Here is a 72089-nt window from a genome sequence, read left to right on the forward strand (position 1 = left end):
ATATAGGCTTTTATAGTAAGATCTGATGATTTTTTGAATTTCCTCTGAATCTGTAGTTATATTTCCCTTTTCATTTCTGAATTTGTTAATTGGGACATACTCTCTGTGTCCTCTCATTAGTCTGGCTAAGGGTTTATCTATCTTGTTGATTTTCTCAAAGAACCAACTTTTGGTTCTGTTGATTCTTTCTATGGTTCTTTTTGTTTCTACTTGGTTGATTTCCGCTCTGAGTTTGATTATTTCCTGCCTTCTACTCCTCCTGGGTGTATTTGCTTCTTTTTGTTCTAGAGTTTTTAGGTGTGTTGTCAAGATGCTGACATATGCTCTTTCCTGTTTCTTTCTGCAGGCACTCAGTGCTATGAGTTTTCCCCTTAGCACAGCTTTCATTGTGTCCCATAAGTTTGGGTATGTTATACCTTCATTTTCATTAAATTCTAAAAAGTCTTTAATTTCTTTCTTTATTTCTTCCTTGACCAGGTTATCATTAGGTAGAGCATTATTCAATATCCACGTATCTGTGGGCATTCTTCCCTTATTGTTATTGAAGACCAGTTTTAGTCCGTGGTGGGCCGATAGCACGCACCGGATTATTTCTATCTTTGTGTACCTGTTGAGGCCCATTTTTTGACCAATTATATGGTCAATTTTGGAGAAAGTATCATGAGGAGCTGAGAAGAAGGAATATCCTTTTGCTTTAGGATAGAATGTTCTATAAATATCTGTTAAGTCCATTTGGCTCATGACTTCTCTTAGTCTGTCTACGTCTGTTTAATTTCTGTTTCCATGATCTGTCCATTGATGAGAGTGGGGTGTTGAAATCTCCTACTATTATTGTGTGAGGTGCAATGTGTGTTTTGAGCTTTAGTGAGGTTTCTTTTACGTATGTTGGTGCCCTTGTATTTGGGGCATAGATATTTAGGATTGAGAGTTCATCTTGGAGGATTTTTCCTTTGCTGAATATGAAGTGTCCTTCTTTATTTTTTTGATGACTTTTAGTTGAAAACTGATTTTATTTGATATTAGAATGGCTACTCCAGCTTGCTTCTTCTGACCATTTGCTTGGAAAGTTGTTTTCCAGCCTTTCACTCTGAGGTAGTGTCTGTCTTTGTCTCTGAGGTGTGTTTCCTGTAGGCAGCAGAATGCAGGGTCCTCGTTGCATATACAGTTTGTTAATCTATGTCTTTTTATTGGGGAGTTGCGGCCATTGATGTTTAGAGATATTAAGGAATAGTGATTATTGCTTCCCGTTATATTCATATTTGGATGTGAGGTTATGTTTGTGTGATTTTCTTCTCATTGTTTTGTTGCCACGACAATTAGTTTCTTGCTTCTTCTAGGGTATAGCTTGCCTCCTTATGTTGGGCTTTACCATTTATTATCCTTTGTAGTGCTGGATTTGTAGAAAGATATTGTGTAAATTTGGTTTTGTCATGGAATATCTTGGTATCTCCATCTATGTTAATTGAGAGTTTTGCAGGATATAGTAACCTGGGCTGTCATTTGTGTTCTCTTATTGTCTGTATGACATCAGTCCAGGATCTTCTGGCCTTCATAGTTTCTGGAGAAAAGTCTGGTGTGATTCTGATAGGTCTGCTTTATATGTTACTTGACTTTTTCCCCTTTCTGCTATTAATATTCTTTCTTTATTTTGTGTGTTTGGTGTTTTGACTATTATGTGACGGGAGGTGTTTCTTTTCTGGTCCAATCTATTTGGAGTTCTGTAGGCTTCTTGTATGCCTATGGGTATGTCTTTTTTTAGGTTAGGGAAGTTTTCTTCTATGATTATGTTGAAGATATTTACTGGTCCTTTGAGCTGGGAGTCTTCACTCTCTTTACCTATTATCCTTAGGTTTGATCTTCTCATTGAGTCCTGGATTTCCTGTATGTTTTGGACCAGTAGCTTTTTCCGCTTTACATTATCTTTGACAGTTGAGTCAATGATTTCTATGGAATCTTCTGCTCCTGAGATTCTCTCTTCTATCTCTTGTATTCTGTTGGTGAAACTCGTATCTACAGCTCCTTGTCTCTTCTTTGGTTTTCTATATCCAGTGTTGTTTCCATGTGTTCTTTCTTGATTGCTTCTATTTCCATTTTTAATTCCTTCAGCTATTTGATTGTGTTTTCCTGGAATTCTTTCAGGGATTTTTGTGACTCCTCTTTATGGGCTTCTACTTGTTTATTTATGATTTCCTGGGATTCTTTCAAGGATTTTTGTGACTCCTCTCTATGGGCTTCTACTTGTTTATTTATGATTTCCTGGAATTCTTTCAGGGATTTTTGCGATTCCTCTCTGTAGGCTTCTACTTGTTCTCTGAGGGAGTTCTTCACGTCTTTCTTGAAGCCCTCCAGCATCATGATCAAATATTATTTTGAAACTAGATCTTGCTTTTCTGGTGTGTTTGGATATTCCATGTTTGTTTTGATGGGAGAATTGGGCTCCTATGGTGCCATGTTGTCTTGGTTTCTGTTGCTTGGGTTCCTGTGCTTGCCTCTTGCCATCAGATTATCTCTAGTATTCTTTGTTCTGCTATTTCTGACAGTGGCTAGACTGTCCTATAAGCCTGTGTGTCAGGAGTGCTGTAGACCTGTTTTCCTGTTTTCTTTCAGCCTGTTATGGGGACAGAGTATTCTGCTTTCGGGCGTGTAGTTTTTCCTCTCTACAGGTCTTCAGCTGTTCCTGTGGGCCTGTGTCTTGAGTTCACCAGGCAGATCACTTGCAGCAGAACAGTTGGTCTTACTTGTGGTCCCAAGGCTCAAGTTTGCTCGTGGGGTGCTGCTCATGAGCTCTGTGTGGCAGCAGCAACCAGGATGATCTGAGCCGCCGTTTCCGGGAGCTTCAGTGCACCAGGGTTCCAGATGGCGTTTGGTGTTTTCCTCTGGAATCAGTAATGTGTGCAGAGTGCAGTCTCTTCTGGTTTCTCAAGCGTGTCTGCCTCTCTGAAGGTTTAGCTCTCCCTCCCACGGGATTTGGGTGCAGAGAACTGTTTATCCGGTGTGTTCCTTCAGGTTCTGGCGGTGTCTCAGGCGCAGGGGTCCTGCTGCTCCTGGGCCCTCCCCCACGTGAACCCAGAGGCCTTATACATTTTCCTCTTGGGCCAGGGATGTGGGCCGGGGTGGGCAGTGTTGGTAGTCTCTTCCGCTCTGCAGCCTCAGGAGTGCCCACCTGACCAGGCAGTGAGGTCTTTCTCCCACACGGTCTAGGAGCAGAGAGCTTCTGCGGGCTGGGATCCGTGGGTGTGTGACTCCCGGTAACCACAGGACGTGCCCGGTCCTAGAGGAATTCTGCCTCTGTGTGTCCCGAGATCACCAGGCAGGTCACTTGCAGCAGAAAAGTTGGTCTTACCTGTGGTCCTAAGGCTCAAGTTTGCTCGTGGGGTGCTGCCCACGAGCTCTCTGCGGCGGCAGCAACCAGGAAGATCTGTGCCGCCGCTTCCGCCCATTATATTTTAATTAAAGATTCTCAGCCTCATATATAGTTGAAGATAATCTTGAACTTCTGAGCTTCCTGTCTCTGCCTTCTGAATTCCAAAATTATGGTTTACATCACCTTGTTCAGTTTTACTCTATAAAGAACCAACAGCAGATCTTGTGTGAGGTAATAATTCTAGCAGGTAAAATATATCACACACTTAGACATGAGTTAATCAACTGAGAATACAATAAAAATATTCCTTTAGAAAGCTATACTTTTTATTATATCCTTTTCTAGACTTGTGTTTTTATTAATATGTATGTGGATGAATTGTATATGAACTTGAAAAAACTTGTACAGTGATTTCCTTCTTTCCCTCTGATACTTGGACAGTAAGTGCCTTTTCATATGAGTCATCTCCCCACTATGCAATATTACTATTTTATTGAGCCAGTTGCAGAGTCTCCAATAATAAGTGACCTGTTTTCGATACAGTCACAAGAAGAGTTTGAATACCCCCAACTTAGGCATATGATGAAAGTGTATTTCTTTCTTCTCTTTGTTCTTTGTTATTGATGAGCTCAACTGATCTTACGGGGACTAAGAAAAGAATGGATTGATTGATATTGCAAAAATAAACCTCTTTCAATGCTCTGCAAAAAAATGTTTCATTCCCCCTTTTGGATTTTATAAACTATAAGGGCAGAATCTTAGACCACCTTTTCTCATATATTCTTAACCCACACTAAATAAAACAACAACAACAACCTAATATAGAGTTCTCACTCATTTCCTAATGTATCCCTAGAGACAAGATACTCTTCTTAGTTTCCCATTACTTGATTTGGAGAATTCATGAGATGAATAATGATTTAGTTCCTTTATAGAAATCTGTGCTTTTAAAGAAAAATAAATGCAGTCAAAACCAGGAATTAAGTGAAATACACTCCAAAATTTTTACGAATTAGTGTTTACTGTCTGAAGATTTAGGAGCAAACAACTGTATTTCCACATTTTTTACATGGTTACTTTGTTATTTTTGGTTTTTGTTTCTGTTTCTTTTTTAATTTTATTTGTTTATGTTTATTTCATTTATTTGATTTAAAATGTTATCCCCCTTTCCAGTTTCCCCTCCACAATCCCTCTATTCCCCACCTCAATTCTGTCTCTACGAGGGTGCTCCCCCACCCACAGCAATATACTCCTGCCTCAGCAGCCTAGTGTTCACCTATTTTGTTTCTTCAAGTCTAGGGGCATGCCTCCCAGTGATTCCTGATAAGGCAATCTTCTGCTATATATCCAGCTGGAGCCATGGGTACATTTTGATTGGTGGAAGCTTTGGGAAATCTGGTTGGTTGATACTATTGCTCTTTCTATGTGGTTGCAAACCCCTTCAACTCTTATAGTCCTTGTCCTAAATTCCACATTGGGATACCTGTGCACGGTCCAATGTTTTCCTGAGTACATACACATCTGTATTGGTTGGGCTCTGGCATAGTCTCTTAGGGGACAGCTATACGGGGCTCCTGTCAGTAAGCATCTCTTGGCATCAGCAATAGTGTCTGGGTTTGGTGTCAGCTGATGGGATGAATCCCTAGAATAGTCCATCTCTTTAGGGCCTTTCCTTCAGTTTCTGCTCCCCTATTTGTCCCTACAGTTTCTTTTGACATGAGGAATTATGGATTAATATTTTTCAGGTGAGTAAGTGTCCCCATCCCTCAAATACGGGCCATGCCTGAACACTGAATATGGTCTCTACAGGTTCTCCTCTACTTTGTTTGGTATTCCTCCCTATTGGGTCCTGGGAACCACTTAGGTAACTGCCATCTGGGACTTCCTAGGGTCTATCCCAGGATCCCTTCCCCACTGCTACATACCTACTTTCAAATTCCTAACCCTCTGTAGTTCTCACTAATCTCCTCGCATATCTGAAGTGGTTCTACTTTTCATTTCCACTCCTCTCACTCTTCCAGATCTCTCTCTCCCTCTACTTCCCAGAAATTATGCTCTTCCCCTTATTGAGGAGTATTGAAGCATCAATAATTTGGTGTGATCTTCTTTCTTCTTGGGTTTCACATGCTCTGTTAGTTGTATCTTGAGTATACCAATCTTCTTTTTGGCTGATATCCATTTCTCAATGGGGACATATCATATGTGTTCTTTTGTGACTGTGTTACCTCACTCAGGGTGATATTTACAAATTTCATCCATTTCATGAGAATTTTATAAAACCATTGTTTTTAATAACTGGGTAGTACTCAATTATGTAAATGTACCAAAATTTCTTTATCCATTCCTATGTTGAGGGACATCAGGGTTATTTCCAGATTATGACTATTATAAATAAGGCTGCTATGAACATTGTCAATCAGGTGTCTATATATAAGGTGGAGCATCATTTGGGCATATGCCCAGGAGTGAAATAGCTGGGTGATGAGGTAGAACTACTTCAAATTTTCTGAAGAGCCACCAGACTGATTTCCAGAATGCTTGCACCAGCATGTGATCCCACCAGCAAGGGAGGTGTGTTCCTCTTTCTCCACATCCTAGCCAGCATCTGCTGTCACCTGAGTTTTTGATCTTAGCCATTCTGCTTCTTGTGAGGTGGAATCTCAGAGTTGTTTTCATTTGCATTTCCCTGATGAATAGGGTGTTGAACATTTCTTTAAGTGCTTCTCAGCTATTTGAGATTCCTCAGTTGAAAATTCTCTGTTTAGCTCTGTACCCCATTGTTAATAGGATCATTTTGTTCTCTAGAGTCTAATTTCTTGAGTTCTTTGTATGTTTTGGATATTAGCCCTCTGTTGGATGGAGGGTTGGTAAAGATATTTTCCCAATGTATGAATTGCTCTTTTGTGCTCTTGACCATGTCATTTGCTTTACAGAAGCTTTGCAATTTCATAAGTTTCCATTTATCAATTTTTCATAGTAAAGTATGAGCCACTTTAGTTCTATTTAAAAAAATTTTCCCCTGTGCCAATGAGTACAAGGTTCCTTCCCACTTTCTCTTCTATTCAATTCAGAATATCTGGTTTTATTTTGAGGTCCTTTATCTACTTGAACTTGAGCTATGGGCATGGGTCTATTTTCATTTTTCTACATACAGACAGTCAGTTAAACCAGCACCATTTATTGAATATGCTTTCTTCTTTCTATTGCATATTTTTGGTTTCTTTGTCAAAGATCAAGTGTGAATAAGTGAACAGTTTTATTTTTGGGTCTTTAATTATATTTCACTGATTGACCTATCTATCTCTGTACCAACACCACACAATTTTTATCACTATTGCTCTGAGGTAGAGCTTGAGGTCAGGGATGATGATTTTTTCCCAGCTGTTCTTTTATTGTTAAGAATTGTTTTCATTATTCTGGGCTGTTTTTTGTTTTTTGTTTTTTTCCTTTCCAGATGAATTTGAGAATTGCCCTTTCATGTCTTTGAAGAATTGTGTTGGGATATAGATGGGGATTGCATTGAATCTGTAGATAGTCTTTGGTAGGATGACCATTTTTATTATGTTAATTCTGCCAATCCATGAGCATGGGTGATCTCTTCATTTTCAAATATTTTTCTTGAGAGACATGAAGTTATTTTCACACAGGTCTTTCACTTGTTGGTTAGATATTTTATATTATATTATTTTATTTTATCTGTGACAATTTTGAGGGGAACTGTTTTCTTAATTTTTTTCTCAGCCTGATTATCATTTTTTTAGTGAATGACTACTGATTAATTTGAGTTAATTTTATATCTGGCCACTTTGTTGAAGTTGTTTATCAGCTGGAGAAAGTTATCTGGTAGAATTTTTATGTTCACTTTTATATATTATCATATCATCTGGAACTAGTGATACCTTTAATTTTTCTCTGCCAATTTTTATCCACTTTATCTGTCTCTATTGTCTTATTCTTCTAGCTAGCACTTTGAGAAATATATTCAATAGATATCAGGAGAGTGGGTATCATTGCTACCCCCAATTTTAGTGGGACTCTTTCAATTATTTCTATATTTAATTTAATAATTGCTGTTGGATGGTAGTAAATTGCTTTTATTATGTTTAGGTATGTACCTTGATTTCTGAACTCTCCAATATTTTATCATGAAGGGGTGTCAAATTTAGTCAAATTCTTTTTCCGCATATAAGAGGTTGATCATGTCATTTTTTTCTTTGAGTTTGTTTATATGGAGTATTACATTAATGGATTTTCATATATTGAATCAACCTTGCATGGCTGGGATGAAGCCTACATGATCATGGCGAATGATGGTTTGGTGTATTCTTGGATTCAGTTTGTAAGAAATGTATTGAGTATTTTTGCATCAATGTACATAAGTGTGTTTTGTCTTAAGTTCCCTTCCTTGGGGTCCTTTTGCAGTTTAGGTATCAGAGTAATTGTGGCTCATAGAATGAATTAGGTAGTGTTCATTCTGTTTCTATTTTATGAAATAGTTTGGGAAATATTGGTATCAGGTCTTCTTTGAAAGTCTGGTAGATTTCTGAATAAAAATCCATCTGGTTCTGGGCTTTTTTCATTTGGGAGGTTTTTAATAACTTCCTCTATTATATTAAGGGATATGGGCATGTTTAGAAAGTTTACTTTTTCTTGACTTAACTTTGTTATGTGCTACCTGTCTAAAAATCCACCCATTTCATCGAGATTTTCCAGTTTTGTTGAATATAGATTTTTGAAGTATGATCTGATGATTTTTTTAATTCCTGCCATATTGGTTGTTATATCTCCCTTTAAATTTCTGATTTTTTAATTTGGTTACTGCCTCTGGGCCCGTTAGTTAGTTTGGCTAGGTGTTTATCTATCATGTTGATTCTCTCAAAGAAATAGCTTTTGGTTTTGTTGGTTTCTTTGTATTGTTTTCTTTAATTCTATTTGGTACATTTCAGCCTTGAGTTTGACTATTTCCTGCATTCTACTCCTATTGGTTGAGTTTGCTTCTTTTTGTTCTAGAACTCTCAAGTGTGCTGTTAAGTTGCTAGTTTAAGGTCTCTACTGTTTCTTTACCAGTGCACATAGTGCTATCAATTTTACTCTTAGCTCTTCTTTCATTGTGTCCCATAAGTTTTTGTATTATGTTTCATCATTTTTATTGAATTCCTGGAAGTCTTTAATTTCGTTCTTACAATCTTTTCGTTTGTTTGTTTGTTTGTTTGTTTGTTTTTTTCGGAGTGGGGACCGAACCCAGGGCCTTGCACTTCCTAGGCAAGCGCTCTACCACTGAGCTAAATCCCCAACCCCCTTTAATTTCATTCTTTATTTCATCCCTGACCAAATTTTCATTGAGTAGAGAGTTGTTTCCACATGCATGTGCATTTTCCATTACTTTTGCTATTATTCATGGGAGCTGTCCTCCCATGGGTCAGGATGCTTAGTATCTTGTATTTTCTTAGGTGGAAGTACCTTCCTTTTGTTAGAGTTTTCCTTCTAGGACCCTCTGTAGGGTTGGCTTTAGGTCATGGTGGTATGACATCATTCATGGTATTATTTCAGTCTTCTTGTATCAGTTGAGGGTTGCTTTGTGATCAATTATACTGTTGATTTTGGGGAAGGTTCCATGATATGCTGAGAAGAATGTGATTTCTTTTGTTTCAGGGTGAGATGTTCTGTAGATATCTGTTAAATCCATTTGGTTCCAAACCTCAATTAGTTTCACTGTGTCTCTGTTTACTTTCTGTTTCAATGACCTGTCCATTAGGGAAAGTGTAGTACTGAAGTCTCTCACTATTATGGTGTGGGGTTCATTGTGTGTTTTGAGCTTTAGTACATTTTCTTTTATGATTGTCGATGCACTTGAATTTGGGGTATAGATGTTCAGAATTGAGATTTTCTCTTGGTGGATTTTTCCATTTGATGAATATTAAATGTTCTTCTTCATCACCCTTGATAACTTTTTTGTTGAAGAACTATTTTATTGGTAATTGGGGTGACAACTCTAGCTTGTTTCTTGAGACCATTCCATCTTTGTACTCTGAGATAGTGTCTGCTTTTTTATTGAGGTATGTTTCTTGTATGCAACAAAATGCTGGATTTGTTTACATAGTCTGTTAGCTTATGTCTTTTTGTAGATGAATAGAGTCCATTAGTATTGAGAGATATTAACAACACATGACTGTTGGTTCCTGTTTTATATATTAAGTTGCTTTAGGTGCTTGTCATTCTCTCCTTTTGGTTTTGTTGCTAAATGCTTAAGATCTTGTATTTTCTTTGATAGAAGTATCTTCCTTTTGTTAGAGTTTTCCTTCTAGGATCCTCTGTAGGGTTGGATTGATAGACAGATATGGTATGAATTAATTTTGCCATGGAATATTTTTGGTTTCTCCATCTTTATTGATTAAGAGCTTTGCTGGGTATAGTAGCCTTGGCTGGCAATTTTCTTCTCTTAGAGTCTGCCTAACGTCTAACCAGGCTATTCTGGCTTACATAGTCTTTGCTGAGAAGTCTTGTGTAATTTTGATTGGTCTACCTTTGTATTATACTTGGCTATTTTCCTTGGAAGCTTTTAATATTCTTTCTTTTTTACTGTTGTTTTGGTGTTCCGATTATTATGTGACAGATTTTTTTTTCTGTTCCCATTTGTTTGGTGTTCTATAGGCTGCTTGTACCTTTATGGCCATATTTTTCTTAAGGTTGGGAAAGTTTCTTCCACAATTTTTTGATGACATATATAGGACCTTTGAGCTGGGAATTTTCATTCTTCTGTAATCCATTTTTTCTTGGATTTTTGTCTTTTCGATGTGCCCTGAATTTCCTGGATATTTTTGGTTAGGATTTTTTTTATATTTTGAATTTTCTTTGACTGTTGTGGCAATCTCTTCTAGAATATCTTCTATACCTGAGATTCTCTCTTTTACCTCTTGTATTTTGTTGGTGATACATCTGTAATTCCTGACCTCTTTCCTAGGTTTTCCATTTCTAGATTCACCTCCATTTGTATTTTCTTTATTATTTCTACTTCTACTTTTATGTCTTGGATCGCTTTATGCAATTCCTTCATCTGTTGGACTGTGTTTTCCTGCATTTCTTTAAGGGATTTACTTGTTTCAACTTTAAGGGCTTCTACCTGCTTACGTGTGTTTTACTGTATTTCTTTTAATGAGTTATTTATATCCCCCTTAAAGGACTAGTGAGATAGGATTTGATGTCAGCTTCCTGATTTTCAGGTTTGTTCGTATATTCGAGTCTTACTGTGGTGTGACAATTGGGGTCTGATGATTCCCACATATATTGGCTGCTGTTTCTTCTGGTCTTGTCCCTCCCTCTTGCCATCTAGGTTATCCCTAGTCTTGCTGGCCTGGGTGACTCTGTTTGGAGTCTTCCTTTTTTTCCCTGGGTTGCGACAGGTCTCCTCATATGATTGTGGCCCTGACTGTATCAGACCTCCTGTGGGGCCTTCCAATGGGAGGGTATTCAGAAGGGAAGAGAAGGTGCTGATTTTTTCCCTTGCTACAGTAGATCCCCTGGGAGGCCTTCAAACTGTTGTGTCTTCAGAGGAGCAGTCAAATTGTTGTCCTGTGTGAAGCCATTCTCCCATGGGTCAACGGACTGTGGTTTCTCTTTCCCTGTGTGCAGCAACAACCCAAGGATGCTTTCAGTCTTTTGGGTCAGTTGTTTTGCATGCCACAGAGTTCCTGGAAGGACTTCAGACTGCAGTGTCAGTTGCCCAGTGGCCCTATGTTCAGAGGAACTCCTGGAATGCTATAAGCTGTGGTGTCCTGGGTTCAGTGGATTTCCTGGGATGTCTCTGGTTGTGGTGTCAAATGCCTTGGGTGCAGCAGATCTCATGAGTTGCTTCAGGATGTGTTCTCAAAGGTTCTAATCCAGTGGTTCTTCTGCTATGCTTCAGGGTATGATGTCAAATATTCTGAGTGCAATGAATCCTATGGTATGCCTCAGAACATAGCATAATTCAGGATGTATACTATAGACTAGCCAGCGGTCTGTACCAACAAAAAGCACCAGCAGGCAGAAGGGGATTGGTATTCGGGGAGGGGGGAGTTTTGGGGGAGTGGTGGGTCTCTGAGTCCACTGGCTTCCAGTGGCAGCTGGGGAATTTTGGAGAGTTTCTTACCAAATGCTGAGTGCAGTTGATGCTCTGGTATGCCTCATGCTATAGCCTCTTCTGGGGAGCAGACTAGCTAGCAGTTTGTTCCAACAGAAAGGCAAAGTAAGTGTGTTATAAGGATTAAGAACCTTAATTTTCTCAAATCACAGAGTTTTATTACTATTGTTTTCAGACACTAAACAAACTCATATGATATTTTTATAGAATTATAGGTTAGGAAAATTTTCTACTCTTTGTTGTCTTTTCATTATTCTTTAGAGTAGTCTCCTGCCAGATGGGCCTTCATTTGCATAGTCACACTTATTTTTCGGTGTGGCTATATGGTTTGTTTGTGTGTGTGTATGTCTATGTGTGTTTGTGTGTGTGTCTGTGTTTTTGTTTGTGTGTGTTTGTGTTAGTGTGTGTGTACATGTGTGTGTGTGTGTGTGTGTGTGCATGCGCGTGCTTGCACTCACATGTGAAAGACAATGTGAAATCCTGGGGGTTGTTGTTTGGTGCTGCCGATCTTGTTACCTTAGACAATGTCTCTCACAAGCTTGGGATTCATCTATTAGGTTAGGACTAGTCTAACTTTGGCAAGGATCCTCCAGTCTCTGCTCTCTATCTCTGGGATTAACAAGTTCTTTTTGCTATATTTGGCTGTTTTTCACATGAATGGAGCTTGAATGCAGGTGCTGCTGCTTACAGAGTGCCATTATGATAATCCAACAAGCCATCTCTCCACCTCCCTTGATGTTACTACTATAAAACTAGTATTATTACTTCTGGGCCTTTAGCATAACACAAACCTCTGAGAAGCAAAGCATTCTTGTTGTCTTTTTGTTTTGCTCCCCACAACAGTGGCTTCTCAAAAGAAAAAATAAAGAGAGAAAGAAAGAAAAATCACAAATCCCAATATTTATCTTACTGATTTTTGGGACCTTAAAATAGTATGCTGAAAAGCTTCATAATTATACCTATCTCTCAGGGCATAATGACTTAATTAATATACCCTTCCTGAGACTTTGCACTGTGTGAAGTACACAGCTGTACTTGCTGTTGTGAATTAAAATGTGAAGTTCAGAATCCTGAGCATTTTGCTCGTACGTGTTTTAAATACTTAATACAGATTTTTCTTCTTCCTTTGGCTTAATATATTGCCGAGAGCTCAGTCACTCCACTTCATCAGCCTTCAAATGGATGATACCTGTTCAAGAGTCCAAAGATATATAATGGTGAAGTTGCACTACTACAAAGATAGCTCCCCGCATCTGGCCAGAGGCTTACTCCAATCACGTTACTGTATTTTTCTTGTTTTGCTCAATTATTCATTTTAAAAGCATGGCAAAATGGTTTAGAGGAAGATTACTGTTTTTCTTTTTCCATATGCATAGACTTTTATGAGAAAGATTCTATTATTTTCAGTCACTCTGGATGTCAGACTTTATCTGGCTCATTTTTTAAAAAAGTGTCTTAATGGCCTGTTAGATAGATGAGATTTTGCTCACTGCAAGTGAGAATTTCTCTATTCCCACCTTTGAGCACCATAGTAGAATAATAGAATCAGTGAAGTTGGACTAGACTGATGCCACCATTTATAAAGGAGTGGAAATTGAATGGTGAAAGATCCACTGAAACTGGCCAACTGTGCACTAGGTAACCAAAGTTGCTCTCATATTCATATTCCTCCTTGCATTATTGACCCAAGGGTAAGACTATAAGAACTCACTACCAGAAATGTCTTCCATTTATCTTTCTACTGAAGAATTTTAGAAAGAGAAAGTAGATTGATCAATGAATAAATTAAAGACATATGATGAATAAATAATAAGTAGGATGTTCAATAGATTATAGATAATGGATATATATATATACATGATAAATATATAAGAGATAGGTAGATAATCAATAATTGTTTGGATAGATAGGTGGGGGGATAGATGGATGATAGATAGATAGATAGATAGATAGATAGATAGATAGATAGACAGACAGACAGATAGAAATATAGATTGATTGATAGATAACCCCTGTGTTGGGAAACCATAAGAAAAAAAATGAAGTAATTTGATAAAACGTAAAAAAGAGAAAGCAAATAGAAAGCTTTGAAAGTAATGATTAAGTCAAGCAGGTCAGAAATATTCAAGAAGGAAAGACTGAAAGCTCCAGTTTTATTTTTAGATTGGATTTTTATTTGTCTCATCCCGAAGTAAAAGTGTATCACAAAATATACTTATTTCACTCATTTATAAACATGAGAATGATTGAGTAATTTGGGACAGCATCAACGACAATTACTTCTACTTTGAATTTTGACCATTGAAATTATTTGTCTATATAGCTACCTTTGTTGGTGTATTTTATCACCACAGAAAATAAAATTAGGTGATGGACTTCATAGTATATGTCGATAGCAAAAAGAGATCACAGTTTCTGTTTAATTACTTATTTTTATTGCATATTTTATTTATTTACATTTAAAATATTATTCTATTTCCCAGTTTCCAATCTGCAAAATCCCTATCCCAAACAACTGCTCCTGCCTCTATGTTGGTGCTACAGCACCAAGTCATTTCCACCTCACTGCCCTGGCATTCCCATAATGTGTAGCACCGAGCCTTCACAGAACCAAGGACCTCTCCTGCCACTGATGCCACTTAAGGTTATCCTCTGCTACATATTCAACGTTAGTCATGGATCCCTCCATGCATACTCTTTAGTTGGTGGTTAAGTTCCTGGGAGCTCAGGGTGGGGGAGTGGTTGATATTGCTGTTCAACCTATTGTGATACCTGACCCATTCAGCTCCTTCAGTCCTTTCCCTAACTCCTTCAATGGGGTCCACTTCCTCAGTTCAATGGTTGGCTGCTAGCATCCACATCTTAGTTTGACAGACTCTGGCAAAGTCTTTCAGGAAACAGCAATATCAGTCTCTTTTCAGCAAGCACATTTTGGCATCTGCAAAAGTGTCTGGGTTTTGGTGTCTGTATATGTGATGAATACCCAGATGAGGAAGTCTCTGGATGACCTTTCCTTCAGTCTCTGATTTACACTTTGTCTCCATATATCCTTTAGACAGGAGCAATTCTGGGTTAAAAATTTCGAGATGAGTGGGTGGACGCATCCCCCAACTGAGGTCATTGTCTAATTTCTGGATATGGGCTCTACAGCTTTTACCTCTACTTTGTTTGGCATTTCAGGAAATCTCATCCCAGTTTTGTCCTAGGAGCCTCTTGATTTCCTGACATGTGGGACTTTCTGGTGCATATCCCAACCCCCATTGCTACACACCACTGTTCAATATCCTGACACTCTCTATATCATTTTTTCTCTTCCCATACCTGCCCCTGTCCCTGCCCCCTTTTTTCCCTCCTCTTCCATCTTCCACCCAATTTGCTCCCACTTTCTCTCTCCTGGGAGTATTTTGTTCCCCCTTTTAAGAAAGACTGAAATATCTACACTTTGCTCTTCTTTCTTTCTTTCTTTCTTTCTTTCTTTCTTTCTTTCTTTCTTTCTTTCTTTCTTTCTTCCTTCCTTCCTTCCTTCCTTTCTTTCTTTCTTTCTTTTTTTTTTGGCTTCATATGTTCTATGAGTTAGAACATGGGTATTCCAAGATTTATGCCTAATATCCATTTATAAATGAGAACATACCACATGTGTTCTTTTGTGACTGGGTTACCTCACTCAAAATGATATTTTCTAATTCCATCCATTTAGCTGTGAATTTCATGAAGGCAGTGTTTTAAATAGAGTAGTACTCCACTGTGTAAATGTATGACATTTTCTATATCCATTCCTCTGTTGATGGGCATCTGGGTTGTTTGCAGCTTCGGCTATTATAAATAAGACTGCTATGAACACAGTGGAGCATGTGTCCTTGTTACCTGCTGGAACATCTATTGGCTATATGCCCAGGAGTGGTATAGCTGGGTCCAAAGGTCTAATTTTCTGAGGAACCACCAGATTGATTTCTGAGTGGTTGCACCAACTTGTAATCCCAACGAGAATGGAGGAGGGTTTCTCTTTCTCCACGTCCTCTACTGCATCTGATGTCACCTGAGTTTTTGACCTTAGTCATTCTGATTGGTGTGAGGTGGAATCTCAGTTTCATTATGATTTGATTTTCTCTGATGATTAAGGATGTGCACATTCTTTTGGTAGTTCTCAGCCATTCCATATTTCTTGTTTGAAAATTCTTTGTTTCACTCTGTACCCCATTTTTAAAATGGTTATTTGGTTCTCTGGCATCTAACTTCTTTGTATATATTGGATATTAACCCTCTATTGGATGCAAGATTGGTAAAAATCTTTTTCCAATCTGCTGCTTGTTATTTCGTCCAGTTGAGATTGTCGTTTGCCTTACAGAAGCTATTCAATTTTGTGAGGTCCCATTTGTCAATTGTTGATCTTAGAGCATGAACCATTGGTGTTTTTTTTAAGATATTTCCCCCTCTGTCTATGTGTTTGAGTCTCTTACTCACTTTTTCTTCTATTAAATTGAATGTATCTGGTTTTATGTAGAGGTCCTTGATCCACTTGGACTTGAGCTTTGTACAAAAAGATATGAATGGATCAATTTGCATTCTTTTACATGCTCACTACCAGTTGAACCAGCACAATTTTATGGAAATTCTGTCTTCTTTCAACTGGTTGGTTCTGTGTACATGGAATTGCAGCTATTGACTGGAAATGCTGACTGGCTGGTACCAGGATACTGAGGTAGCAGCTCACAGGCAACATCCATCATATGCTAAATGAAGCTCCACAATTTGTGGAACTCCGACCAGCCAAACCTGGGATGAGATGCCAGGTGTCAGCTTATATTAACTAAGTTTCTGTAACCAATATTGAAGGGTGGAGTTACAATCAGATAGTATACAACAAAAACACACAGAGCCATAAATTGTAATTTAAAACTGCATAGAAAAACACAAAACCTTCTCTCTATGGGGATATGTCACATGTACAAAACGGTGACTTTTTAATTCCTTCACTCTTCAGTTTCTCTATTCCTTTCTATAAAGGATCCCAAATTTGAGTTATAAGCACAAAGTTTTCCAGCCAATAAGTTATTTGGGTGTATGTATATGTGCACACATGTATGTTTCTTTGTATATGTGTAGGGGTTCATGGGCATATATGAAGCATAGAGGACAGCTCAAGATTACCAACTTTTTAACACCATGGTCTCTCATGGGCTTCTAATTGACAAATCAGCTAGGTTGGCTAGCTTGACAGCCCCAGATATTGGTCTAGCACTGTAATTAATTAGAAGTTCATGAAAATGAGGTTTGATTTTTGTCTTCTTTTTATTTTTTTCACGTTTTATGGAGTATCAAGTTGAGGTTCTCATGCTGGAAGAAAAACACCATACATTTGCATTGGCTCCTAGCCTGCTCTACTCAACTCTGCCTCCCTAGCCCGAAGCTCCTAGTAGATAGCACTGGCCATGAGCCCCTACCGTATAACTTTTATGGAGACTTGTTTTCCCATGCTTTTAAGTTTGTTACCAACAATTTTTTACCAATAAGAGTTGCAGGCTAGAAATATTATCTGAACTAATTTAGAGAAGTAGAAGCCAGGTCATAACTTTACGTGACATCCAGACATTACCATAACCTAAATCACACATGGAATCTAAGAATCATCTCTTCATCGGCCTTTTTTTAATTTTTATTTTTTGAGGCTTTGATTGTGTAAAAAAATATGTGTTTCTTGTTTAATGTACCCCACTTCTGCCTGATATTATGAATAACCAATTCATTTTCCTCACTAATAACAACAACAATACTGTATCAAATCCTCAAGGTGATCATATACTACATCACTGAAAATTCTAACTTTTGTGGAAGTTGAGGGGAATTTACCTTGAATCCGTTTTGTATTTTAAAATCATAGAGATGGATGAATGGATGGATACCTGGATAGACCGCTAGATTTCATAGTGAAACATGATAGACATAGAGGTCAGCATATAAGTAGTAGATAGATTGATGTAAATAGATGGTACGTAGACATCTGATACCTAATTGAATGAATAGAAAGGTAAATGGTACATAGATGATAGATAGAATGTCAGATAACAGAAAAATAGTAAATGATAGATATATAATAGGTATATCGAAGGTATATCAATGCTAGGGAGGTAAACTGATGATAATTATAAATAAATTGTATATCAATGAATAGAATATAGATGGTAAATAGATATTACAAGAAACTATAGGTGATAGGTAAATAAATGGATAGACAATTGGTAGATTAGATAGAAAGATAGATTTTATGTAGGTATAGATTAATAGATAGATGGTAGGAAGATACATGATAAATATATTTGCAGAGGAATTATTTTGAGCAAATATCAAAGGGAAAGAAAGCTTGGCATCTATAGGATGATTCTAAAGCACAGTATGTACAAAGTAGTAAGGTTAATTTAGAAAATAAACTCAGTAACAAAAGAGGGTTATGCTAATTCTCAGCTAAATAATGGTTTATTATAGCATTATATTATGTTATTTTTAACTAATAATGGGTCACTGCCACAAACATATAAAATTTGAAATGTAATCCTATAGGATACTCTAGGAACTTTTAAAAACCAGAATCTCATTTACTTGGGGCCCTGTTTATTTATTCAAAATTTAATCATTTAAAGGATAATTTTTGTGTATGTGTCCTTGAGTGTGATGTATACATGTGTACTCAATGAAAGTGTGAGAGTGTGTGTGTGTGTGTGTGTGTGTGTGTGTGTGTGTGTCTGAGGAAGAGAGAGAGAGAGAGTGAGAGTGAGAGAGAGAGAGAGAGAGAGAGAGAGAGAGAGAGAGAGAGATTGATTCCTGTTAATGTGTGGAGATATGTGCCTATGTACACATATGCAGAAATCATGGCAGGATAGGAAGACTCTCCCACAATCATTGGCAAGACTACTGTTGTAAGGCAGTCTTTTACACAGAACCAGAAGCTTATTATTTTAGCTAGACTGGCAAGAGAACACTTGGATCTGGCTATCTATTCCTCATCCCCCTGGGGTTACAGGTATGCAGGTCCATGTACAGCATTTTACTTGAGTTCTGGAGATTTGGATTTAGGTCTACATGATTGCAAAGTCAATACTATTACTTACTGCACAATATCGCTCGTGTGTTACTTATTTCGATATGTATTGAAAACAAATCATTAACATCATCTGGGCAATCAAAAGACGTCATAACGGAATTGTACTATTGGTATTGTGTATGAAATGTGAGGTGACATAGTGTACTGGCTGCAATCACCCTCATGTGGATGCTGAGAAATGAACCCAGGGTTTCCATAGCAGGAATTTCTCATTTGTTTTAATTGGATATTTTTTTACATTTCAAAGGTTATCCCATTCGCCCTACCCGACCACACAACCCTTCCCTCCTCCCTGATTTTCCCCTACACTGGGAGGTCCAGGAATTGCTCTTAACCATTTAAGTATCTCTCCAGACTCTAGACCATGTTGTTTGAAGAAGTAAAAGAAAATGTGTTATGTTAATTTCACACAAAATTAAAAAGCACATATATGTGAAATTTTGTCAAGCTTAGATGATTGTAAATCCAGGAAACATCAGCTTAAAAGAAAATTCTGTTTCCCTGCTGCTGATTATTCATATTCAAATGTAGTCAAGCTAAATGCAAAGGCTAAACATAGAGTATAGAAAAAATGTGAGGAAAATGTGACAAAATAATTTTTGTCAATATATTAAATGCCTTCTCTCTTATGGGGTTTATACTGATATGTAGTGCAAATTCAAGTTAGTAGTTTTTAGTTTTTCTGCCTTCACATTTTTTTAAGCTAGTGTCTTTTGATAGAGTGAGTTTATGCCATTTTAGGGCTCTACACAACTTTGTGTCAAAGAGAGTATGATAGTTTTCAAGAGCAATTTGTTGGCCTTTTTATATTTCAGTTTACCTCTTTGCCCGAGGATCATCTCTCAGTGGGAATAATGCAGTTCCCTCATGAGTGTGGGTCCTTATACACTTAACAGCCATTCAAAAGTAGTTAGCATGGATTGCATGCATATTGTACACTCATATATTCTACAGGAATGCAATGAACTTCCAGTACATGATATCTTATAATCTTATTAAATCCTTGAGGCATATTATTTGCATATTAAGTATTTTCTTCAGGAAGTCTTAATCAAATGTGATAGGGCTAGACTCTTTAGTGAGTATGTCTATATGAAAACCTGTGTGTTTCCTATCATGGTTACTTCCAAGATCCAGGGCTATATACCACTGTGGAAATGTACTTTTCATTATGAAATGTCCTTCACTGGCTCTTTGAGCCAGTTTGAGCACTTGGTCTGAGGTGGAGTTATTGTATGAGAAATTGATGGACTATTTATTAGGAATAGCTTTCTCATACTATGTATATTATTGGTTATGGATTCAGAAATCTACTGTTTTTTTCTCTCTCTCCTTCAATATCTGGAAAATGTGATTGGCCAATCTCACATCCTGTTGTGATGTGTTGTGACCTTCTTCCTTGTGATGGACTATATTCCTTCTTTATCTTTCTTCCCAAAATTACTGTTACTCAGGTTATGCCATCATAGTATCAAAAACTTAGTACTATACCTCACCTAAGAAATTGTACACATTCAGTAACTGGAAATCTTAGAGAGCCAACTATAGATAGAAGGCCACTGAGAGAAGATCGAAGGTTGAGTTCTTTTGTCACTCCATTTATTTTTAAATGAATCACTCTACAAGTCTGGAGAATTCACTGCAGGTAGAGAAACACAAAAGAATAGCTTAATATGTCTAATTTTTCTCTTGCAGAGACACAGAGAAATAATATGACTATGTTAAGTGTTTGCCAAAGATGAATTATAATTTTCCAACAAATTTTAAGTTTCATATTAGGAAATATCACATGAAATAATTAATCATTAAGCCTGAGTAAAAGGTTGACATTAGTAGAATAAGTGTCGTACCACAGAGCTGAGAAGAGGTCAGAAACAAGAAAAACAAGGGAATCAAGTAAGAGAATTGGTGATTTGCAAGCTAAGCAACAAGACTTGAAAGCACACATTTTATACAAATATTTCTCATGTTAGGATAGAAGAGCAAAAATTAAAACACCTACCTCTAGTTATAAGAATACCCAGATCCAATAGATAGATCCTCAACACAGTTCCACAATTAAGTCAGGAAAAATTATTGAAAATAGATCAGAGTAAAATCTAGGAACAGAAAATCAACTAGATAAACCCTTAGCCAGACTAACCAGAAGGCTCAGAGAAAGTATCCAAATTAATAAAATCAGAAATGAAAGGTGGGACAAAACACAAAAATCTGAGGAAATTGAAAAAAAAAACACCAGATCCTAATACAAAAGCCTATCTTTAACAAAACTGTAAAATCTGGATGAAATGGACAATTTCCTAGACACATACCAGGTACCAAAGTTAAATCAGGACCAGATCAACCATTTACACAGTCCCATAACCCCTAAATAAATAGAAGCAGTTATTAAGAATATCCCAACCAAATAAAGCCTAGACCAGATGGGAATGCCCACTCAGTGGCCATACTTTCTTAAACCCAGTGGAAAACTGTCAGCTGAACATACTTGTACTTTTTTTTCCTTTCCAGTGAATTTATTATAATTGTTTTTATTGAAATTATTTTTGTCTCCTGAAGTGCTGAGATACTGACTTTGTGTAGTCATCAATTTTTTTACTACATTATTCTATGACCTTCTAAATCAATTTATCAGACAATAAAAATAAAAATCGGACTTAATTGTCTGGAGAAGAATTTTGCTTCCTCTTGAACTTAATGATTTCCTCCCTAGATGAACAAAGAGTATAATGACACTGACTATTTATCTGATGAACTAAGTTGAGGAAGATAATGACATGCATATAAAACTTGTTCTTCCTGATCATTAGACTGAAATGAAAAAATTAATATGTAAACCATTAAGCTATACCCACATGTATTGTTTTCTGCAACTGAAATAGATATTTGATGATTTAATGAGCAACATGTTATTGCAATTTCAAAGAAAAACAATTCGCAAAAATTACCTGGCTATATTAAAATATTTTCATTAAAATCCTATTATCTGACAGATATAACTTTTTAATGTTATTTCTACATTCTTTTAAAATTATATATTCATTTCCATGTTTATTTTATACAGATCTTGTTAGATTATTTCCATTTATGTTTTACAAAAGTGTATAGGTAGGCTGATTCATCAGAAATATGTTTGTTAGTGCCAACATTTTTTATGTCCACATTCTACTTCATCAAAGGAGGTCTGAGAATTCACTTATTAACATATCAATAAACATCCAAAAATATTTTATGTGATACAACTTTGTCAACTGGACAAAACCTTCAAATATCTGAAAAAAATAGAATCTCTACTACAGAACTGCTGCCATTTTACTGACCTCTGAGTAAGTCTATTGGGTTATTTCTCGATTGAGTCTTAATCTGGAGGTGATTCAGGCAATTGTGTGTGTTGCTACCCCTGGGTATGTGATCCTGGATGTGTAAGAAGTCAGCAGAGCAAGCCAAGTGTCAAAGCTAATAAGTTATACTCTTTTATGACTTGTGTTTTAGTTCCTATCTTCAGGTATGTGTGTAGAATTCTTGCTTTGGCATGCCAGAGTGATAGATTGTAACCTATAAAATAAAACGAATCCTTTCTTGCTTTGGGTCTTTATAAGGGCAAAATAAAGAAAACTGGGACCTATTATTTGTATTTTATTATTAAAATTATTACCTTCCTTACATGAAGAACCATTGCACAAACCCTAAAATTAATTTTAGGACTTGCTTGATAAGCTTGAGTTTACTTAATATGTGCTATATTTTCCACCATTACTATCTATTAATGTCTTTTATGGCTATCCATTTTTAAGGGATTTGCTTCAGATCAATTACCTTCATAAAATAATCATCAACTATATAAATATAGACAATATTTTGATAACTAGATTTTTTAAAAACTTTTTTGGATAGTTTATGTATTTACATTTAAATGTTATCTTTTTTCCAGTCTCCCCTCCTATACTCCCTCTCTCCCTTCTTCTCCCACCCACCTACTGACACACTGATTTCTAAAGTGTAACAGCTTGCAATCCCATCAACAATGTAGGAGTATTCACTTTCTCCACGTCCTCAACAGCATCTTCTCTCACTTGAGTTTTTGAATTTAGCCAGTCTAAATGGTGGTGGGTAGAATTTCAGGGATATTTAGATTTGCATTTTCCTGATGAATAAGTATGTTGAAGAATTCTTTGGGAGCTTCTTGGCCATTCAATATTCCTCAGTAGACAATTCTTTGTTTAGTTTGGTATACCACTTTTTAAATAAGATTATTTGCTTCTCTGGATTCTACTTATTGAGATCTTTTTATATATTAGATAATAGCATTCTATCAGATGTAGGATTGGTAAATATTGTTTCCCAATCTGTTGGTTGTGGTTTTTTCCTATTGACAGTGTCCTTTGTCTTACCAAAATTTTGCAATTTTATGAGGTCCATTTATTGATTCTTGTTCTTAGACCATAATCCAATGGTGATCTATTCAGGAAATTTTCTTCAATACCTGTGTGTTTGAGTTTCTTCCCCACTTACTTTACTACTAGTTTGAGTGTATCTGGTTTTATGTGGAGGTTCTTAATCCACTTGGACTTGCACTTTGTACAAGGAGATAAGAATAGATCAATTTGCATTCTTCTACAAGCTGACCTCCAGTTGAACCAGAACCATTTGTTGAAAATGCTATATTTTTTCCATTGGTTTGTTTTTGCTCCTTTGTCAAATATCAAGTGACCACAGAGGTGTGGGTTCATTTCTGGGCCTTCAATTCATTTTCATTGGAATACCTGCCTGTTTCTGTACCAAGACCATGTTGTTTTTAAAATGATTGCTCTGTAATACAGGTCAATGATGGTGATTCCCCATTGTCAACATGGCCATTTTTACTATATTTATCCTGCCAATTCATGAGCATGGGAGATATTTCCATCTGCTGAGGTCTTCTTTGGTTTCCTTCTTCAGGGATTTGAAGTTCTTGACATACAGATATTTTTACTTGCTTGGTTAGAGTCACACTAGGGGTTTTATAATATTTGTGACCGTTGTGAAGGGTGCCATGTCCCTAATTTCTTTCTCAGCATGTTTATCCTTTTAGTAGAGGAAGGCTAGTGATTTTTTGACTAATTTTATATCTGTCCTTTTGGGCTAATATTCTCTTGTAAGTAACTGCATGCCTTCTGTGTTCTCTTGGGTTGGGTTACCTCATTTGTGATAGTATTTTCTGGTTTGATCCATTTGCATAAGTAGTTCTTTGCTCAGGTTGTTTCTTAGCTGGAGAAATTCTCTGGTGGAGTTATGGAGTTACTTAACTATACTATCATACCATGTGGAAATAGTGATATTTTTACTTCTTTCTTTCCAATCTGTATCACTTTGATCTCTTTTGAAGTCTAATTGCTCTGACTAGTACTTCATGTACTATATTGAATAGGTAGAGAGAGATTGGGCAAACTTGTCTAGTCCCAGATTTTAATTGGATTGCTTCAACTTTCTCTCCATTTAGTTTCATGTTGTCTACTGGTTTGCTGTATATTGCTTTTAATATATTTAGGTCTGGGCCTTGAATTCCTTATATTTCCATGACTTTTATCTTTCAATGAAAGGCTATGCAATTTTGTCAAATGCTTTCACAGCATCTAATGAGATGATAATGAGTTTTTTTTTCATTCTGAGTTTGTTTCTACATTGATGGATTTCCATATATTGAACCATTGCTGTATCCCTTGGATGAAGTGTACATGATCAAAATGAATGATAGTTTTGATGTGGTATTGGATTCAATTTGTGAGAATATTATTGAATACTTTTGCATTGTTATTCATGAGGGAAATTGTTCTGATATTATCTTTCTGTGTATGGTCTTTATGTTGTTTAGCCATAAGCATTATCATGGCTTTATGTAAGGAATTGTGTAGTGTTTCTTCTGTTCATATTTTTTGGAATAGTATGAATAATTTTGGTATTAGCTCTTCTTTGAAGGTCTTATTAAATTCTGCACTAAACCCATCTGATCCTGTGGTTTTTTTTTTTTTTTTGAGGGACTTTTTTTTATTTTTTATTAACTTGAGTATTTCTTATATACATTTCGAGTGTTATTCCCTTTCCCGGTTTCCGGGGAAACATCCCCCTCCCCCCTCCCCTTCCTTATGGGTGTTCCCCTCCCAACCCTCCCCCCATTGCCGCCCTCCCCCCATAGACTAGTTCACTGGGGGTTCAATCTTAGCAGGACACAGGGCTTCCCCTTCCACTGGTGCTCTTACTAGGATATTCATTGCTACCTATGGGGTCAGAGTCCAGGGTCAGTCCATGTATAGTCTTTAGGTAGTGGCTTAGTCCCTGGAAGCTCTGGTTGCTTGGCATTGTTGTACTTTTGGGGTCTCGAGCCTGTTCAAGCTCTTCCAGTTCTTTCTCTGATTCCTTCAACAGGGGACCTATTCTCAGTTCAGTGGTTTGCTGCTGGCATTCGCCTCTGTATTTGCTGTATTCTGGCTGTGTCTCTCAGGAGCGATCTACATCCGGTCCTGTCGGTCTGCACTTCTTTGCTTCATCCATCCTGTCTAATTGGGTGGCTGTATATGTATGGGCCACATGTGCGGCAGGCTCTGAATGGGTGTTCCTTCAGTCTCTGTTTTAATCTTTGCCTCTCCCTTCCCTGCCAAGGGTATTCTTTTTCCTCATTTAAAGAAGGAGTGAAGCATTCACATTTTGATCATCCGTCTTGAGTTTCGTTTGTTCTAGGGATCCAGGATAATTCAAGCATTTGGGCTAATAGCCACTTATCAATGAGTGCATACCATGTATGTCTTTCTGTGATTGGGTTAGCTCACTCAGGATGATATTTTCCAGTTCCAACCATTTGCCTACGAATTTCATAAACTCGTTGTTTTTGATAGCTGAGTAATATTCCATTGTGTAGATGTACCACATTTTCTGTATCCATTCCTCTGTTGAAGGGCATCTGGGTCCTTTCCAGGTTCTGGCTATTATAAATAAGGCTGCGATGAACATAGTGGAGCACGTGTCTCTTTTATATGTTGAGGCATCTTTTGGGTATATGCCCAAGAGAGGTATAGCTGGATCCTCAGGCAGTTCAATGTCCAATTTTCTGAGGAACCTCCAGACTGATTTCCAGAATGGTTTTACCAGTCTGCAATCCCACCAACAATGGAGGAGTGTTCATCTTTCTCCACATACTCGCCAGCATCTGCTGTCACCTGAGTTTTTGATCTTAGCCATTCTCACTGGTGTGAGGTGAAATCTCAGGGTTGTTTTGATTTGCATTTCCCTTATGACTAAAGATGTTGAACATTTCTTTAGGTGGTTCTCAGCCATTCGGCATTCATCAGCTGTGAATTCTTTGTTTAGCTCTGAACCCCACTTTTTAATAGGGTTATTTGTTTCCCTGCAGTCTAACTTCTTGAGTTCTTTGTATATTTTGGATATAAGGCCTCTATCTGTTGTAGGATTGGTAAAGATCTTTTCCCAATCTGTTGGTTGCCGTTTTGTCCTAACCACAGTGTCCTTTGCCTTACAGAAGCTTTGCAGTTTTATGAGATCCCATTTGTTGATTCTTGATCTTAGAGCATAAGCCATTGGTGTTTTGTTCAGGAAATTTTTTCCAGTGCCTATGTGTTCCAGATGCTTCCCTAGTTTTTCTTCTATTAGTGTGAGTGTACCTGGTTTGATGTGGAGGTCCTTGATCCACTTGGACTTAAGCTTTGTACAGGGTGATAAGCATGGATCGATCTGCATTCTTCTACATGTTGCCCTCCAGTTGAACCAGCACCATTTGCTGAAAATGCTATCTTTTTTCCATTGGATGGTTTTGGCTCCTTTGTCAAAAATCAAGTGACCATAGGTGTGTGGGTTCATTTCTGGGTCTTCAATTCTATTCCATTGGTCTATCTGTCTGTCTCTGTACCAATACCATGCACTTTTTATCACTATTGCTCTGTAATACTGCTTGAGTTCAGGGATAGTGATTCCCCCTGAAGTCCTTTTATTGTTGAGGATAGCTTTAGCTATCCTGGGTTTTTTGTTATTCCAGATGAATTTGCAAATTGTTCTGTCTAACTCTTTGAAGAATTGGATTGGTATTTTGATGGGGATTGCATTGAATCTGTAGATTGCTTTTGGTAAAATGGCCATTTTTACTATATTAATCCTGCCAATCCATGAGCATGGGGGATCTTTCCATCTTCTGAGGTCTTCTTCAATTTCTTTCCTCAGTGTCTTGAAGTTCTTATTGTACGGATCTTTTACTTGCTTGGTTAAAGTCACACCGAGGTACTTTATATTATTTGGGTCTATTATGAAGGGTGTCGTTTCCCTAATTTCATTCTCGGCTTGTTTCTCTTTTGTATAGAGGAATGCAACTGATTTATTTGAGTTAATTTTATACCCAGCCACTTTGCTGAAGTTGTTTATCAGCTTTAGTAGTTCTCTAGTGGAACTTTTGGGATCACTTAAATATACTATCATGTCATCTGCAAATAGTGATATTTTGACCTCTTCTTTTCTGATCTGTATCCCCTTGATCTCCTTTTGTTGTCTGATTGCTCTGGCTAGAACTTCAAGAACTATATTGAATAAGTAGGGAGAGAGTGGGCAGCCTTGTCTAGTCCCTGATTTTAGTGGGATTGCTTCAAGTTTCTCTCCATTTAGTTTAATGTTAGCAACTGGTTTGCTGTATATGGCTTTTATTAAGTTTAGGTATGGGCCTTGAATTCCTATTCTTTCCAGGACTTTTATCATGAAGGGGTGTTGAATTTTGTCAAATGCTTTCTCAGCATCTAATGAAATGATCATGTGGTTTTGTTCTTTCAGTTTGTTTATATAATGGATCACGTTGATGGTTTTCCGTATATTAAACCATCCCTGCATGCCTGGGATGAAGCCTACTTGATCATGGTGGATGATTGTTTTGATGTGCTCTTGAATTCGGTTTGCCAGAATTTTATTGAGTATTTTTGCGTCGATATTCATAAGGGAAATTGGTCTGAAGTTCTCTTTCTTTGTTGTGTCTTTGTGTGGTTTATGTATAAGAGTAATTGTGGCTTCGTAGAAGGAATTCGGTAGTGCTCCATCTGTTTCAATTTTGTGGAATAGTTTGGATAATATTGGTATGAGGTCTTCTATGAAGGTTTGATAGAATTCTGCACTAAACCCGTCTGGATCTGGGCTCTTTTTGGTTGGGAGACCTTTAATGACTGCTTCTATTTCCTTAGTAGTTATGGGGTTGTTTAACTGGTTTATCTGTTCCTGATTTAACTTCGATACCTGGTATCTGTCTAGGAAATTGTCCATTTCTTGAAGATTTTCAAATTTTGTTGAATATAGGTTTTTATAGTAAGATCTGATGATTTTTTGAATTTCCTCCGAATCTGTAGTTATGTCTCCCTTTTCATTTCTGATTTTGTTAATTTGGACGCACTCTCTGTGTCCTCTCATTAGTCTGGCTAAGGGTTTATCTATCTTGTTGATTTTCTCAAAGAACCAACTTTTGGTTCTGTTGATTCTTTCTATGGTCCTTTTTGTTTCTACTTGGTTGATTTCAGCTCTGAGTTTGATTATTTCCTGCCTTCTACTCCTACTGGGTGTGTTTGCTTCTTTTTGTTCTAGAGCTTTTAGGTGTGCTGTCAAGCTGCTGACATATGCTCTTTCCTGTTTCTTTCTGCAGGCACTCAGCGCTATGAGTTTTCCTCTTAGCACAGCTTTCATTGTGTCCCATAAGTTTGGGTATGTTGTATCTTCATTTTCATTAAATTCTAAAAAGTTTTTAATTTCTTTCTTTATTTCTTCCTTGACCAGGTTATCATTGAGTAGAGCATTGTTCAATTTCCACGTATATGTGGGCATTCTTCCCTTATTGTTATTGAAGACCAGTTTTAGGCCGTGGTGGGCCGATAGCACGCATGGGATTATTTCTATCTTTCTGTACCTGTTGAGTCCCGTTTTTTGACCAATTATATGGTCAATTTTGGAGAAAGTACCATGAGGAGCTGAGAAGAAGGTATATCCTTTTGCTTTAGGATAGAATGTTCTATAAATATCCGTTAAGTCCATTTGGCTCATGACTTCTCTTAGTCTGTCGACATCACTGTTTAATTTCTGTTTCCATAATCTGTCCATTGATGAGAGTGGTGTGTTGAAATCTCCCACTATTATTGTGTGAGGTGCAATGTGTGTTTTGAGCTTTAATAAGGTTTCTTTTACGTATGTAGGTGCCCTTGTATTTGGGGCATAGATATTTAGGATTGAGAGTTCATCTTGGTGGATTTTTCCTTTGATGAATATGAAGTGCCCTTCCTTATCTTTTTTGATGACTTTTAGTTGAAAATTGATTTTATTTGATATTAGAATGGCTACTCCAGCTTGCTTCTTCCTATCATTTCCTTGGAAAGTTGTTTTCCAGCCTTTCACTCTGAGGTAGTGTCTCCCTTTGTCTCTGAGGTGTGTTTCCTTAGGAAGCAGAATGCAGGGTCCTCGTTGTGTATCCAGTTTATTAATCTTTGTCTTTTTATTGGGGAGTTGAGGCCATTGATGTTGAGAGATATTAAGGAATAGTGATTGTTGCTTCCTGTTATATTCATATTTGGATGTGAGGTTATGTTTGTGTGCTTTTTTTTTTCTTTGTTTTTTTGCCAAGACAAGTAGTTTCTTATTTTTTCTGGGGTGTAACTTGCCTCCTTATGTTGGGCTTTACCATTTATTATTCTTTGTAGTGCTGGATTTGTAGAAAGATATTGTGTAAATTTGGTTTTGTCATGGAATATCTTGGTTTCTCCATCAATGTTAATTGAGAGTTTTGCTGGATACAATAACCTGGGTTGGCATTTGTGTTCTCTTAGGGTCTGTATGACATCAGTCCAGGATCTTCTAGCCTTCATATTTTCTGGGAGAAGTCTGGTGTGATTCTGATAGGTCTCCCTTTATATGTTACTTGACCTTTTTCCCTTACTGCTTTTAATATTCATTCTTTATTTTGTGCGTTTGGTGTTTTGACAATTATGTGACGGGAGGTGTTTCTTTTCTGGTCCAATCTATTTGGAGTTCTGTAGGCTTCTTGTATGTCTATGGGTATCTCTTTTTTTAGGTTAGGGAAGTTTTCTTCTATGATTTTTTTGAAGATATTTACTGGTCCTTTGACCTGGGAGTCTTCACTCTCTTCTATATCTATTATCCTTAGGTTTGATCTTCTCATTGAGTCCTGGATTTCCTGTATGTTTTGGACCAGTAGCTTTTTCCGCTTTACATTATCTTTGACAGTTGAGTCAATGATTTCTATGGAATCTTCTGCTCCTGAGATTCTCTCTTCCATCTCTTGTATTCTGTTGGTGAAGCTTGTATCTACAGCTCCTTGTCTCTTCTTTTGGTTTTCTATATCCAGGGTTGTTTCCATGTGTTCTTTCTTGATTGCTTCTATTTCCATTTTTAATTCCTTCAACTGTCTGATTGTGTTTTCCTGGAATTCTTTCAGGGATTTTTGTGTCTCCTCTCTATGGGCTTCTACTTGTTTATTTATGTTTTCCTGGAATTCTTTCAGGCACTTTTGCGATTCTTTCAGGCATTTTTGCGATTCCTCTCTGTAGGCTTCTATTTGTTCTCTAAGGGAGTTCTTCATGTCTTTCTTGAAGTCCTCCAGCATCATGATAAAATATGATTTTGAAAATAGATCTTGCTTTTCTGGTGTGTTTGGATATTCCATGTTTGTTTTGATGGGAGAATTGGGCTCCGATGGTGCCATGTAGTCTTGGTTTCTGTTGCTTGGGTTTCTGCGCTTGCCTCTCGCCATCAGATTATCTCTAGTGTTACTTTGTTCTGCTATTTCTGACAGTGGCTAGACTGTCCTATAAGCCTGTGTGTCAGGAGTGCTGTAGACCTGTTTTCCTCTCTTTCAGTCAGTTATGGGGACAGAGTGTTCTGCTTTCCAGCGTGTAGTTTTTCCTCTCTACAGGTCTTCAGCTGTTCCTGTGGGCCTGTGTCTTGAGTTCACCAGGCAGCTTTCTTGCAGCAGAAAATTTGGTCTTACCTGTGGTCCTGAGGCTCAAGTTCGCTCGTGGGGTGCTGCCCACGGGCTCTCTGTAGCGGCAGCAACCAGGAAGTCCTGTGCCGCCCCTTCCGGGAGCTTCAGTGCACCAGGGTTCCAGATGGTCTTTGGCTTTTTCCTCTGGCGTCCGAGATGTGTGTGCAGGGAGCAGTCTTTTCTGGTTTCCCAGGCTTGTCTGCCTCTCTGAAGGTTTAGCTCTCCCTCCCACGGGATTTGGGTGCAGAGAACTGTTTATCGGTCTGTTTCTTTCAGGTTCCTGCGGTGTCTCAGGCAGGGGTCCTGCTGCTCCTGGGCCCTCCCCCACGGGAGCCCAGAGGCCTTATACAGTTTCCTCTTGGGCCAGGGATGTGGGCAGGGGTGAGCAGAGTTGGTGGTCTCTTCCGCTCTGCAGCCTCAGGAGTGCCCACCTGACCAGGCGGTTGGGTCTCTCTCTCACCGGGTCTGGGAGCAGAGAGCTGCTGCGGGCCGGGATCCGTGGGTGTGGGACTTCCGGTAAACACAGAACGTGCCCAGTCCTAGAGAAATTCTGCTTCCGTGTGTCCCAAGCTCACCAGGCAGCTTTCTTGCAGCAGAAAATTTGGTCTTACCTGTGGTCCCGAGGCTCAGGTTCGCTTGTAGGGTGCTGCCCACGGGCTCTCTGCTTGAGGGACCTTTAATGACTGCTTCAGTTTTTAGGGTTTATGTGACTGTTTAGATGGTTTATTTGATCCTGATTTAACTTTGATACCTTCTATCATGCTGAAAAAACTAATGTTCATTTCATTCAGATTGTCCAGTTTTTTTGATTATACACTGTATAGTAGGGTCTGATTTTCTTTTTATTTCCTTGGTTCTGTTGTTATGTCTCCCATTTCCATTCTGATTATCTCAATTTGGATACTGTCGCTGTGCCCTCTTTTTAGTCTATTTAAGGTTTTATCATCTTGTTGATTTTCTGAAAGAACTACCTCCTGGTAGTGATGATTCTTTGTATAGTTCTATTTGTTTCTATTTGGTTTATTTGAGCCCTGAGTTTGATTATTTCTTGCTGACTATTCCTCTTGTGTATATTTGCTTCTTTTTGTTCTAGAGCTTTCAGGTGTGCTATCAAGTTGTTAAAGTATGTTTTTTCCAATTTCATTTTGGAGGAACTCATAGATATGAGTTTTCATCTCAGCACTTCTTCTATTGTGTCTCACATATTTTGATATGTTGTGCCTTCATTTTCATTAAATTGGAAAAGTCTTTTATTTCTTTCTATATTTCTTCCTTGACCAAGTTAGAGCATTGTTTATCTTCCACCACCACCACCGCCGCCGCCGCCACCACCACCACCACCACCACCACCACCACCACCATCATCATCATCATCATCATCATCATCATCATCATCATCATCCGATGTGGTTTTCCATTCTAATCTTCCTTTCCTATGTGTTGGGCTGTTCAGAGCATGCTGTGGTGTGGAGAACAGGGTTCTGGTGATGATAAGTAGCCTTGGTTTCTGTTGCTTATGTTCTTGATTACACTAAGCACACAGGTAAAAAGTCAGGAACAGAAGAACAAGCTTGATGCCAGTGTTTAGGGGAGAAAGAGAGGAGGACCCCTGGGGCTTTATGGCTAGCTAATTTAGCTGAAACTATGAGAGACTGATCTTGTCTAAGAGATTAAAATGGATTTTTTTGAAGAATAGTAACTATTACTAGTCTCAGGTCTTCATATGCCCAAGCCAACTTGTGAAATGTGCCCCAGAATGCACACACACACACACACACACACACACACACACACACATACACACCACAACCCACACACAACCAACCATCCCACAAACACACACCAGAAATATACAAAGAGCAACAATATCCAGAATTCTGTAATTACAATGAACATTAGTTTTCTTTTTCTTGAACAATGAACAGGTTGCAATATTATTTAATAATTTCAACTGTTCTTATAACTACAAACACAAGTGGAAATAGGATAATTTCTTTTTTTTTAATTTGTGTTGAATTTATTTTTTTTAACTACCATATTCAACAATGTTAGTATGTGTATAAAATAATGACACATTAATGGACAACACTTCCCTTTTGTCTATCTGTTTTATGACAATACCATCTGAATATAAACATTCTCTCAAGTAAGGAGAGGGAGGTACATAGGATGCAAGAGGTAGCAAATATTACTTAAGTAGAAAAGCTGAAACTTTGAAAACTCATTAGCAGGAAATAGGATAATTTCTATCTCAGCTGTTTAACTCTGCACTGTATTATTCACACCTGATTGAGAGAATAAAGAAAATAAATAGGGGTGTGCATTTCTTTATTTGTGATGGAAATTTACCTTGTGTTTTAAAAGGAGTATTCAGAGAACCACCACACAAAATACACTTTCATTTTATCAAATACAAAAATATGAATAAAAATTGCTGTATATAATAATTACCTCAATATTCTACCTGTCACTAATTTAAAATTGTCGTGTCACTAAATGAAAATTCAGACAGATGGAAGGAGCATAGGAGTGAATATATGTAATATTTGCATGGAATGTTGAGTATTTATTACTTAGACAAGGTAAAGTCAAATGAATGAAAGGAGAGTTATGTGTGAGGTAGAGTGAGGGGCTGGCAGGGTTCAGATTACAAAAGACATTGGCAGCCCACAGAACACATTTATGTATATATTGCAAAGAAAATGCACACAGCAACTGACTTTAAGGATAGATTTTAGGATTGTGGTTGTAAAATTTAATTCTTTGTTTTAAATAAAAAATAAGGCTCAATAAGAATTTTTATATCTGGGAATTCACAAATAGCATCATAGGTAAGAGTGTTCTCTGCTCTTGCAAAAGATCTGAGTTCACACCTCAGGATACGCATAAGGAGGCTTAAACTCTGAAGAATAACCTGGTCCCTATGGACACTATGATTACATGTTCTCTCTCTCTCTCTCTCTCTCTCTCTCTCTCTCTCTCTCTTTCTCTCTCTCTCTCTTTCAGACACACACACACACACACACACACACATACACAAACACACACAAAGACATAACTTAAATATTTAAAAACAATCTCTAGGTCCAAATTGAAATCAAATCAATCTCTGTCTCGCTGTCTCTCTCTGTCTCTCTCTGTGTCTCTCTGTCTCTCTGTCTCTGTCTCTGTCTCTGTCTCTCTCTCTCTCTCTCTCTCTCTCTCTCTCTCTCTCTCTGTGTGTGTGCACATTTAAATGGAAATAAGATGTTGACATTGAATAATTTTATGAAGTACATTTATTCAAATATTCTTCACTTTGACTCACTGATTCAGATAGTCTTACAGTTTCCTCTGTACTTGTGTTAAGACTGAGGCTGCAGGTGGGCCTCATGATGTCCTCTGATGTAGATTGTGTGCATAGAATTCTTGTCCCTATGTTTTCTTGGGAAGAGTGATTGATTGGACCATGTCCCGTTCCCATCCTATTTTTCTTTATTTTGACAAGTCACTGAATTATATTTGTATATAGATCACAACATAAATTACAATGTACTAGGAAATTTGAATACTCAGTTATTTTAATTAGAGGAAAAAGCCTACTTTTAAGCACACTTCAGTTGGAACATTACATTACAATATTGATGAATATAAAGACATAGAAAATATGTGTTAGATTGATTAATATTTACCCAGTGTGAGAAGCAGAAACTCAACAAACCAAGCTGAATGCTGGAGTACCTGTTCACATCTCAGTGGAACTGTGCTTAATCTACCCATTGGTTTTTAATCTCCAACTAAAAGTAGGTTCCTGAAAATGGATTTAAGTCAGTGCCAACCTAAGTTATATAATCAACAACAGCTTTGCTATTTGCAGCCAATAAGTAAGAGCTAATGGTTGGCTAAAACCTTTTTGAGTCAAGCTTCTGACTACTACTACAAGAAGAATACTCCAAAAGATAGATGAGGCATGAAGATGTGTGTTCTTGATGTATCTATTAATAGTGAGCAATTCTACTCCACCACCTGGCATTGCTGTTAAAGTATGATTTTTGTTGAACTACTTGTACTGCGACGTAGGGAATCAGCAACACTGAATGTATATCAATGTTTCACAGTTTATAGCATTCTCAGTGGTGTCACCCAGGTTAGGACTTCTAGAACATATGAACTTAAGAAGAGAGTGGCATTTTTTCTATTGAAAAGCAAACAAAGAGAAACAAACAAACAAACCTTAAAATCAAAGATAAACTCAATGTAACAGTTCTTCCATGGCTTTTGTTAAGTTTCATTTGGTTACATTAGGTTGTTGTCTGTTTTTTGTTTGCTTCTTTGATTGCATCTGTTTTATAATGAGCCTGTCTGACTGAGTTTAAAGTTAGTATATGTATGCGAAGATTATATATATATATATATATATATATATATATATATATATATATATTGTGATCAATGAGTAATAAACGATCTAAAAAGATTTAAATTGCCATTATGTAAGTGTGTCTTCACCAAAATAGATATGATCTGGGTCTATTTGCCAATTGAAATTCTGGCAGAATGCCTTAAATGAAGTATCCTTCCTTCTTGGGGAATAGGAGAGCAAGAGTAGGAGTGAAATTTCTCACCTGAACCACAAGGCTGTCCAAGCATAGAAAGTCACCATTTCTTTCTCATGTCTGCAGCAATCATGTAGTCTCACAATTGATGGATATGTTAAATAGAATAAAAACAGAGATTTGAAACAGATGGGCTAAAAGAAGAAAAATGTGGCATAATTTGTATTACATTAATATTAGGAAAGAGCACTACTTATACTGGCTTTAAATCTGTCAGACATCTGGGGGCAGTCCAAAGGTGGTTCACTGTTCCTTTGCAATTGGGATTTCTCAGGAGTCAATGCATTAGGTGTCTTCAACTGAAGACTTGCACATATTTTCTAACTGATCATGCTGATGTATGGCAGTTTGATTTTGTGCTGTTACCCTTTCACAGTGACTTTTTCTGTTAGTCCTTGAGGTCTAACAGGAGAGCATTGAGCGATGCCATATCCATATCTGTTTCTACACTGATCCATACCCATATTATATGACATCTATCTTTGTTTGTTTAATTTTTTGGACATAATTGAATTTTATTAAATCAATCAAGGATGTGTTTGCAATGGTAAGAATCACATGTTATCTGAAGTTAGCTTGTATTACAAAGAAATGGTTTAATTGCTTTCTGCGATTGAATAGGAGAGCTTGGATTTTCTAGTTGATGGTAGAACCAGTTGCTTTAAATTAAAAATTTACTTAATTATTTTTTACATAGCAATGGATAAATATATATTTCTCTAGGTCACGCGTGCGCATGCGTGTGTGTGTGTGTGTGTGTGTGTGTGTGTGTATGTGTGTGTGTATGTGTGTGTATTATATGTATGTGAATCTGGGTATGTGCATGTCATTGTATGAATGCAGAGATCAGAAGACAATTTTAAATGCTGCTAATCACTGGCCAATGTTTATTGTTGGTAAAGTGTTTCTTTGTCAATTTGCTGGTGCATATGCACAGTACTTCAGGTACTCTCCCATTCATACCTCTGTCTCACTACAGAAGGTCTAAGATTACAGATGTTTGTACAACTGCATCTTTTTTTTACATGGGCTGTTATTAATCAATCTTGGGCTCTCATATTTGTTTGAGAAAATCTTCACTCACTTCACTCCAGTTAATTTACCATTAAAATAGAAAAGGAAAAATAATAATAGTAACAGTTTTTAAAGCATTAATTAATACCTTACTACATAGAAAACATTTAAAGCACTTATATAAAAGGGAGGAAGCAAATGAGAATTCCAACTTTCAACAGATTATTAAAAAGAAAAAAAAAGATTTTGATTCTGATGTTACCAATGCGATACTAAATTCAGAGAAAAAAAAATTCCTGTCTTGAGACTTTCTTTGCTTTTGCTAGAGCGTTTAAGGTCAGTAGCCATTATCTTTCACTATTCCTTAAATTTGGGCTATGTTTTTCAAGTTTATTTCCTTTCCATCCACCAAATGCCTTCTTCATTGCCCTCTCTTCATTAGTCTCTTCTGTTAAAGCATACCCTCCTTATAATCTAGACATTCTGTATTCTTTCTCATTTTAGTTACCCTAGTATAGATTTTGTTGTTCACCCTGTACCAGGTTAAGCACTTCTATGTCCTTGGAACATTTGTTGACATGAACTTGGAATTGACAAATTAAAAAAAAATATTCAGACATACTTAAAAAGCAAACATAGACAAGAAACATAGTGTGAAGCATACAGAATGAATTGAGTGATGTTTAAAGTTTAAATACTCCCTCCAGGCTGGGAAGTGAAATGGGTTGGTAGCTTTGTAGCTTATTTTAATGAAAACGGTTGATCAAAAAGAATCTGTATAGCTTTAGACACAAGCCCTTTCTTCTCTAGAATGGAATTAACAGTTATAGAAAAGTAAGCACTGGATTTTAACTCTGAACAAAGGTGTCCTTTACATATATAGTTTCCCATTATTGTGTTCAGAAGCATGAAAAGGCATCATCATATAACGTAAAATAAGCCAAAGTCAGAATGATGTAGCATTCATTTTCTTTTACATTGAAAATTGAGATTATTAAATATTTCTTGTTTATGTATATGTGTAGAAGGGTATTCTAGTGTATGAACTCAAGTGTGTGGTAAGTGCATATGCAAGTAAACATTTGAGCACATACATTTGAAAATCAGAGTGTGGTGATTTGAATGAGAATGGCCTCAGAAGCTAATATGTTTCAATGCTTGGGCTTTTGTGGGTGAACTGTTTAGAAAGGATTAGGTGGTATAACTTTGTTGGATGGGGAATGTCACTAGGGTGGTCTTTGAGGTTCAAGAGCCCCCCTGACCTTCTCTCTCTCTCTCTCTCTCTCTCTCTCTCTCTCTCTGTTTCTGCCTGCTCCCAAGGAATCAGGAAGTAGTCTCTGAACTACTACTGCTTCAGTGCCATGCTTGCTTTCCTGCCACCAAACTCCCCAACTTATGGTCACTACATAATCTTTTGAAATGCTTAGTGAGCCTGATTGCAGCTTCTTTTTAATAAGATTTCTCATGATGTCTCTACATAGAAGTAGATGGCAATGAAAACAGAGAATTAGATGTAGGATATTGTCTGTAGTCACTTCTCCACCTCAATGTAATTCAAGGTCTCTTATTGAACTTGATTGTTACCAGTTCACCAGGTAGATCAGTGACCTCAGAAAGCAGACAACCCTCACCACCTTTTCACACCAACTGGAGACTTACAGCCACCCAATACTGGACCAGGCATTTTTGCACTGTTCATTAGGACCATTACCCATCAGCTGTGATTGTCCAGGTACCCAGTGTTGTCTTGGGCATTTGTACATTGAGCATCTGAATACTGTTTCTCATGCTTATAGAGTAATTAATTTCCATCTGAGCTATCTTCCAAAACCCTGAATCCCAGATTTTATACATAGTTTACAAACAGAAAAAGAATAAAAAATTATGAATATGTCAGGTGGATGGTGAACACAAGGAAGAATATCAGAGGGATTTGGATTTGGGGGTTATTTTTCTATCTCAGCAGGTCAGAACATCATATTTGGGGTATAATAGTCTAAGGCTCAATAATCACTGTGTTATTTGCCTGTTGTCTATAGACACTGAACAGACCAGAGGAAATCAACTACATCCTACTACTAAGCAAGAAAGGAAAATCATATTTAAAAATAAGATGATTTATTCAAATCATCTCTGCTCTCCAACTAACAGGGTTCATTCACATCTCAAAAAAATTTTAACCTGCCACAGATTTTATTTTAGGGACTTGAAAATTCTATGTTCACTGCATTTTGTGGCACGTCTATGCAGTCAGATTTGGAATCATTTATGTGAGCATGTGCTTTCTGGATATCCACTTATGTTGTTGGAGGCAGAGTGAGTTTTTCTCCTTTTCCTGCACCTCTTTCCTATTTTACACCTTCATCGTGCTGCTCCTTCCTCTATAGAGATCAATGTTCATTTGGGAATCTCTTTACCTACAATAACTCCTGGACCACACTTGGAACAACTAACAACTGAGATAGTCTGTAGCAGAAGGATGTGAATGAAATGGGGAAGAAATTACCAGGTGATCCTAGAGTAAGCCAAGGTTAAGGGCTGAGAAATATCTGTAGACTGATTTATTAATTTATAAAATGATGCCAAGAAACTGTTCAGATCTGAGTGAATCTCACAGAGGAGAATCAACCATCTTAGTGATGTTCAAAATAGAAAAAAAGGAAAAAAAAATTCCTAAAATAAGACCAAAAATTATTTTAGTTTCTAGATTTTTATTGAAAAGCAATCAACCAAGTAAGCACAGAAACACAAGAAAAATACCACATGTGGTATAAGGATCCATTTTCTGTTGGCACCCCAGTTCCTATAAATTTCTTAGCTTAAGATGACACACATGATCTGCAGTTTTTTGGGGACTAGAATGTGGGAAATGCCTAGCTATTTATTGCTCATATTCAGACAGATTGAAATCCAGGTATCAGGCCAGTTATTTTTTCTCACACTTTGTTTATTCATTGATGGACTTTGGCAAACACCACTGACTAGAAACCAGAGAGATGACACAATGAATAAGATAATTGTGACTAAAATTAATGATATAAATATGATCTTCAGGCCCCATATAGTAAGTAGGAAGAGGATATACAGACTTTAATATTTAAAAATGTATGTGCATCCTTACACACACACACACTCACACACACACACACACACACACACACAAACACACTACTGCATGCAAATTTTTAATGTTCTCTGACATTAAATATATTCAGGCACAGATTTACAGAAAGTTAAATATAAATAAATAAAATAAATAAATACCTAATAAATAAATAAGTAAATAAAAAATAAAAATTATAAAAGCATAGAAAATAAAACAGCTAATGGAAGCCAAGTTCTTGGGTAAAAGAAATGGATTATTTGGAAAATCAGTTAAATTGCAGGTGTAGGATTTCTCTATGGCACTGTTTCTTTCTTTTACCAAGTAACCAAGGAGAAAGTAGAGAGATTTTACATATAATGAGCCACACTCTGTTCATTAAAGACAGATCAGAAAGCCTTCCTACTATATGGAAGATTCCCAGAATCTGAAGAGAAGAATAAGATACTTGTCAAGAGCCTGGAATAGATTCCAATTCTAAAGTCTTTGCTGACTGAATATCAGTTCGGAACCATGTTAAAGTTGAACAATCCTAAGTTGAACCCATTTTTAGCCAGAACCACCTTGACAGCATAGATTTATTCATAGCTGTCCAAGTTGGAGATCACCCAATGTCCTTCAGTAGGTGAGTAGACAAGTAAACTAAAGAATCTCTGTGAAATAGAATGTCCTTCAGAAACAAAAAGGAACAGTGAATATTCAGAAAAAGTTAGAGGTCCCTCAAAGACATTTCCAGTAGCATTATCCGGTGTGAATGAAGCCAGTCTCAAAGTTTTACATTGAATGATACCATTAATTATTCTCAAATACAAGTCCAAAGAAAATAGAGCACATTAGTATTGCCAGTGTTAGGAATCAAGTTTTCAAACAGCCTGCAGGCCTTTTGGGAACATTGATGGGTGCTCTGTAGCCTAAAAGTAATGATGCAAGTCAGATCTACACATTTGTAAAAATGTATAGAACTTCATATCAAAATAACTGATTTTGATGTTTCTTTAACTTGTAAATAAAACTTAAAATTTCAGCAAACCTGAAATAACTTTTATAAGTTGTACGTGGTTACAAACCATTAGTTGGCTAACATATTAAAATAAGTAATGGACGAGCTTAAAACAGGAAATACTGTGCTCCTGGATAAATAAAATTGATATTAGGCAGATAGGAAAGTATGTAATCAAAGTCTTCTATGGTCAATGTGCTCATGAAGTCATGGAAGGTTTGCTTATCTGCATTAGACCTGCACCAGACTAGTGTGTCAACATTTTTTAATGATGGAAAAAGGCTCACAGTGTTCCACCTCTACTCAAATGGAACTGTAAGTTTTATAATTACACAAGTAGTAGTGTCATTTATTCTATGGTGTAACCACCAAGATATCTCACCATGTATGTTCAGGCAAGAACTCCTAATCAAACCATATGGATCACATAGAAAAGAAAGACATGAATATAAGCAGCAGATGTGTTGAAAAGAGTTTCAACTAGAGAAGTAGAGAGTTGAGAAACAAGAATGATGATTCTGAAGACTCCTGACCTATGTGATGGTCTGTCAAATTATAATACTTTTGTTTATTTAATATTATAATGGTACCTGGATTAAATAATCATTTACAAGTATGTAGGACTGACGATGGCATAGTTTACATTGGGAGAGATGATAGAAGAATAGTGCTAAGAATTGAAAATTAAGGCTAAAACTGGGGTCTGTTCTAAAAAAAAAGATTCCATTTTCATAGTCATCACAACGACCATCATGTGATAAATGGCCCCAAAATATCATTTCATGGCTTCTTGCAGGGAACATTACACCTTTGCTTTTAAAAAAAATATCATTTTGGCTATCTTTGTAAGCAATTACTTGGTATTGAAAAAAAGATAGATGAGAGATAGTTTTCAAAATTAGTATAGATATAGTGTATTAATTAGTTCAACAGCTCTTTTTAATAATACATGCCTATAACAACAAGACTAAGTGTATAGTTTAAAGGTGAAGAGGTGGAACCAATGTTAAGGTTTAAAAAAAAGAAAAGAAACAAGACCCAACATTAATAAAACAAATAAATATTTTTTTAGATATACTGTGGTAGATGTATTGGTTGTCTTGACTATGACAACAATTTCATAAATGTATATATGTTTTCATTTTTATCCACATGTGCACATTACTGACATACAGTTTATTGGATATTTGTTATACATTTATAAAACTAAAACTATAAAAAATTGATATTAGCATGGAGCTGCTTGGTTTATTGTTATTTCCTTAAGCACAACATGGTTTATTTCAGAGTTTTTTTAATATGGGCAAATATCTTTGTTAATGCTTCAAGTATTAGATAGATTGGAAGAAAGGGTTAACTTGTACAGTTTGATAGGCTTCCATTATAATGAAAATCTTGTATTCCAATGGTCTTCGGACATGAATATAAGATATTTTAAAATTAAATAATCTCTAACAACATCATTCTGGCAGTTGGGGCTAAAAAATGTTCAAAGTATAAAAATCATTATAGCCAGAACCAAGTACAAAAATGATTTCCTAATATCTTTATAAACATTTGTTACATTATGCCATGTAAAACTATGAAAGTCACACTCAGCATTATCTTTTTCCCAGTTCTGTCCTGAAAAATTTTACAATACTTTCCTCGTTTGCTGGTCAGTCAAACATATGACTATGGCTATTATGTAATATCCCTACAAATACTCAGATAAAAACAAAACTACTATCAACCGGCAACTTTTGGACTAGATCATGGAAGTAAGATACAGGAAGACCCAGTGTTGTCTCTTGTAGGGAGCAAAATTATAAGGCAGTTTAATAAAGTGCTCACAAAATAATATTTGACAAAGTTTTAAGTTCTCAAAAGTGTAAATAGAAATCTATCAATTGTTTGACACTGCTCAATATTCACAAACAATGGGTAACATTTTTACTTCTCTTAGGAAAAAGTCTATTTTCTGAAAATATAGAGAGATATGCCAAGTATAATACATGGGTAGAGTCACATTCATATCTTTCCTAATTCAGCAACTTTTACCAGCATATCATTATACACAACTAGAAGATGTGAGGAATTTTATCCATCCCATGACTGGAATGTTTCAGAATTGTGTTCAACATCGAGTAAAGTTTAAATATATGGTGTTAATAACATAAAAAGGGAAAATAGAATTTAGGTAGTTCATTTTAAATATGTTCTTTGTGGGGACAAAGAAAAGATATTGATAATAGAGATAGATGGGGGATGATATCTTTAGAAAATATGATGTACTGAAATTACAGAGATCATTTCCATCCCTACACACAGGGAAAAAAAGAGTGCCTTAATTAGGGTTTACTGCTATGAACAGATACCATGAATAAGTCAACTCTTATAAGGACAAGAATTAATTGGGGCTTGATTAAAGGTTCAGAGTTTCAGTTCATTATCTTCAAGGCAGGAACATGGCAGCATCTAGCCAGAAATGGTGCAGGAGAGTTCTACATATTCATCTGTTGGCCAGTAACAGAATACTGTCTTCCAGGCAGCTTGCATGAGGGACTTCAAGTCTTCATGTAAAATGACACATCAACTCCAACAAGACCACACCTACTCCATCAGGGCCACAACCTTTAATAGTACCACTCCCTGGTCTGAGCATATACAAACCAACACAAAGGGCAAAACTACTATATACCAAGTCAATGTGCAATTAGTAGAGACCATTTATTGTGTTTCAATATTTCAATGCAGATAGTATTCCTCAAGGATGTATGTAAGAAATTTCAAAATGTATCATGAATAAATATTAGTAGTTCCCACAGTCATTTTATGTCAATCTCTCCTTAACTGAGTAGTTAACATAATAATGTCCTACAATCAATATTAGTCTTAACTTTCCAATCTAAGAGGTTTATTTATTACAAAATTGCATATTTCTACAATGATTATTTTTGTTCCTAAACTAGCCTGAAGAATAAACTTCATGAAAAAATATGCATACGTTCATGGTTTTTGATTGTGTTTTTGTCTTTTGAATGGTATTGATTTACATACGTGTTATTCAAAGCTTCCTAGATTTTTGCAGTAATTCGATTTTGATTAGTGTATTAAGTTGGGCTCTCTTTGTATACTACTCTGTGTCTGTCTCTGGTGTATATAAAGTCAATTTGTTAAGATCTCCAATTGGCTGTTTTTGAAAGGATGTGTCCTCCAGGCATTTCTGAAAGTGAGTTTATAGTCTGGAACATGTGAATGAGAAAAACACATCCTGAATGTGAACAACATGCCATGTGCTTGGGTTCTGGAATGAAAATAACAAAAATGTAGCAAACTGAACACTGCCAATTGTCTCTCTCTGCATCCTGACTGCAGATACATGACCAGCTTCTTAGGCTTCTTTCACCATGACTTCAGTGCATTGAAGAACTATATCTTTATAGACAATGAGACAAAATAAGTTTGTACTTCCTTAAGTTGCTTTTGTCACATATACCAATTATCATAGTAGTTATAAATGTAAGTAATATACTTATATATGAGTCATCCTGAGTGTGGGTGAAGAAAAGAAGCCAAGGTGCTATAAAGATCTCTTAACACTGAAGTTCCTTCCTGACTATAGAAGATCTTTTAGCACAGGAGGTTGCTTTGCTAATTGAGATGCCAGCATGTTTAATTTGAAGTTTCTGTTTTTGGCACTGGGTAATAAATAAATAAATAAATAAATAAATAAATAAATAATCCAATGACAGCAGTAACAAAATAATTTGCCTCCTCCATAAATAAAAAAAAATGTTGTTTTGCCATAAAATATTGTAAAGCAGTGAATGTTGTATCCCAGTTGTCTACACAGGCAGCAAATGCTTGACTGATTCCAACCCACATAAGAATATAGCTATAGGGGTTGGGGATTTAGCTCAGCGGTAGAGCACTTGCCTAGCAAGCGCAAGGCCCTGGATTCGGTCCCAGGCTCCGAAAAAAGGAAAAAAGAAAAAAAAAAGAATATAGCTATAAAAGTAGTTCAAACACATGTCATCCTGGGTTGAAGGACCTAGAAGATAGGCTGAAAAATGGGTAGGACATGAAGATCAGGATTCCATACTGAGTGGGGTAACAACTTAGGAAGACATAAACATGTGTTCCATTTGTGATATATCACTCTCAATCTTCAGATGTGACTATTTTACCTGCAGTAACCCTAGAAAACAAGAATGTAGAAGGAACCATGTGTAGACAAAGAAGGAGTTCTAGAGAAGTAAGTATTAGGATAAGGATTAAATGAGGACGAGAAAGGGTAAAAATAGGTCATGTATTTATATGGGAAATGGGAACAAGGGCGCCATAGAGAAGAGTAAGGAAGAAGGATAAATAATATTAAGGAGACATGAAAAGCCAGAAGCTAGAAAGAACCTAGATGTCCTTCAACAGAGGAATGGATACAGAAAATATGGCACATCTACACAATGAAGTACCACTCAGTTCTTAAAAACAATGACTTCATGAAATTCATAGGCAAATGGATGGAACTAGAAAATACCATCCTGAGTGAGGTAACCCAATCTCAAAAAACACACATGGTATACATTCACTGATAAGTCTACGTTAGCCCAAAAGCTCATATTAACTAAGACACAATCTACAGACCACATGAAGCTGGAGAAGAAAGACAATGGAAGTGTGTATACTTCAGTTCTTCCTAGAAAACAAAAATTTTTCATAGGAGAACATACAGAGACAAAGTTTGGAGCATAGCCTGAAGGAATGGCCATTCATAGCCTGCCCCAGTTGGGGATGCAGACCACATACATACAGTCACCAAATCCAAACAATATTGATGATGCCAAGAAGTGCGTGCTGACAGGAGCGTGATATAGCCATCTCCTGTGAGAATCTGACAGAGCATGACAAATTCACAGGAGAAAAATCAGAGCCAATCATTGAACTGAGAACAGGGTTCCCATTGGAGGAGGTAGAGGAAGGATTGAAGAAACTGAAGGATTTTTCAACCGCATCAGAACAACGATTGCAACCATCTAGATCTCCTAGGGACTAAACCACCATCCAAAGAGTACACATGGACAAACCCATGACTCCAGCTGCTTATGTAGCAGATGATGACCTTTTGGGCACCAACCTTGGTCTTGCCAAGGCAGCAACCATGAGCGAAGGGGAATGCCAGGACAGGGAGGTGGAAAGAGTTGGGTGGATGGGTTGGGGAATATCCTCACAGAAGAAGGGGGTGGGGGAATGGGATAGGAGGTTTATGGACAGGAAACCATGAGAGGGTATAACATTTGAAATGTAAGTTTAAAAAGACCAATAAAAATGTTAAAAAAAAAGAAACAGGAAAAACCCATAGGCATTTATATTTTATATTGATCTAAAATCTCTCCCCCCTCTCTCTCCCCTTCCTTGAGCCACTTACTTATAAGAGCTGTAGACATTTAATAAAATTCTGAACACTAGACAAACAGAGGAAAACTTCTTTTTAATTATTGGATAGTGAAGTTCAACATTCTCCTTAAATAATATAAGATATTGATGGTGATTTTACTTGCTTTATAGAACTTGAAAGTTAGGCCGGATCTTTGAATATATTGCATACAATAGGCACATGACTTGGAAGAATCAAGTAAACAGGACCTGGCAGACTCCTTACTGAAGAATGTGTTCGTATTACCAGAGACTGCCATGCAAATTGATGAGGGGAAAAATAATCAATAGTACTCTTTACCCATGATGCATATGTACGTCAGTAATGACCAGTATGGCATAATATCCTAAATGTAAAATAACAGGGTTTATAGTCCTATAATTTACAGAAGACTTACTTATTTTCCATGAAATCTATACTGGCTACTGTGAAGCCAGAGAAAAACCTTTGCATATTGAGACAGTTGAACTTAGTGGAAAATCTATTCTTTCCACTTTAATAAGTGACATAATTTTAACTGCATTCTAAATACTTATACCCACAGAAAGTATAGCTCTCATGACCCACAGAAGCAGCTTTCATTTTGCAGTGTACAGAGTCCAATTCAGAAGCCATGAGTGTTCAACATAAAAATAGTAACAGATCATGAGGTGTCCAAACCCAATTGATAGATACATACACAATATGATTCTTACATTTAAGCCTCATGGAACATCATGAAAAAGAGGGCAGAGATATAGTAAGAGCTTTAGGAACAGAACATTTGCTGTAAAGTTTTCTCTTATGTATCAAAGAGAAGTTATACCCATGATCTCAAAACAATATGGCTAAACAAAACTTGAACAAGACAAAAACAGTTGGCATGGAAATGAAGATACATGAAATCTCATAAGGGTCCCTTTACTAGATTATCTTTTGCAGAAGATGGCAGTCAATGCAGTTACTCACACTTAGTCATATTGCTGAGGATAAGTAACTCTTGAGTGTTCAACTCCAGCGAAGACTTCCAATATGCAGGAAAAAAATCACAAAGTAGTAGTCAGAATGACTGTTAATAGAGCCAATGGGTAGAAAAAAGGTATTGTAGAATATAGAAAATATAATGTAGAATATATAGTTTATATTGTAGAGTGCAGAGTATAGTGTATAGAATGTAGAATATGGCATGGCCATCACAACATGGACATAAACCTATACAGACACAAAGATTTATGGATAGAACATGAATGGAAATGGAAAGAAATAAATAAAGGTGACAGATATGCAAGACTGGGTAATGTTAGAGATTATATGTTCACAGCATACTTTATACATCTCTACACGTAAAGTTTTATACATATGTGTATATGTATATATGTGTGTATATGTGTGTGTGTGCATAAGAAAATTTGGTTTACCATATAAAATGTAGGTGACCATAGTTTAGTCAGTAATAATACTACATATAGAATATGACTTAAAAATTAATTTGTAAAGGTAAGACACAGTGAGAAAGTGAATGTTCTTGAAGACAGATTTCTCTCCCATTACTTCTTACCCTCTCATGAATTTAAAACTGGAAAATACCACCTACCATTTGGAACTCTGTAAACTAGATAGAAGCAAGTTTTTAGTTGGTCATACTTTTGGGAATGGAATTAAAGCATTGAAAAGGTACTTAAAATATTTTATAGGAAATATTTGACATTTAGATAAAATATTACATGATACATTAATCCAATGAATAAGTAATTCCTCTTTCAGCACTCATAAGTTAAAATTATACTTCCTGTCTTTTAGCAACTAAAATTCAACTATATGCATCTTTGAAATAGAAAGTGGCTCCTCCATAGGAATAATCATCATTCCTTTTTCTTCTTTCTTTCTATAATACTACATCATTCTTCTCTCCATGCATATTAGCTGATTGGCACTTCCACACAAATGCTGAAATAATACATTTTCAATTCTATATATTTTCTATCTCATTCTGCTGTAAATAATGACAGTTAGAAAACATGAATGTCACATAGAAATCTGCAAAATGCAAGAGTTTTGTAGATATATGAATTTGTTTTTTAGTTGTCATACAAATACATACCTGAGACTAAATGATTTAACAGGACAGGCATTCTTTTAGCTCCTGGTTATAAGGCTGAGTAGACCAAGATACAGCAGGAGTATCATGAAGACATCATGATGAAACAGTCAGAATGTTCTAGAATAAATGGCAAGGAGACAATGCTTTCTCGACATCTAATGAAATTGTCTAGTGTTTTTATGTTTGAGTTTGTTTATGTAGTGGATTATGTTGATGGTTTTCCATATATTGAACCATCCCTGCATATCTGGGATGAACCCTACTTGATCTTGATAGGTGATCGTTTTGATGTGCTCTTGGATTCAGTTTGAAAGAATTTTATTGAATATTTTTGCATCAATATTCATAAAGGAGATTTGTCTGAAATTCTCTTTCTTTGTTGGGTCTTTGTGTGGTTCAGGTATAAAAGTAATTGTGGTTTCATAAAAGTAATTTGGTAGTAGTCTGTCTGTTTCAATTTTGTGGAATACTTTGGAAAGTATTGGTAGGAGGTCTTCTATGAAGGTATGATAGAATTCTGCACTAAACCCATCTGGTCCTGGGCTCTTTTTGGTTGGGAGACTTTTAATGACTGCTTCTATTTCTGTAGGAGTTATGCAGCTGTTTAAATGGTTTGCCTGTTCCTGGCTTAATTATTGGTACCTGGTATCTGTCTAGAAATTTGTGCATTTCCTCTAGATTTTCTAGTTTTGTTGAATATAGGGTTTTGTAGTGAGATCTTATGATTTTTTGAATTTCCTCTGATTCTGTGGTTATATCTCCCTTTTCATTTCTGATTTTGTTAATCTGGACACACTCTCTGTGTCTCTAGTTAGTCTGGATAAGGGTTTATTGATCTTGTTGATTTTGTCAAAGAACAAGCTTTGGTTCTGTTGACACATTGAATAGCCCTTTTTGTTTATATTTGGTTGATTTCAGGCCTAAGTTTGGCTATTTTCTGCCATCTAATCATCTTGGGTATATTTGCTTCTTTTTATTCCTAAACTTTCAGGTATGCTGTCAAGCTGCCGATATGTGCTCTCTCTCCTGTTTCATTCTGCATGCACTAAGAACTATATGTTTTCCTCTTAGTACAGCATTCATTGTGTTCCATAACTTTTGGTATTTTGTACCTTCATTTTCAATAAATTCTAAGATGTCTTTAATTTCTTATTTCTTCCTTGACCAAGATTTCATTGAGTAGAGCATTGTTCAACTTTCATGAACATGTGGGCGTGTGGTTCTCAAAGTCCTATCCAGAGCAATCAGACAATAAAAGGAGGTCAAATGGATATGAATTGGAAAGGAAGAATTCAAAATATCATGATGTGCAGACGATTTGATTGTATACTTGTGTGACCCCAAAAGTTCCACCGAAGAACTAGTAAGCCTGATAAACAACTTCAGCAAAGTGGCTGGGTATAAAATAAACTCAAACAAATACGGAGCCTTCCTCTACACAAAAGATAAACAGTTTGAGAAAGCAATGAGGGAAACGACACCCTTCATAGTAGTCCTGAATAATATAAAATACCTCAGTGTGACTTTACCAACAAGTGAAAGATCTGTATTGTAAGAATTTCAAGTCTCTGAAGAAAGAAATTTAAGAAGATCTTAGAAGATGACAAGATCTTCAATGCTAATGGATTGGCACGATTAATATAGTAAAAATGACCACTTTACCAAAAGCAATCTGCAGACTCAATGCATTCTCCATAAAAATTCCAATTCAATTCTTCATACAGTTAGAAAGAACAGTTTGCAAATTCATCTGGAATAACAAAAAACCCAGGATAGTTAAAACTATCCTCAACAATAAAAGGACTTCTGTGGGAATCACCATCCCTGACCTCAAGTAGTATTACAGAGCAATAGTGATAAAAAAAACTGTATGGTATGGGCAAGAGACAGGCAGACAGAACAATGGAATAGAATTCAATACCCAGACACGAACCCATACACCTATGATAACTTAATTTTTGACAAAGGAGCCAAAACCATTCCAATGGGAAAAAAAATAGCATTTTCAACGAATGGTGCTGGTTCAACAGGAGGTCAGCACGTAGAAGAATGCAAATCAATCAATTCTTATTACCCTGTACAAACCTTAAGACCAAGTGGATCAAGGACATCCCCATCAAACGAGATACACTCAAACTAATAGAAGAAATGTTGGGAAGAGTCTTGAACACATGGACACTGGAGAAAATTTCCTTAACAGAACATCAATGGCTTGTGTTCTAAGATCAAGAATTGACAAATGGGATCTAATAAAACTGCCAAGCTTCCGTAATGCAAAGGACACTGTCATTAGGACAAAAAGACAAGCAACAGATTGGGAAAAGATCTTTACCAATCGTACAACTAATAGAGGGCTAATAATGAAGTTATACAAAGAACTCATGAAGTTAGACTCCAGAGTCAAATAATCCTACTAAAAATGGGGTACAGATCTAAAAAAATAATTCACAGCTGAGGAATATCAAATGGCTGAGAAGCACCTAAAGAAATACTCACATTCTTAGTCATCAGGGAATTACAAATAAAAACCACCCTGAAATTCCACCTCACACCAGTTCAATTGGCTAAGATCAAAAACTCAGGCAACAGCAGATGCTGGACAGGATGTGGAGAAAGAGTTACATTGTTGGTGGAGTTGCAGACTAGTGCAACCATTCTGGAAATCAGTCTGGATGTTGCTCAGAAAATTGGACATTGAACTACCTAAGGACCCAGCTATATCTCTCCTGGGCTTATACCCAAAATATGTTTCAACATACAACAATAATACTTGCTCCACTAGGTTCATAGTAGCCTTTTTCATAATAGCCAGAAGATGGAAAGATCTCAGATGCCCTTCAACAGAGGCATGGATTAGAAAAATATAGTACACCTATACAATGGAGTACTGCACAGCTTTCAAAAAAAATGACTTCATGAAATTCATAGGCAAATGTATAGGACTAGAAAATATCATCCTGATTATGGTATCCCAATCACAGAAAAAACACACATGGTATGCACTCATTGAAAAGTGAATATTAGCCCAAATGCTCGAATTACACAAGATGCACAGACCGTATGAAACTAAAGAAGAGTGACCAAAATGTAGATGCTTCATTCCTTCTTTAAAAGGGGAACAAAGGGGTTGGGGATTTATCTCAGTGGTAGAGCGCTTGCCTAGGAAGCACAAGGCCCTGGGTTCGGTCCCCAGCTCCGAAAAAAAAAAAAGAACCAAAAAAAAAAGGGGGGGGAACAAAAATATCCAGAAGAGGAGCTAGGGAGGCGAAGTTTAGAGCAGAGACTGAAGGACTGGCCATTCAGAGCCTGCTGCACATATGATATATATATAGGTGTGTGTGTGTGTGTATATGTATATGTATATGTATAAGTATATATATATGTATATATATATGTGTGTGTGTGTATGTATATATATATATATATATATATATATATATATATATATATATATATATATTTATCATCCAAAACTAGACAAAATGGATGAAGTTAAGAAGTGCATGATGACAGGAATTGGATATAGATCTCTCCTGAGAGACACAGCCAGAACATGTCAAAAACTGAGGTGAATGCCAGCAGCAAACCACTGAACTGAGAACTGGACCTCTGTTGGAGGAATTACAGAAAGGAGTGAAAGAGATGAAAGGGCTTGCTACCCCATAAAAAAAAAAAAAAACAATTCCAACCGACAATGCTTCCAGTGACTAAACCACTACCCACAGATTATACATGGACTGACCCTGGGCTCCAACTGCATAGGGAGCAGTGAATAGCCTTGTTGGGGCACCAGTGGAAGGGGAAGCCCTTGGGCCTGCCGAGGCTGGACCCCCATTATAGGGAATTTTTGTGGGGGGCATTTATGGGGGATGGATTGGGCAGGGAACACCCATACAGAAGGGATTAGCGGTTAGGGGGTTGATGTACAGGAAACAAAGAAAGTGAATAACATTTGAAACGTGAGTAAGAAATACCCAATTTAATAAAAGAAAAGGAAGAAAAAAATCATAAGCATAGAAAAAATCTAGATCTTATTTTTTTTTCCTGTGTGTTTGGGAAAAAAAAAACAAAAACATGAATCAAACCTTGAAAAGCTATCTTGGATTTCGATTTTGGAGCAACTAAAATTTCACAGTTGGTTTCAGAATAAACCATAAATCATTCTCCATCTGTAGCTTTGCAAATTTGTCATAACCTAGCATCCCTTGATAGGAGTATATCAAAATAAGAATATCCTGCTGTCCTGTATCTGTTGAGCATTGTCTTAGGTTAATTGATATTTGAACACACATTCCACTGTGAGCAACATTATTCCTTATGCAAGATTTCTGCATGGTGATCATCAGAAAAGTACAAAAAAAGACAAGTCAGAATAACTGAAGTATAAATATAAAATATATACACACACACAGATAGATGGACATATAGATAGACACACAAACATAACATACACATACATACTAAAATATGCATATTATATATATATATATATATTATAGTAGATAGTTATCTTAGGAAGACAGTTAATGGTATAAGTCCTTATGAATTTCATATATTCTCATGGTTATTTTACTCTTCTCCCTTTTTATGTATCGATGTATACATATATATATGTATACATACATTCATATATATATATATGTGTATATGTATGTGTGTATGTATGAATACACACACTCATACATATTCATACAAATAACTGAATATATATGTGCACACACAGATTATAAGTACATATATATGAATAAATATGCATATAATATATACATACATATTATTCATATATATACATAAACATAATAAAGTACAAATCTATATCGATTTATATCTATATATGTACTCTTTCAGGATTCTCACTACTGATAGGGAACCGTTTGTAATCCCATCAGCAGTGAACAATGGATCCTTTTTCCACATCCTTCCAATGGTTTTGGTTGATTGTTTAATTTTTGACATTTTGACCAGGAAAGAAAATCACAGAGTTGTATTGAGTTTCATTTTCCAAATTTCTAGGCCTATGAAAATTATTTTAATGAGTATTGGCTATTTTTTCTCCACCCCCAGTTAATTTTAAGTGTCATTTGTTTTATTGATTGTATTTTGAGTTCATTGTATATTTGTATATTAATTCTCTCCTGGAAGATAACTGTAAAGTTTCTTTGGCTTTCTTTCCACAAAGTCGAGTCATTTCTGAGCTGTGCAGACATTCCTTAGTTTTATGAATACAATTTGCAAATTGTTGGCCTTGACTCTTTGTTGAAAAGATTCCTATTCAGAAAACCATTTCCTAAGACTATATTAAATATGTTACTGCAAGTGTTTTCTTCTATCGGTTTCATGTTCTCAGTCTTTATATTTAAGCCTTTGATCCATTTGGAATTAGTATTGTAAAATGTCAAAAATATGGTTCTAGTTTCATTCTCCTGCATGTGAACATCATTTTTTTTACCACAATATATTAAGGATTCTTTCTTTCTCTGGCTTACAATTTACCAACTTTGCCAAGTATTTGATGGATAAAGTTATGTCTTTAAATGATGGTACTTTTGGTACTATTACATTTTTCTACATGTCTCCTTTTGGGCATTTGGGACACTACATTAAGTTTCCATTGTTGTAACAAGACACTATTACCAAAAATTAAATCCAACAGGCCTGGAATCTGGTGGCAAAAGCTGGCCTGGTTGGGTGCTGCTTACTAGTATGCTTTCTCTGCCTATTTCTTATAGCAATTAGGATCACCAACTTTAGGTGAAGCAAGAAGGGATTTTGATTAAGATTGCATGGAATCTGTTCATAATGAATATGATGTTTTCAAATTAGTGTTAAGTTTATAAAAAACTATATTACTTCAAAAATGTATGTATTATTTAAAGGAATTCCTGGGTCATTTCAAATTCATGTATTTCTTCTGTCAAACCTGAAGCTCACAAGGTACACAGATCAAATAGCTAAGACATGGTTTCTTTCTTTCTTTCTTTTTTTTCCAAAATGCTTTTTTTTTCCAGCATTCTTCTTTTTTTAAATTTTTTTTTATTAACTTGAGTATTATATACATTTCGAGTGTTATTCCCTTTCCCCGTGTCCGGGCAAACATCCCCCTCCTCCCTCCCATTCTTTATGGGTGTTCCTCTCGCCATCCTCCCCCCCTTGCCGCCCTCCCCCCAAAAATCTAGTTCACTGGGGGTTCAGACTTAGCAGGACCCAGGGCTTCACCTTCCACTGGTGCTCTTACTAGGATATTCATTGCTACCTATGAGGTCAGAGTCCAGGGTCAGTCGTTGTATAGACTTTAGGTAGTGGCTTAGTCCCTGGAAGCTCTTGTTGCTTGGCATTGTTGTACATATGTGGTCTCGAGCCCCTTCAAGCTCTTCCAGTTCTTTCTCTGATTCCTTCAATGGGGGTCCTATTCTCAATTCAGTGGTTTGCTGCTGGCATATGGTTCTGTGTTTGCTGTATTCTGGCTGTGTCTCTCGGGAGAGATCTACATCTGGCTCCTGTCAGCCTGTACTTCTTAGCTTCATCCATCTTGTCAACTTGGATGGCTGTAAATGTGTGGGCCACATGTGGGGCAGGCTCTGAATGGGTGTTCCTTCTGTGTCTGTTTTAATCTTTGCCTCTCTATTCCCTGCCAAGGGTATTCTTGTTCTCCTTTTAAAGAAGGAGTGAAGCATTCACATTTTGATCATCTGTCTTGAGTTTCATTTGTTCTAGGCATCTAGGGCAATTCAAGCATTTGGGCTAATAGCCACTTATCAATTTGTGCATACCATGTGTGTTTTTCTGTGATTGGGTTACCTCACTCTGGATGATATTTTCCAGTTCCGACCATTTGCCTACGAATTTCATAAAGTCATTGTTTTTGATAGCTGAGTAATATTCCATTGTGTAGATGTACCACATTTTCTGTATCCATTCCTCTGTTGAAGGGCATCTGGGATCTTTCCAGCTTCTGGCTATTATAAATAAGGCTGCTATGAACATAGTGGAGCACGTGTCTTTTTTATATGTTGGGGCATATTTTGGGTATTTACAAAATCTTTGCAGTTTTATGAGATCCCATTTGTCGATTCTTGATCTTAGAGCATAAGCCACTGGTGTTTTGTTCAGGAAATTTTTTCCATTGCCCATGTGGTCCAGATGCTACCCTAGTTTTCCTTCTATTAGTTAGAGTGTATCTGGTTTGATGTGGAGGTCCTTGATCCACTTGGACTTAAGCTTTGTACAGGGTGATAAGCATGGATCGATCTGCATTCTTCTACATGTTGACCTCCAGTTAAACCAGCACCATTTGCTCAAAATGCTATCTTTTTTCCATTTGATGGTTTTGACTCCTTTGTCTAAAATCAAGTGCCAATAGGTGTGTGGGTTCATTTCTGGGTCTTCAATTCTGTTCCATTGGTCTATCTGTCTGTCTCTGTACCAATACCATGCAGTTTTTATCACTATTGCTCTGTAATACTGCTTGAGTTCAGGGATAGTGATTCCCCCTGAAGTCCTTTTATTGTTGAGGATAGTTTTAGCTATCCTGGGTTTTTTGTTATGCCAGATGAATTTGCAAATTGTTGTCTAACTCTTTGAAGAATTGGATTGGTATTTTGATGGGGATTGCATTGAATCTGTAGATCGCTTTTGGTAAAATGGCCATTTTTAATATAATAATCCTGCCAATCCATGAGCATGGGAGATCTTTCCATCTTCTGAGGACTTCTTCAATTTCTTTCTTCAAGGTCTTGAAGTTCTTATTGTACAGCTCTTTTACTTGCTTGGTTAAAGTCACACCGAAGTACTTTATATTATTTTCGTCTATTATTAAGGGTGTCGTTTCACTAATTTCTTTCTCGGCTTGTTTCTCTTTTGTGTAGAGGAAGGCTACTGATTTATTTGAGTTAATTTTATACCCAGCCAGTTTGCTGAAGATGTTTATCAGCTTTAGTAATTCTCTGGTGAAACTTTTGGGATCACTTAAATATACTATCATGTCATCTGCAAATAGTGATATTTTGACCTCTTCTTTTCTGATCTGTATCCCCTTGATCTCCTTTTGTTGTCTGATTGCTCTGGCTAGAACTTCAAGAACTATATTGAATAAGTAGGGAGAGAGTGGGCAGCCTTGTCTAGTCCCTGATTTTAGTGGGATTGCTTCAAGTTTCTCTCCATTTAGTTTAATGTTAGCAACTGGTTTGCTGTATATGGCTTTTACTATGTTTAGGTATGGGCCTTGAATTCCTATTCTTTCCAGGACTTATATCATGAAGGGGTGTTGAATTTTGTCAAATGCCTTCTCAGCATCTAATGAAATGATCATGTGGTTTTGTTCTTTCAGTTTGTGTATATAATGGATCACGTTGATGGTTTTCCGTATATTAAACCATCCCTCCATTCCTGGAATGAAGTCTACTTGATCATGGTGGATGATTGTCTTGATGTGCTCCTGGATTCGGTTTGCCAAAATTTTATTGAGTATTTTTGCATCAATATTCATAAGGGAAATTGTTCTGAAGTTCTCTTTCTTTGTTGGTCTTTGTGTGGTTTAGGTATAAGAGTAAGTGTAGCTTCGTAGAAGGAATTCGGTAGTGCTCCATCTGTTTCAATTTTGTGGAATAATTAGGATAATATTGGTACGAGGTTTATTCCTTATGCATGTTTTATGTATAAGTAAATTGGAATGTTGACATTATATCAAACTCCAGCTGTTACTTTGTAAACAGTGTTGTAGCTTCAATGCAATTCCAAGACAATAAAAACTTCTGATCTCCAGTGGTTACACATGAACACAGCAGAAAAATGTGGATAATAAAGTTAAATACATATGCAAATTCTGCCGTTGTTTTGTCAGGTAATGTTCTCACAATTGTCTCCCATATAACTCTTAATAAATGGCCCCTTGAATATATGAGATTCATTTATGAAAAAAAAGTCAGCAACTCTGAACAATCACTGTTGGCTGATCAGCCTGCTCCTGAGTCAGATGACACTATGTTACTATGCAAAGGAATTAACTCTTTCTACTTGTATAGAAAGGTCACTTTGAATGCAATTCAAATTTTTTTTGAATATTTCTTTCTTCTTAATGGATTAATATCAGAGTTATTTTAATACATATATATTCTCTAGAAGGAGTAAAACAGAATATTATAGACATCAAAGGTCAGTTTTTATGTAAGAAGTTTTAAATGTAGAAAGATGTCTATAGTCATATAGAAAGTCATATACCAGATATTTATTTTTTTTATTTTTTCCTTCTTTATTAAATTGGGTATTGCTTATTTATATTTGCAATATTATTCCCTTTCCTGGTTTTCAGGCCAACAAACCATAACCCTTCCCCCTCCCCTTCAATATGGGTGTTCCCTGCCCCATCCTCCCCCCACTACCACCCTTCCCCCAAGAATCCTGTTTGCTTGGGGTCCAGCCTTGGCAGAACTAAGGGCTTCCCCTTCTTCTGTTGCCCTTACTAGGCTAGTCATTGCTACCTATGCAGTTGGAGCCCAGGGTCAGTCCATGTATAGTCTTTGGATAGTGGCTTAGTCCCTGGAAGCTCTGATTGGTTGGCATTGTTGTTCATATGCTGTATCAAGTCCCTTCAGCTCTTTCAGTCCTTTCTGTGATTCCTTCAACTAGAGTCCCATTCTCAGCTCAGTGGTTTGCTGCTGGCATTCGCCTATGTATTTGCCATTTTCTGGCTGTGATTCCCAGGAGAGATCTACATCTGGTACTTGTCAGCCTGCACTTCTTTGCTTCATCCATTTTATCTAGATTGGTGGTTGTATGTGTATGGGTCACATGTGGGGCAGGTTCTGCATGGGCATTTCTCGAGCATCTGTTCTTGTCTCCCCATTCCCTCCTAAGGGTATTCCCCCTTATTCCCCCCACCCTTTTATTTATTAACTTGAGTATTTCTTATTTACATTTCGAATGTTATTCCCCTTCGCGGTTTCCGGGAAAACATCTCCCTAATCCCTCTACCTCCCCTTCTTTATGGGTGTTCCCGTCCCCACCATCCCCACATTGCCGCCCGCCCCCCAACAATCACGTTCACTGGGGGTTCAGTCTTAGCAGGACCAAGAGCTTCCCCTTACACTGGTGATCTTACTAGGATACAAATTGCTACCTATGAGGTCAGAGTCCAGGGACAGTCCATGTATAGTTTTTAGGTAGTGGCTTGGTCCCTGGAAGCTCTAGTTGCTTGGCATTATTGTTAATAAGGGGCCTTGAGCCCCTTCAAGCTCTTCCAGTTCTTTCTCTGATTCCTTCAACGGGGGTCCTATTCTTAGTTCAGTGGTTTGCTACTGGCATTCACCACTGTATTTGCTGTGTTCTAGCTGTGTCTCTCAGAAGAGATCTACATCCGGCTTCTGTCGGCCTGTACTTCTTTGCTTCATCCATCTTGTCTAATTGGGTGGCTGTATATGTATGAGCCACATGTGGGGCAGGCTCTGAATGGGTGTTCCTCCTGTCCCTGTTTTAATCTTTCCCTCTCTACTACCTGCCAAGGTTATTCTTTTTCCCCATTTTAAAGAAGGAGTGAAGCATCCACGTTTTGATCATCCGTCTTGAGTTTCATTTGATCTATGGATCTAGGGAAACTCAAGCATTTGGGCTAATAGCCACTTACAAATGAGTGCATACCATTTGTGTTTTGGTGTGATTGGGGTACCTCACTCAGGATGAGATTTGCCAGTTCCAACCATTTATCTATGGAATTCATAAAGGCAAACAGATAGACCAATGGAACAGAATTGAAGACCCAGAAATGAACCCACACACCTATGGGCACTTGATTTTTGACAAAGGAGCCAAAACCATCAAATGGAAAAAAAAGATAGCATTTTCAGCAAATGGTGGTGGTTCAACTGGAGAGCAACATGTAGAAGAATGCAGATCGATCCATGCTTATCACCCTGTACAAAGCTTAAGTCCAAGGACCTCCACATCAAACCAGATACACTCAAACTAATAGAAGAAATACTAGGGAAGCATCTGGAACATATGGGCACTGGAAAAAATTTCCTGAACAAATCACAAATGGCTTATGCTCTAAGACCAAGAATCAACAAATGGGATCTCATAAAACTGCAAAGCTTCTGTAAGGCAAAGGACACTGGTTAGGACAAAACGGCAACCAACAGATTGGGAAAAGATCTTTACCAAACCTACAACAGATAGAGGCCTTATATCCAAAATACACAAAGAACTCAAGAAGTTAGACCGCAGGGAGACAAATAACCCTATTAAAAATGGGGTTCAGAGCTAAACAAACAATTCACAGCTGAGGAATGCTGAATGGCTGAGAAACACCTAAAGAAATATTCAACATCGTTAGTCATAAGGGAAATGCAAATCAAAAAAATCCTGAGATATCACCTCATACCAGTGAGAATGGCTAAGATCAAAAATTCAGGGGACAACAAATGCTAGCGAGGATGTGGACAAAGAGGAACACTCCTCCATTGTTGGTGGGATTGCAGACTTGTTCAACAATTCTGGAAATCAGTCTGGAGGTTCCTCAGAAAATTGGACATTGAAATGCCTGAGGATCCAGCTATACCTCTCTTGGGCATATACCCAAAAGATTCCCCAACATATAAAAAGACACGTGCTCCACTATGTTCATAGCAGCCTCATTTATAATAGCCAGAAGCTGGAAAGATCCCAGATGCAATTCAACAGAGGAATGGATACAGAAAATGTGGTACATCTACACAATGGAATATTATACAGGTATCAAAGACAATGACTTTATGAAATTCGTAGGCAAATGGTTGGAACTGGAAAATATCATCCTGAGTGAGGTAACACAATCACAGAAAAACACACATGGTATGCACTCATTGATAAGTGGCTCTTAGGCCAAATTCTTGAATTACCCATGATGCACAGAACAAATGAAACTCAAGACAGATGATCAAAATGTGAATGCTTCACTCCATCTTTAAAAGGGGAACAAGAATACCCTGGCAGGGATTAGAGAGGCAAAGATTAAAACAGACACAGAAGGAACCCATTCAGAGCTTGCCCCACATGTGGCCAACACATATACAGCCATCCAATTAGACAAGATGGATGAAATAAGAAGTGCAGGCCGACAGGAGCCAGATGTAGATCTCTCATTGGAGACACAGCCAGAATACAGCAAATACAGAGGCGAATGCCAGCAGCAAACCACTGAACTGAGAACGGGACCCCCGTTGAAGGAATCAGAGAAAGAACTGTAAGAGCTTGAAGGAGCTCGAGACCCCTTATGAACAATACCAAACAACCGGAGCTTCCAGGGACTAAGCCACTACCTAAGGACTATACATGGATTGACCCTGGACTCTGTCCTCATAGGTAGCAATGAATAGTCTAGTAAGATCACCAGTGGAAGGGGAAGCTCTTGGTCCAGATAGTCTGAACCCCCAGTGAACGTGATTGTTCGGGGGAGGGCGACAATGGGGGGAGGATGGGGAGGGGAACACCCATAAGGAAGGGGGGTAGGGATTAGGGATGTTTGCCCGGAAACCGGGAAAGGGAATAACACTCGAGATGTAAATAAGAAATACTCAAGTTAATAAAATAAATAAATAAAGGCATTGTTTTTGATAGCTGAGTAATATTCCATTGTGTTGATGTACCACATTTTCTGTAACCATTCCTCTGTAGAAGGGCATCTGGGTTCTTTTTTCTCCAGTGCCCATGTGTTCGAGATGCTGCCCTAGTTTTTCTTCTATTAGTTTGAGTGTATCTGGTTTGATGTGGAGGTCCTTGATCAACTTTTACTTAAGCTTTGGACAGGGTGATAAGCATGGTTAAAGTCACTCCGAGGTACTTTATATTGTTTGGGTCTATTATGAATGCTGTCGTTTCACTAATTTCTTTCTTGGCTTGTTTCTCTTTTGTGTAGAGGAAGGCTACTGATTTATTTGAGTTAATTTTATACCCAGCCACGTTGCTGAAGTTGTTTATCAGCTTTACTAGTTCTCTGGTGGAACTTTTGGGATCACTTAAATATACTATCATATCATCTGCAATTAGTCCCTGATGTTAGTGGGATGGCTTCAAGTTTCTCTCCATTTAGTTTAATGTTAGCCACTGGTTTGCTGTATATGGCTTTTACTATGTTCAGGTATGGGCCTTGAATTGCAATTCATTCCAGGACTTTTATCATGAAGGGGTGTTGATTGTCTTGATGTGGTCTTGGATTCGGTTTGCCAGAATTTTATTGAGTATTTTTGTGTCGATATTCATAAGGGAAATTGGTCTGAAGTTCTCTTTCTTTGCTAGTCTTTTTGTGGTTTAGGTATAGGAGTAATTATGGCTACATAGAAGGAATTCGGTAGTGCTCCATGTTTCAATTTTGTGGAATAGTTTGGATAGTTTTGGTATGAGGACTTCTATGAAGATCTTATAGAATTCTGCGCTAAACCTGTCTGGACCTGGGCTCTTTTTGGTTGGGAGACCTTTAATGACTGCTTCTATTTCCTTAGGAGTTATGCGGTTGTTTAACTGGTTTATCTGTTCTGATTTAACTTCGGTACCTGGTATCTGTCTAGGAATATGTCCATTTCCTGCAGATTTTCAAGTTTTGTTGCATATAGGCTTTTATAGTACGATCTGATGATTTTTGGAATTTCCTCTGAATCTGTAGTTATGTCTCCCACTTCATTTCTGATTTTGTTAATTTGGAAACACTCTCTCTGTCCTCTCGTTAGTTTGGCTAAGGGTTTATCTCTCTTGTTGTTTTATCAAAGAACCAACTTTTGGTTCTGTTGATTCTTTCTATGGTCATTTTTCTTTCTACTTGGTTGATTTCGGCTCTAAGTTTGATTATTTCTTGTCTTCTACTAATCCTGGGTGTATTTGCTTCTTTTTGTTCTAGAGCTTTTAGGAGTGCTGTCAAGCTGCTGACATATGCTCTCCTGTTTCTTTCTGCAGGCACTCAGCGCTATGAGTTTTCCTCTTAGCACAGCTTTCATTGTGTTACATAACTTTGGATATGTTGTACCTTCATTTTCATTAAATTCTACGAAGTCTTTAATTTCTTTCTATATTTCTTTATTTCGTCCTTGACCAGGTTATCATTGAGTAGAGCATTGTTCAGCTTCCACGTATATGTGGGCATTCTTCCCTTATTGTTATAGAAGACTAGCTTTAGTCTGGTGTGGTCTGGTAGGACGCATGGGATTATTTCTATATTTCTGTACCTGTTGAGCCCCATTTTTTGACCAATTACATGGTCAGTTTTAGAGAAAGTACCATGACGAGCTGAGAAGAATATATATTCTTTTGCTTTAGGATAGAAAGTTCTATAAATATCTGTTAAGTACATTTGGCTCATGACTTCCCTTACTCTGTCTACGTTGTCTCTGTTTAATTTCTGTTTCCATGATCTGTCCATTGATGAGAGTGGGGTGTATAAATCTCCTACTATTATTGTGTGAGGTGCAATGTGTGTTTTGAGCTTTAGTAAGGTTTCTTTTACGTATGTTGGTGCCCTTGTATTTGGGGCATAGATATTTAGGATTGAGAGTTCATCTTGGTGGATTTTTCCTTTGATGAATATGAAGTGCCCTTCCTTATCTTTTTTGATGACTTTTAGTTGAAAATTGATTTTATTTGATATTAGAATGGCTACTCCAGCTTGCTTCTTCCTATCATTTGCTTGGAAAGTTGTTTTCCAGCCTTTCACTCTGAGGTAGTGTCTCCCTTTGTCTCTGAGGTGTGTTTCCTTAGGAAGCAGAATGCAGGGTCCTCGTTGTGTATCCAGTTTATTAATCTATGTCTTTTTATTGGGGAGTTGAGGCCATTGATGTTGAGAGATATTAAGGAATAGTGATTGTTGCTTCCTGTTATATTCATATTTGGATGTGAGGTTATGTTTGTGTGCTTTTTTTTTCTTTGTTTTGTTGCCAAGACAAGTAGTTTCTTATTTTTTCTAGGGTGTAACTTGCCTCCTTATGTTGGGCTTTACCATTTATTATTCTTTGTAGTGCTGCATTTGTAGAAAGATATTGTGTAAATTTGGTTTTGTCATGGAATATCTTGGTTTCTCCATCTATGTTAATTGAGAGTTTTGCAGGATACAGTAACTTGGTCTGGCAGTTGTGTTCTCTTAGGGTCTGTATGACATCTGTTCAGGATCTTCTGGCTTTCATATCTCTGGTGAAAAGTCTTGTGTAATTCTGATAGGTCAGCCTTTATATGTTACTTGACCTTTTTCCCTTTCTGCTTTTAATATTCTTTCTTTATTTTGTGCGTTTGGTGTTTTGACTATTATGTGTCGGGAGGTGTTTCTTTTCTGGTCCAATCTATTTGGAGTTCTGTAGGCTTCTTGTATGCCTATGGGTATCTCTTTTTTTAGGTTAGGGAAGTTTTCTTCTATGATTTTGTTGAAGATATTTACTGGTCCTTTGAGCTGGGAGTCTTCACTCTCTTCTATACCTATTATCCTTAGGTTTGATCTTCTCATTGAGTCCTGGATTTCCTGTATGATTTGGACCAGTAGCTTTTTCCACTTTACATTATCTTTGACTATTGAGTCGATGATTTTATGGAATCTTCCGCTCCTGAGATTCCCTTTTCCATCTCTTGTATTCTGTTGGTGATGCTTGTATCTACGGCTCCTTGTCTCTTCCTTTGGTTTTCTATATCCAGGGTTGTTTCCATGTGTTCTTTCTTGATTGCTTCTATTTCCATTTTTAATTCCTTCAACTGTATGATTGTGTTTTCCTGGAATTCTTTCTGGGATTCTTGTGATTCTTTCTATAGGCTGCTACTTGTTTGTTTATGTTTTCCTGTGTTTCTCTAAGGGAGTTCTTCATGTCTTTCTTGAAGTCCTCCAGCATCATGATCAAATATGATTTTGAAACTAGATCTTGCTTTTCTGGTGTGTTTGGATATTCTGTGTTTGCTTTGGTGGGAGAATTGGGCTTCGATGATGCCAAGTGGTCTTGGTTTCTGTTGCTTGTGTCCCTGCTCTTGCCTCTCGCCATCAGGTTATCTCTAGTGTTACTTTGTTCTGCTATTTCTGACAGTGGCTAGTCTGTCCTATACGTCTGTGTGTCAGGAATGCTGTAGACCTGTTTTCCTGTTTTCTTTCAGCCAGTTATGGGGACAGAGTGTTCTGCTTTTGGGCACGTAGTTTTTCCTATCTACAAGTCTTCAGCTGTTCCTATGGGCCTGTGTCTTGTGATCACCAGGCAGGTACTTACAGCAGAAAAGTTGGTCTTTCCTGTAGTCCTGAGGCTCAAGTTTGCTCATGGGGTGTTGCTTATGAGCCCTCCATGGCGGCAGCAACCAGGCAGCCTTATTCCCCTTTTAAAGAAGGAGTGAACCATCCACATTTTGGTCATCCTTCTTGTGTTCCATGTGTTCTGTGCATAGATCATTTGGGCTAATATCCACTTATCAATGAATGCATACCATTAGTGTTTTTCTGTGATTGGGTTACCTCACTCAGAATCATATTTTCCTGCTCCATCAATTTGCCTATGAATTTCATAAAGTCATTATTTTTGATAGCTGAGTAGTATTCCATTGTGTAGATGTAACACATTTTCTGTATCTATTCCTCTTCTGAAGGGCCCTGTGCACAGTGGGCCCAGACAGCGCTGGCGTATTCTTTAGAGTCAGAAATCAGAAATGTGGGCAGAATGTAGTTTCCTCTAGTTTCCACACTGTTTCTGCTCCTCTGAAGGTCTAGCTCTCCCTCCCACAGGATTTGGGTGCAGGGAACTGTTTGACTGGGTCCATTCAGATCCGGGGGCAGTCTGGACCGCAGCATTCCTGCCGCTTGAGTACCCCTATCTTCCTGTGCCCAGTGGCCCTTTTCAGTTTCCTCTTGGGCAAAGGTGGGTGGACTCTCCTGCCCCCAGTCTCAGGATTGCCCACAAGTCTGGGCGATCAGTTCTCTCTCCCACAGGATTTGGGAGCAGGGAGCTGTGGGCTGAGATCAGCGAGGTTTGGGCACTAGCTAGAAACAGCAAGTGTCTGGTGCCAGAGGAATTTTGCCTTTCTGTGTCCTGAGTCCACCAGGCAGGTCACTTGGAGCAGAAAAGTTGGTCTTACCTCTGGTCTTGGGCCTGAAGTTGCTCCTTGAGGTTCTGTTTCAGCTCTCCATGAGGACAGCAACCAGAACTGCCTGTCCCTCCTTCTCCTGGGTCTCTATGCACAGGGGTCCTAGATGGTGTTCGGAGTTATACTCTAGTGTCAGAAATGTGGGCAGAGAGTAGACTCCTCTGCTTCTCCAGGCCTATATGCCCTTCTGAATATCTAGCTCTCCATCCCATGGGATTTTGGTGCAGGGAGCCGTTTGAGCGGGCCCTTCAGATCCGGGCGCAATCTGGACCACATGGCTCCCGCAGCTTGACTGTCCCTATTTTCCTGTGCCCAGAGGTCCTATATAGTTTCCTCTTGGGCCAGGGATGTGGGCAAAAGTGGGCAGAAGTGGCGGTCTCTCTTGCCCTGCAGTCTCAGGATTGCCTTCACATCTGGTCCATCAGTTCTCTTTCCCATGTTGTTTGGGGGCAGGGAGCTGTGGGCCAGGATCATCGAGGTTCGAGTGCCAGCTAGAAACCCCCAGATATTTATTGATGGTTTAGTAAATAAAGGGTATTTCTTAGCAATATCAAATTGTTACTCAAGATACAGTAGGTTAATGTGGGTATTGTGGTTTCCATGTGAATGTTCCATATATTTAAATACTTGGTACCCAGCTGATGGCACTAAATAGAGAAGTTTTAACCATCGATAAGCGTAGCACCACTGGAAGAAGTAAATTACTAGAAGTGGACCTTGAGTTTGTAGTGCTTATATTCATTGTCTGTCTGCTTTCTGCTTCTTGTTTCAAAAGGTAAGGCGTCCAGTTCCTCATTCTTCCTAGCAGGGATTCACACTTCATCACTGTGGATGTCCCATCAGGATAAGCTTGTTTTTCTTTCTTTCAACTGTAAATCAAAGCAAACTATTCCCCATTTCATTTGCTGCTGACAATTATATCATTTAAAATGTAGGGAATGAACATGGTCTACAGGCTAATTGATTATATTTCCTGGTTCTAGTGGGAAGAAGACATGGGATATTCCAAATCAAGTCATCTTGTGATGTAAAATTACTGTTTTCTATTTGTCAGTGAGAAATATATCCCACAGGATGAGGCCTTAACTCACAATCTATAACTTGTGATGCTTATGGGAATTTAGGGAATTTTTAAGACACATTGCTGGGTAAATAGCATAACATAAAAGACTCAATTTCTATAGATTGGCCTTACCTTCATTATTCTCTATGATTCCTATATAGAGATACAATGGGTTGAGGTACACTCCAGCTCTTGATGCTTTCTGTACATTTTGCTATGCTTTCCATACCATAATGTATCAGATCTACTTTAGTATGTAAATGTAATATAAACTCATTCTTCCTTAATATGATTGGAACGTGATATTCTATTACACTAATAAAAAAGTAACCAATGCACCAATCAAGATACACAGTAAACATAGTCTGGCTGTTTTAAATATGTCAGATCTTCACTAACATTAGTGCCACACCTGAACATTGTCATTCTAAAAATGTCAAATTTCACTCTGGGATATAGAACACAGAAGATCTATGGCTATGGAGTACTTAAATGTGATTCAAATCTTGCATACTTTGTCTTCCTAGTGAAGTCAGAAGGGCTGTAAATAAGCAAAAAAAAAAAATGGGTATTGCTCTGGGCCACTTCCGGAAACAAGATCCAACAGGTTGCCCATATTATAAACATCCAACAAACTGAATATATTACATAAAAATGCAGAACCCATGCCTTCTTAGGAGGCTAATGATTATATCCTTAAGAGAGGAAAAGCAACCACATCAATGTGCTTCTTTCATTCCTTTGGAAGTTATCATGAGCTAACATTTGTTTCACATGTGTCTCATATAATCTGGGTTCCCATGCCTCTATTTAGAACTTGTTAGACTAGCTTCTCCAGCAAAGTCCGTTCCTCTGTTGATGGACATCTGGGTTCTTTCCAGCTTCTGGCAATTATAAATAAGGCTGCTATGAACATAGTGAAGCCTATGTCCTTGTTCTATGTTAGAGCATCTTTTGGGTACATGCCCAGAAGAGGTACAGATAGGTCCATGTGTAGCAATGTCTAAAAGAAAGGCCATACACAGACTCCTCTACCTGGGGATTCATCCCATATACAGCCATCAAAATCAGACTATATTGTGAATGCTAAGAAGTGCATGATGACAGGAGCCTGATATAGCTGTCTCTTAAGAGGCTCACCAGAAGTAGATTCAATACAAAAACAGGGGTAGATTCTTGGGGCCAACCATTGAACTGAGAAAGGGATTGCAATCGAAGTGGTTAGAGAACAGATTGAAGGAGCTGAAGGGGTTTGCCACCCCATAGAAAAAATACTAGCAAGCCACCAGAGCACCCAGGGACTAAACCACCATGCAAAGTGTACACATGGACAGACCCATGCCTCTAGCTGCATATGTGGCAGAAGAAAGGTTTGTTGGGTGCCAATTGGTGAAGTCCTTTGTCCTGCCAAGGCTTGAAACCCTGGTGTAAGGTCAGAGTTAGGAGGCTGGAGGACATGAATGGATGGGTTGAGGAACAGCCTCATAGAAGAAGGTATAGGGGAATAGGAAAAGGAGTTCACAGATAGGAAACAACCAATAAAGGAGATAACATTTGAAGTGTAAATAACTCCCCATTCATGCTTATCAAGGATCCCTAATGAAATTTAGTGTGTCATTTGATATTCAAATAGAAAAAAAAACAATTTGAAAGAAAGAACATTTCTTTGTTTTTCTTCTCTTTTATTGCATGTTTTCTTATTTATTTGAAATGTTATCCCCTTTTCTGGTCATTCCTCTGGAACCCCCAAGGAGGAGTGATGGGAGAGAGTCCTGTGGGTGAAAACTAATTGGGTTACTTTTCTTCTTTGGAATATCTAATTTAATTTGGAGGAACCTATGTTAGCATCACTCTTTATCAACATTTTGAGGAAAGCTTCCTTATAATTCCTTTACCACTATTGCCTTTTTGAAATATTTTTCCTCCAAAGAAATGTAATAGCATTCATTTGATATTGGAACTTAGACTTTCCACCTAATCTCCAGTTCCATTTCTCAGGAGTTAAAACTCACTGACTTTAAGTTATGTATGCCATTGTACAGACAGGACTGTTGTGTTTGTCTTCTAGAGAGATGTGAAGAATTAACTTATAATCTTTGGGTATAAATCACTTAATATATGTAATTAATTAAAATGTACTATTTAAACTCACTTGTTCAGTACACACAATCCTGACTTCATTCGCATCAGTTTGTTTGGTCTTGAATAAAGGCAGTCTTTAATATGTCAGTGTTGCTGAAGAATGGGAAGTGTTGCCGACATATTTTCAAAATAAATGAGTTATGTGATGACCTTGAATATTTGACTATATAGCTAAAAGGGTCTTCAACTCCATTTCTTGTATATAATGCCATTTATTATTTAAAAAGACTGAATGAAGTATCAACCAATCAGACTTCCCAGAGATCCCAGGGAATAAACCACCAACCAGAGAGTACATATGGAGTGATCCATGGCTCCAGTTTTTTACCCAGCAGAAGACTGCTTTGCTGGCATCAAAGGGAAGCCCTTGGCCTTCTGGAGGCTTGATGCCCTATATTTCGTGTAATGCTCGTGTAGTGAGGCAGGGGTGGGTTGGTAGGTGAGCTTCCTCATACAAGTAGCTTGGAGGGGATGGGATAGGGAGTTTTCAGAAGGGAAACCAGGAAAGGAAATCATTAGAGTTGTTTACCTGGTATATCATACAAAGTTTCATACTGTCAAATCTGATGATTTAAATCCAATCCTTGGGACAAACACATGTGTTTAAATATAAATATAAAACGTAATGGAATTAATAACATGGAATATTTAGCTTTGTGTTCAAGTCTTCATTGTGTTTGATTACTCTATCTCTGTTTTATTTTATATTAGGTTATGAATATAGGATTGTTTTTATTCTTCTTTCTCTTGAGGATACTCTAAACTGTCTATTTAGGAATCTTGCTCACACTTATTAGGGTAATAAATTTGAAACATCGCTAGCTTAATTTTAATTACATGGAAAATTGTTAGTAAACTATAGCTTTTTCCACTTTATTACACTTATTTCAATAATCCCAATAGTATACCATCTTATTAATTTTGAAAATTTATTCAGTGCTTCCCGTGGAACGTTTAGAGTTTAAAAAGAAAAATCACAGTAGTACATAAGTTTAAAATCTTTCTTCAGAAAATGTAACTTATTACAAAGTTTCTTGATTAAATTCAGACTGATAAACTCCTTTGCCCTTTATTTACATAGAGTTACCTTAATTTCTCTATCATTTGAAGGATATCTTTGTCAGAATCAGATTTCTCATTGACAGCATTTTGCCCCGTCATGCTGTTTAGTACTTAATTTATCAATGATACTACCTTTTAGCTCCAAGGATGCTTCTTACCTCTTCCTCGGACTCATGCTGATCTTAGCATACTTCATGTTTTATGTTTGCCACATGTACTAGACTGCTACTACTGGTTTGTATTTGGTGTTTTGCTAGTTGACTGTCCTACTGACAATGAAGATGGAAATCACCCCACAGAACTACTTCTAAACCATAGCCCTGTTTAGTATTAACCTTTCTTTCCCCCATCTCTGGTGAGTGGGTGAGCTAGAAGGGAGGTTGAAACATTGAAGAACCATGATTAAGTAGGTTTTTAAAAATCTAATCCTACTGAGATACTGCCAAAGAGATGATCTCCCTGAACAATGGCAACTTGTGAATTTGATTCAAACTATTTCTAAATTAATAAACTGGGATGGGCAAATTATAAGCATGCTTCTTTTAGAAGTTTGCTCCTGACTATTCTCAAATTGTACTCTGCCTATTATCAGAACCTAAAGGAAATTTGTTTAGAAGATGAATAAGGACAGAGATCATATAGTTGTCCTTTGAGAGCACTTGCTTGCTTTGTCCCAACATCTAATTAATTATTTCCTGATAAGCTGATGATACACTTTATGGGTAAGGTGAGTTCTGCTATTACATTTTATATTTTATGTGTACCTATTTTCATGTGCATCAGTCACAGTATACATATGGACCTCAGAGGCAACTTGTCAGAATTATCTTATCCTTCCATAGGGCGTGTCATATGGATAAATCTCAGGTTGTCAGACTTGTCAGCAAAAGTTATTGCCCATTAAGGAATTATTCTGTTCAAGTTGTTCTAATTGCTTTCAAAATTCATAGTTTGGCTAGAAATAAACACTGGGGAAATTACATTATCTTCAACAAATGGTGTTTGTCAAACTGGACATTTCCATGTAGAAGAATGCAATTAGATCTGTAAATATCACTATGAACAAAATTCAACACTGAAAGAGTCAAAGACCTCAAAATAAAACCAGATAGAATGAATCTGATAGATGTGAACCAGAGCAATAACTTTGAACTTATTGGCATGAAGTCTTTCTGAAGAGGATGCCAATAGCATAGGCATTTTGATTAACAAATAAGAAATGGTACCTCATGAACCTAAAAAGCTTTAGTTTAGCAAATTACACTAGCATTGGAAATGCAGCAGCTTACTGAATGGAAATTTTTTTCAAGTAAAGATGTGATAGTGAGTTAATATGTAAGGAGCTAAAACAACAACAACAACAACAACAAAACAACAACAGCAACAAAAGAAAACTAGGTACCAAGAAAACAAATAACTCAAATGAAAATCAGGGTAAAGATCTAAATAGAGAATTCTCAAAGAGCAAAGAGCAAACTCAAATGTCTGATAAACACTCAAAGAAATGTTGGACATCCAGAGTAATCTGAGAAATGTACATTAAAATTATTTCATGATTTCATCTTGTACAAAACCTAATGTTCAAGAGTTATAAAACAAGTAAGAAATCAGATTGCTGGAGATGTGCAGAATGGACACTTTTATTTTGCTGATGGGAGTGCAAACTTTTATATACACTATGGAAATATGCGTGGCATATAATCAGAAAGATGGGAATTTTTCTACCTCAGATCCCATTACAGCACTCATAGTCCTATACCCAAAGGACTTTTCATCCTATTACAGACACTTACTCAATTATGTTCGTTGCTACTATATTCACAACAGCTAGAAATTTGAAACAGCCTAGATAGATGTCTATTAATAGGTGAATGGATAAAGAAAACATGGTGTGTTTGCAAAGTAGAATCTCACTCAAATAAATGTTAAAAAATGAAATTATGCAATTTTCAGGTAAATATGTGATACTAGAAAACATCTTTAGCAAGATATCTCAAACTCAGGGAGAGAAATATGTTGTTTATTAACTTATGTTAGCTGTTAAGTCATTGATAAACAAAATATAATCTATATAACCACAGAGTTTAGGCAAAAATCAGTCAATAAATAAGGGACAAGGGCAGGAGACAGATCTATGTCCCTAGTGAGGGAAAATGGAATATACACTTATGGATGCATTATAAGTGGGGGAACTGCAATGGACGTGTGAAGGAGGAAAAAGCAAAGGAAAAGAGCGAATAAGGGCAGAAACATCTAAAATTAATTGCCATTTGAGTGGTGGTATGGCAATATAATATAATAGAGACTTCCTGAAATATATACATAAATGAATGTTATCTAAATGGAATTTCTAAATAACAGGAGAGACAGAATCCCAACTGGATATCTCATGTCACCAAATGAATCTTCCAATATAGGGAATGTGTTACAACTATTTGAGTAGCAAAGTGGTAACACGGGAACCTCCAAACAAACCAAGGTCTTGTCAAGGCTATTGGTGGCTTTTTAAAATAACTGACAATAAAGTTCTTTTGCTAGAGACAATACCTACACAACCATGGAACCTGATGTCTCCCTTTGGTACTAGAATGTACTATACATGTTAGACAAAGAGAAAGGTGAACACCAACTCAGCTACAAACCCTTACATACACAAATATGACCTGCAATAAATACTAATGTAATAGTAGAACAAAGCTTATGTGAATAACTAACCATTTGCGAATGAAATAAATAATTTTCTCTAAGGAAATGTCACTAGGGATAAAAATTACTCTTAAGGGAACGTTTATACCCATCAGTAGATGCCCAAAATAAGCTCAGTAGCATTTTTAGAGGTTTGCTATCTTACAATGATAAGTCAGGGCAATTATTTTAATAACTTACAGATCTTTTCCATATATATTATGGCATATTAATTAAAATTTTATGAGATTGCTCTGTGGGTGAACCTGTGTCCCTATCTTTATGTGGGTT

The sequence above is a fragment of the Rattus norvegicus genome, chromosome 13 (genome assembly GCF_036323735.1).
Source record: "Rattus norvegicus strain BN/NHsdMcwi chromosome 13, GRCr8, whole genome shotgun sequence".
Lineage (NCBI taxonomy): Eukaryota > Metazoa > Chordata > Mammalia > Rodentia > Muridae > Rattus > Rattus norvegicus.